General features: G+C 39.3%; 1 long non-coding RNA gene across 2 annotated transcripts; it reads right to left on the bottom strand.

Annotated features, from left to right (window-relative positions):
• Positions 1-14,392: 14,392 nt before the first annotated feature.
• On the bottom strand, positions 14,393-49,097 carry Gm2101 (predicted gene 2101). 2 transcript variants are annotated; one of them, NR_153316.1, is made up of 5 exons: positions 48,839-49,097; positions 33,236-33,404; positions 17,740-17,826; positions 16,166-16,278; positions 14,393-15,859 (listed from the first exon to the last, which is right to left on the bottom strand). It is a non-coding gene; the product is annotated as a predicted gene 2101 (long non-coding RNA). The 2 variants fall into 2 exon arrangements; NR_153317.1 differs by lacking the exons at positions 16,166-16,278; positions 33,236-33,404 and adding an exon at positions 17,197-17,229.
• Between the last annotated feature and the right edge of the window lie 22,992 nt (positions 49,098-72,089).

The following is a 72,089-nucleotide window of genomic DNA, read 5'->3' as shown; positions in this document are numbered from 1 at the left end:
TAAGGGTCATCATCAATAACAGCAAAAAATAATGGAACGCTAATATTCAGAGGGAAACTGAACAACACTCTACTCAATGATACCTTGGCCAATGATGAAACAAAGAAAGAAATTAAAGACTTTTTACAGTTTAATGAAAATGAAGCCACAACATACCCAAACTTATGGGACACAATGAAGACAGTACTAAGAGAAAAACTCATAGCACTGAGTGCCTCCAAAAAGAAACTAGAGAGAGCATACATTAGCAGCCTGACAGCACACTAGAAACTCTAGAACTAAAGGAAGTAAATTCACCCAAGAGGAGTAGACAACAGGAAATAATCAAACACCAGGCTGAAATCATCCAAGGGGAAACAAACAAACAACAAACAAAACCTATTCAATGAATCAACCAAATAAGGAGCTGGTTCTTTGAGAAAATCAACAAGATAGATAAACCCTTAGCCAGACTAACTAGAGGGCACAGGGACAGTATCCCAATTAACAAAATCAGAAATGAAAAAGGAGAAATAACAACAGAACCAGAGGATATCCAAAACATCATCAGATCCTATGACAAAAGGCTTTACTCAACAAAACTAAAAAACCTGAATGAAATGGACAACTTCCTAGACAGATACCTGGTGCCAAAGTTAAATCAGGATCAGATTAATGATCTAATCAGTCCCATTTCTCCAAAGAAATAGAAGTAGCCATCAATAGTATCCCAACCAAAAAAGCACATGACAAAATGGGTTTAATGCAGAGTTCCATCACACCTTCAAAGAAGATCTAATTCCAACTCTCCTTAAACTATTCCACAAAACAGAAATGGAAGGTACTCTACCCAATTCATTCTATGAAGCCACAATTACTCTGATACCTAAACCACAGAAAGATCCAACAAAGAAAAAGAACTCCAGACCAATTTCACTTTTGAATATCGATGCAAAAATAATCTATAAAATCCTGGCAAACCGAATCCAAGAACACATCAAAATGACCATCCACCATGACCAAGTATGATTCCTCCAAGGATCACAGGGATGGTTTGACTCTGGAAATCTATCAACATTATACACTATATAAACAAAGTCAAAGAAAAAAAGCACACTATTGTCTCCTTAGAGGCTTAGAAAGCATTTGACAAAATGCAACATCCATTCATGATAAAAGTCATGGAAAGATCAGGAATTCAATGCCCAAACCTAAAGATAATAAGAGCAATATACAGCAAACCAGTAGCCAACCTCAAACTAAATGGAGAGAAACTGGAAGCAATACGACTAAAATCAGGGACTAGACAAAGCTGCCCACTTTCTCCCTTCCTAATCAATATAGTAATTGAAATCCTAGCAAGAGCAATTCAACAACAAAAGGAGATCAAGGGGATACAAATTGGTAAGGAAGAAGTCAAAATATCACTATTTGCAGATGATATGATAGTATATATAAGTGACCCTAAAAATCCCACCAGAGAACCCCTAATCCTGATAAACAGTTTCAGTGCAGTAATTGGATAAAAATTAACTCCAACAAATCAGTGGTCTTTCTCTCCTCAAAGGATAAACAAGCTGAGAAAGAAATTAGGGAAACAATACACTTCACAATAGTCACAAATAATATAAAATACCTTGGTGTGACTTTAACTAAGGAAGTAAAAGATCTGTAGGTAAGAACTTAAAGTCTTTGAAGAAAGAAATAGAAGAAGATCTCAGAAGATCGAAAGCTCTCCCATGCTCATGGATTGTCACGATTAATATAGTGAAAATGGCTATCCTGCCGAAAGCAATCTACAGATTCAATGCAATCCCCATCAAAATTCCAACTCAATTCTTCACTGAATTAGAAAGGGCAATTTTCAAATTCATCTGGAATAACAAAAAACCTAGGATAGCAAAAACTATTCTCAATGATAAAAGAACCTCTGGTGAAATCACCATGCCTGACATCAAGCTATACTACAGAGAAATTGTGATTAAAAACTGCATGTACTGATACAGTGACAGACAGGTGTACCAATGCAATAGAATTGAAGACCCAGAAACGAGCCCACTTGCTGATGGTCACTTGATCTTTGACAAGGGAGCCAAAACTATCCAGTGGAAGAAAGACAGCATTTTCAACAAATGGTGCTGGCACAACTGGTGGTTATCATGTAGAAGAATGCAAATTGATCCATTCTTATCTCATTGTACAAAGCTCAAGTCTAAGTGGATCGACATAAAACCAGAGATATTGAAATTTATAGAGAAGAAAGTAGGAAAAAGCCTTAAAGATATGGGCACGTGGTGTGGTGGGGGTAGGATTCCTAAACAGAACAGCAATGGCTTATGCTGTAAGATCAAATATTGACAAATGGGACCTCATAAATTTGCAAAGCTTCTTTAAGGCAAAATACACTGTCAATATGACAAAAAGACCACCAACAGATTTGGAAAGGATGTTTTCTAATCCTAAATATGATAGGGGATTAATATCCAATACGTACAAAGAGCTCAAGAAGCTGGACTCCAGAAATTCAAATAACCCCATTAAAAATGGGGTACAGAGCTAAACAAAATATTATCAACTAAGGAAAACTGAAGGACTGAGAAGCACCTGGAAAAATGTTCAACATCCTTGATCATCAGGGAAATGCAAATCAAAACAACCCTATGATTCCACTTCACTCCAGACAGAATGGCTAAGATAAAATGTTCATGTGAGAGCAGATGCTGGCGAGGATGTGGAGAAAGAGGAATAATCTTCCGTTGCTGGTGGGATTTCAAGCTTGTACAACCACTCTGGAAATCAGTATGGAATTTCCTCAGGTAATTGGACTTAGTACTACCACTAGATCCAGCAATTCCTCTTCTGGGCATATACCCAGAATATGTTCCAACTTGTAATCAGGACACATTCTGCACTATGTTCATAGCAGCCTTATTTATAATAGCCAGAAGCTGGAAAGAACCCAGATGTCCCTCAACAGAGGAATGGATACAGATAATGTGGCACATTTACAAAATGGAGTACTACTCAGCTACTAAAAACAATGAATTTATGAAATTCTTATCAAATGAATGGAGATGGAGGATATCATCCTGAGTGAGGTAACCCAATAACAACAGAAGTCACTTGACATGCACTCACTGATAAGTGGATATTAACCAAGAAACTTAGAATAGCCAAGATATAATTTGCAAAACACAAGAAAATCAAGAAAAAGGAAGACCAAAGTGTGGATTATTCATTCCTCCTTAGAATAAGGAACAAATTACCCAATGAAGGAGTTACAGAGGCAAAGTTTGGAGCTAAGATGAAAGGATGGACCATCCAGAGACTACAACACCCGGGCATCCATCCTATAATCTGCCACCAAACTCAGACACTATTGCTTAAGGCCCCTTGGTCTTATACACGTTATTTGCCCCAGTAAAGGGGAACACCAGGGCCAAGAAGAGGGAGTGGGTGGGTAGGGGAGCAGGGCAGGGGGAGGGTATAGGGAACTTTCAGGATAGCATTTGAAATGTAAATAAAGAAAATATCTAAAAAGAAAAAAAAATCCTGTACTTTGCAAAATTTTAAAATCTTAACGAAAAAAGAGTTTTCTAGAAGATACCAATTATGAATGTTAAATCAATTACACATAAACACTTTAGACAGCCCAGTAACACTAAAGAAATAGAAGCAGGCATTAAAAATCTCCCAAACAAATACATAACTAAAATGTCAATGGTCAATTCAATTTAACACAGAATTCTACCAGAGTTTCAAAGAACTAACTCAATGTATGTTGAATTCTTTCAGAAAATGGAAACATAAGGAACACTTGCAAACTCATTCTCTGACTCGACAGCGACCCTCTGGTGTCATAGTTCTACCACAGTTCATAGCAACACCTTATTCATACAGAGACTCAACAGAGAAATAAAACTTTAGACTTATTTCTCTTATGAACATTGATGCAAAATTACTCAGTAAAATACTCAAACTGAATCCTGGAACATTACAAGATGCAACAAACCCAAACATATACTTTAATAACAAGACAGTATGTAGTAATCCACTAGTAGGAAAATGGTTCCACAAACAGGCAAAAGAGTCTTAGACAACCCCCTTCCCACTGGTAGGAGGACAACACAAACCCCAAGCTTCACAACTATATCATGAATGTAGAGGTCCTAGTACAGACCCACAGGGGCTCTGTAGTTGTTGCTTCCATATTAATGAACACCTAAAAGCCTTGATGAGTTGACGCTGTAGACTGTGATTTCCTGGTATCCTTGACCCCTCTTATTCCTGCAATCTTTTCTCCACATATCCCAAGGAATTTCCTGATCTCCACCTAATACTTGACAGTGGATCTCTGCACCCATCAGCTGCTATAGGAAGCTTCTCTAATGATTAGGCAATTTAGTGATCTAAATATCATCTTCTAGTGTCCTCTTTGATTTCTTTCTATAAACATTTAAAATATTTTGTCATACTCAACTTTTATTTGTGTGGGTACTTACCCAAGATGTTTTCTGTGGTTTGTGGCTGTTGTGGATGGTGTTATTTACCTGCTTCATTGGCTGGGCCATACCCCACAATAAATTTACCCACATCTTTGTATGTTTTCTTGGAGAATAGACCAACACTACCCCAATAGTGATATCCTATCCACATTGCCAGTGATGTCTAACTGCCATTAAAATCAACTTTTATCTGACTCCACACCCAGTTTGCATCAAGATTTATTAATTCTACTGCTATATTTAAAATATATTGTCCTTCTATATATTAAGATATACAATTCTACATACTAAATTCAGCTATGTCTTCCATAGAGAGACATGGGGACCCTTAGATAAAATATAAAAATAAAAATATACTCAGTAACCTTGAGGGGATGTGGTGGGGAGAAGTATTAGATTTCAATAGACCAGGAAATCATAATGGATGATGAGCAATCCCAAGGAGATCCCTATGGGTCAGTATGCAGAGCCCCACAGGCAGGAAGAAGCAGAGATGCAGCATTTTTCTTATGAAATATTTTTCTCTCAAGATAGGGATCGTGCATAACCTGTTATTTCACCACATACTTTGGGGGGATATTCCCTGATGAGCCATGAGCAAGCTGCAAAAGATGGCATTAAGTTGACACTCTAATCCATGCCTAGGGTACCTGATGGCATAGACTGTGGTCTTTGGACAATATGATAAAAGAGATTTGGCAATAAATGTCCTCTCTCATAAGAATCTGAACTCCTATCTGAGAAACACAAGACCTCAGAGGTAAAGACAATGGGGTAATTTTTCGCCTGTCTCTGCCTGAGACCTGCCTTCACCAAGGTTTGAAGCATTATCTCACACCATCCCTTATACAATGAAGGTGTCTGTCTCTGCATGTATGAATTTTCCCTTGTCCATTGATCTCTAAGACCTTGGTTGTGTAGTGTAACCATGGTGTACCACATTGCTGGTAAGACTGCCTTGGGGTTTTTCTTATACCCTGGGGTCAACCTGATAGCTGAGGGTCCTGGGCCAATGTCCAATTCAGGATATTGTAATTTTCTAACGAAGCATAATGGAACTATACACCTGGTTTCAGTGTCCGTGGTTTTGTTTCTGAGGTTTTTGTGCAGGATGATCCATGTGTCCACAGGAGACCTGCCTTCAGCAAGTTTTGAAGCCACTTCTTGCTCTAAGCCCTGGTTGATGCAGGTACTTATATATGCAGTGGCACCTTCCCAACTTCATCTATATGCAGTGGTCTCTAAAAGCTTGGTTATAGTTCCACAGTGTCAGCACAGCACTGATGAGATATGTTAGTCTAGCATGCTACTGTCAAGATTACAGCTGAGGATGCTACACCAAGTCGGGATATTGCTGTAGCACAGTGAGAGGACCTGGGCCCAGTATTCATGGTTTGGTGTCTGAGGATTCTGTCTTCTATTTAAACTAAGAGTGGTGTTACTTTTGTCTTATATGTGTATAATCTCTACGCCTTAATGGTGTAATACCCATGACTGGATTGTCTCAGTCCAGTGGAAATGAGAGCCTTGTGTAGTCTTCGACCTAAAGGCCATTTACCTGACTCACTCTGGGAAATCCACCTGTAGCCTGAAATGCCTAAGATGCTAGGTTGCCACCTAGATGCCTGGTGACAGTCCACTTTTTAGGGTGTTTTTCTGAGCAAAGGTCCAAGGACCTAGGTAAAGGATAGTTTAGCATTCTAGACAAAATACTATCATGAAACCTAATTATCTTGCTGAGTCCCCCAGTGCTTTGCTTTGCTTTGCTTGGCATGTTTTGAGAGTGGCAGAGAGGCAGGGCAAAAGATTCCTTCAGTATTTCAAGTCCAGGGAGAAAGAAGGTTCTAGTGATTCTGGCAGCCAGAGTCAGTACAGGCTCCTCAAACAGACAGGGCTGCAGATCTCTTGGCCTACTAGATACAGAAGGCATAGTATACCACTTCCATTTGAGGCCATATTCATCAGAGATGGCCAACAATAGCAGCCCAGCAGTTTACACATATCCTCAGAGATATAGGAATATTGCCCTGGCTCCCTCTAAGTCTTTCTGATAGAAAACATAGTGCCCAAGCACACACATTTTACTACAGGATCCCTAGCTACTTTCTCTTCCCCTACTTGCAGCAAAGTTCATTTCTTATAGCTACAAGCTTCCCTGGATATTCTCACCTCAGCATATGGGATAGAGGAGACATGTCCTTCCCACCAAAGGCCTTTTGTTTTGTTTGTTTGATTGTTTTGTTCTGCGTGTTTCAAGCTTTCTTTTATTTATAAGATTTTTTTTTACATTTCAAATGTTATCCCCCTTTCCCATTTCCCCTCCAAAAACCCCAATCCCATCCCCCTTCTTCTGATCACCAACCCACCCACTCTCGCTTCCCTGTCCTGGCATTCCCCTACAGTAGGGCATCATGCCTTCATAGGACCAAAAGCCTCTCCTCCGATTGATGTCCAATAAGACCATCCTCTACTGCATATTCTTCTGGAGACCATGTGTCCTAGTTCCAGCTCACAGAAAAATCTTCCCCATTCCCTGTCCCCAGAATCCATCAAGTAATCCACTATATAAACAAACTCAAAGGAAAAAAATTATCATCTCAAAAGACCCTGAAAAAGCCTAGGCCAAAATCCAAAGCTCCTTCATGATAAAAGTCTTGTAGAGATCAGGAACTCCTGACACACAACTAATATAATATAATAAAACCAATATGAAGGAAACCAGCACCCAGTTACAATACAAGGCTGCCCACTCTCTCCCTATTTATTCAATGTAGTACTTGAAGTTGTCAGGAGTCATCATATGACAAGGTAATAAGTAATAAGTGATCTTCCTGAGATGGTCTGTCTTGGATTATAATCCACGAGAGATTTGCACCAATAGGCATGTCCCAGGAGAAAATCATTTCAGGAACGATTCCTGCTAATGCTTTTCTTGTTATTATTGAACATATAAATTGAACATAACACTAGGAATTAGCCCACACTTCTGAGCAGATCTCTGCAGATCTACAAAGATATACTGGCTTGTAGTGATGCTATATATGAAAATACATGATCTCTTAAATCTTGAAGATGATCCTATCAGATTTCCTAAAGTTATATCAGTGTTTATTAAGCTCTTTTGTAGTGTGTCTGCTACTAGATCCTTTTGTGATAGTCAAAACTGCAATGAGAACTCTGCCAGTCTCCCATGTGTTACCAGTTAATTCCTCTACATAATAACCAGACTTTCTTCTTCTTCTTCTTCTTCTACTACTACTACTACTACTACTACTACTACTACTACTACATTGTACTACTACAATGTACTACTACTACATTCCAAATGGTTGTAAAATAATTAACCAAAGGTCGTAAAAATATAACTAACAATTAATTAAAGGCTCTGTGTAGAAAATATAATATTGACTATGTTTACTATACAAAACTTCACTAATAACTTACTTATGGTTTTTACCTTTCAGTGAACCTTCTTAGCTGTGACAGGTGATGAATATTTAGCCAGATAATTACTCCTAGTGTATATGCATGTAAGCATTCTCTGTTGTAAAATTCTATTTCAATTTAAGATTTTATGTGTGAACATTTGATGATCTTTTTAACATGTGGTCATGTATTCTGTAAGATGTGTAAGTGCTGAGGATAAAGAGAAGAGAGAAGAAATGAGCTGAGAAATTTTCAGATAGAACAGTTTATGGACATAACAGAGCTGAAGAAGAACTTAGAAGTATAGAAATAGCATTGGAAGAGAAGAAGTTGAGAGAAAGGGGGCAAGAGAAGAGAGCAAGATTAGAAAAAATGCAGAGTGGAATAAATTCTAAAATATAGGTAACATTAAAAAAAACTAATAGAGCAATGTGCAGAATGCAGAGGGAAAGAGGAAAAGAAACCTGCAGAGATACCAGAAGTAGCAGGCAAGTTTCTCCTTCCTATGGACAGAACAGGTCTTTTCTTACTAAGGCAAGCTTAGAATTATTAAAGAACAAAGCTTTCTTCTTAAAATCTTGTGTTAAATTTATTCAGCATTAAAAGGGTAGAAACTTTTTTCTTTATGCAATAAAGATTGGAGCACATTTTTCATCCAGAATGATTTAGTGTCCTGCACCAGTGCTTGATCTTTGCGTCATATGCATAGGTCTGTATGGATGTGTGCATGTAAGTATGTAATTGACACAATTCATGCACGTTGAACCTAACGGGTTTGAATTGGAATGTATGAATTTGCATTTGTGTAACTCTATGTGAATTTATGTGTTTATGCATATTTTCTTATGCAAAATTTTTCCTTCTGTGAGCACTATTCTCTTCTTCTCATCCAATAGAAGTTTATTGTTCCATGCTTCCCCCTAGACTGAGAAGTAAGAGGCATCTGGACAAAAGAGAAAAGTCTCTAGCAATTAATTCTTTACTTAATCCCATGCTATTTTAGGATGAGGTGTTAAGTGCCAGAGACCACAGTTTCGGGTCTCAGAGAAACACAGGAGGCAGGTCAGCTACAGCAGCAAAGTAACTTAGACTTAGATAAGTAAACTTTTTATTATTATACAGCAACTCTAGATATCTTGAAAGACAGTCTTACCCCTGTATCTTGTAATATGAAGACTTACACTCCACTGATGATCTCCCCACTCTGCTGCCTCACCAAAACAAACGAAAGAGAAGAACCTGCCAGGGCTGGCCACCAGCAAAGTTCTAGCTAGAGCAATAAGACAACAAAAGGAGATCTTAGGATATACAAATTGGAAAGGAAGAAGTCATGGTATGACTATTCATGGGTGATATGATACATAAATGTCCCTCAAAACTCTATCAGAGAACTCCTATGACAGATAAACAATTTCAGCAATGTGTCTAGATATTACATTGACTCAAACAAATCAGTTTCCTTCCTTTACACAAATGATAAAGTAGATGAGAAAGAAATTAGGGAACAACACCATTCAAGTAGCCACACATAACATAGAATACCTCAGTGTAACTCACCAATCAAGTGAAAGGCATGTATGAAATGTACTTCAAGTCCCTGGAGAAAGGAAGGGAAGAAGACCTCAGAAGACAGAAAGATCTCCCTTACTCATGAATCAGTAGGATTAACAGTGAAAATGGACATCTTACCAAATGTAATCCAATGATTTAATGCAAATACCATCAAAATTCCAAGACAATTCTTCACAAAAATAGAAAGAGCAATTCTTAATTTCAAACAAACAAAAACAGTATACCCAAAACATTATAAACAATAAAAGAACTTTTGGGGGAATCATTGTCACTGACATCAAAGTCTTTTCTAAAATTAAATATCTATATCAAGTGTTCCCTACTGCTTGTCCCTTAGAGAGACCCTACCACTATCCTGTATCGCTTTCTCTGAGAGGGCAGTGGCCTCCTGTGGGTATCCACCAACCCTTGTACATCGAGTCTCTGTAGGGCTAGGCAGAATTTCTCCCACTGTAACCAGACACGTCAAACTGTGTTGAGGAACAGATATCACAGTCAGGCTATAACTTTAGGGAAAGCCTCTGGTCCCCTAAAGGATTTTTTTTCTTTGTTCTGCCTTTACTTTGCTGGTATTTTTTTTTCTTTTTTTCATTCTAATGTTTAATCTTGAATCCCATGTATGGACTGCTGACATTCCATGTAGGAGTATCACAGCTAATAATATTTTTTTGAATTTTATTTTTTTAAACTTTTTATAGACCAAAAATATATTTCATTAGATATTTACCTTATTTGCCTGTCAAATGTTGTTCCCTTTCCTGTATTCCTCTCCCCAAACCCCCTATCTCCTCCCCCTCCCCTTGCTCACCAACCTACCCACACCTGCTTCCTGGCCCTGACATTCCTCTACAGTAGGGCATAGAACAGACATAGAGCCTTTCCTCCCACTGAGGAATGACTAGGCTATCTTCTGCTACATATGCAGATAGAGCCATGATTCTCACCATGTGTACTCTTTGGTTGGTGATATAGTCCCTGGGAGCTCTGGGTGTACTGGTTAGTTCATAATGTTATTCCTCTTTTGGGGCTGCTAACCCCTTCAGCTCCTAATTTTCTTTCTTTCTTTTTCTTTACTTCTTTTTTTTTTTAAGACAGGTTTTAATCTATATCTTTGGCTTTCCTGGAACTCTTTATGTATAACAGGCTAGCTTCCAACTCTGATCTGTGACTGTCTCTGACTCCTGAATGCTGGGATTAAAGGTATGAGCCAGCACAACCAACTTCAAAGGTTTCTTTCATTTATTTATTTATTTATTTATTTATTTATTTATTTATTTATTCAATTTACATCCCTTCCCCACTACTCCCTCCCTGTTTTCTCAGAGTAGAGGAAGTCCCCTCAGGTCTCACCCTGCCCTGGAACAGGTAGTCCCAGCCAAACTAAGCACATCCCCTCCCACTGAGGACCAACCAGGAAGGCCAGCCAGAGGAAGGAAATTTCATTCAATTTTTGAGATTATGCTATAATTACATTGTTTATCGCTTATCTTTTCTCCCTTCAGGCCCTCCCATATATACCTCCTTACTCTCTCTATACTAATCAGGACTCACCAGTATGATAGTTTAAACATGAGATGAAGATGGACAGGATATGTGGCAAAGTGGACATAGAACGCCCATAAGGCCTCAACCCTATACAAAAACTACAGCTAACTGTTGAATGTTGAGAGTGGGAGCAATATCTGCCCTAGAGAAGAGCACACAGTTTGGTTAGCAATTACTATCATTATTTTTCTTTTGTTAAGGAAACAGAATAACCACAGCATTTCCCCCTTCCAGCGTAAGATGAAATATATCCTATCCCATCCAGGTTTGAAGCTATTTAGGAGCCTAGTAACTAGTTGAGGTAGGTGATTGTGTCCCCCATGGCAGCGACCCATCTTTTTATGCTGTATGTTCTCTAGGACTTTGGGTGTGGTATGGACCACAGCGATAGCAAATCCTTGGCAGGCATGACCACCCTGGGCATCACTCTGCATTTGAGGAGTCAAGATGATAACTGAGGATCCTGTACCAACATCCAAGTGAGAGGGCCTGTGTTCAGCCCCTGGATCCAGTGTCCATGCTTTTGTATCTGAGGGTTCTGATCACTTTTCCAGAAAGGAAAAGATAGTTATATAGTATGGTTCCTGTCCCTTGGGAGAATTTAATTCTCACAGTACAGTGGAAATGGTGACACAACGGGGTCTTTGTCTCCCAGGTTGAGTCATATGACTCATTCTGAGAGGCACACATTAGCCAGAAGTAGCCAAGATACTGAGTAGCCAATGGTGAGTTTGGAAGGTAATGAGTTGGTGTGTTTTGCTCAGTAGAGGATCAGGTAGTGTGTGGCAATGCATTATTATGAAACAGCCTCTTACATCCCAGTTCTATGATACTAGGGTTGACTCAGCAGAAGGTAATATTGCTAAAGAAGCAGACACTGCATCAAGTGTAATAAGCACCTTGCCACTCAACTCCATCCCTAAATCCTAAAACAGTAAGAAATATGATTACTACCACTAAACAAAGTTTGTGATTTGGCTGGAATCTGTAATTTCAATCATAAAATTATACATAATTGAAATAATAAAGATTTCTGACAACTATGTTAACTCCTTCCACATAACCTTGATTTACTTGACAAAATCAAAAATCTGGTTCCACAGACAGATACTGAACTCAGTTGAATTTTTTAATAAACTTTATATTCGAGTTTCCATCAAACTTGTTCTCAAAAAAACATTGTAGGCACAGTAGATGATGTTTCTAATTGGTTTACCAATTCCCCAACTTTTGACAGTCAAAGGATTCATGGCAAAGGTAATTCCCCCATCAAAGTACAGAATAAGTGTGTGCAAGCTTTCAAAGCAAAGCTGCCATTTTCAACTCTATATTTCCCCCTTACATTGCTCTCTTTAGGGTAGAAGTTTCTGTCTCAATGGAGTTGTAAAACTCTGTCCCAGAACATTCTTTCTCAAGGAGCTACTGAAAAACTCCTATCCAATGTTCTTGACTGGAAGGGTTTCTTGTTTCAGCACACTAATGAGTAATTAAGGGGACAAACATAAACATTTGTATTAGCTAATCCAAGAATAACTTCAGGAAGATCATATAGAGTTATACTTCAGCACCTGGAATACTCCTATCTCCTGTATTCCTGACAGTCTGGTAAATAGTTGACATGACCTCCTCTCTGTCAATGCCCATCCCCATTACTTTGATGCTCTTTAGCCTGGAGATTTGTCTCCTGCAATGGTCACTCAAAGCTGCCTTATTATTATTATTATTATTTATTATTATTATTATTGATTTACCGGACCAAATTACTATTCTTTTACATCCTAGTGATAAAGTTGTGCTTTTTCAGGGACTACTCGGCAATCAAGTGCTGACATCTGGCTTTCAAAATATATTCAAGGTCCCCACTTTCTGACAACGCTAGGTAATACAGCAATGTGCCCTAAAACAGAAAAATATCCCCCATATTGAATACCAAAATGCAATTGTTTGAATGTAGAAATGATTTTAGAGCACCCAAAACCCATCAGTGTTATATTATGTGCCACGCGCTCTGTTCGAGTCAGCTTAAGCTGAGAGGTTTGAAAGTCACTCATGAGGCAAAGAGCTTCAAGGAAGCTCTCCTCCTGGAGTCTGGCATTCACTCTAACCCATACATTAATTTTCCATTCCCGAGTTAGTCTAGTATATGGATCCACGTGCTCTCTTTCAGTATTTTCTTATTATAAGTGCCTTTTAAGATTTAATTCTGACATAGCTAAAGCCTTCTGCCAGTGTTCCAACAGTTCTAGAACGTCCTTGAGCAAGACCATGGGCTTGAAATTCAGCAAGAATGTTGCTGATCAGAATAGCCTCTGGTACTACACTATCAATTTGAATAAAAGCTAGGTCACTACCTTACACAGGAATTTACCATCACTGAGGAAGAAGGAAGTTTCAGACCAAAGGAGTAACCAGAATAGATACTTAGAACTATAGCGAAGTTACACCTATACACACACACACACACACACACACACACACACACACACACACACGTATTTACAATGCCCTAAGGGGAAGGTGGACTATACAATAGACTAAAATAGGAACTATGGCAAGGGCGCAAAGCCCTTGACCCTGGCTTCTAAGATTAGTGAATCTTAGGTGGAGCCCTTGTTGATCCTAGTTGTTATGAATTCTATCCGAGGTGGTTCCCTTTAGACCTCTTGTGTTTGCATTACTCTGTTTTATGTAAGATTCTGGTTACCTCATTTGTACCTTATGAATATGTCACCCAACTTTCTTATTGTCTTCTGCATAAAAAGTCTGATGCTTGGTTTAAAAAAAAACATTCAAATTTCACACAAACTCTCCTGTGTGCATCTGTTTGTCAATTCATCCTATGCTTTGCCCACCTGCGACTAGAGACTGGTTCCACACAGACAAAGGGGCCCAGAGAGTCTGCGGCAATTATGGAAAATAAATATAAATGCATTTCCTTGGTGAATTTAACGAAGAATGATCCAAGATTTGAATTCTTTATTTCTCTCCCTCCATATCTTCCACTGTTTCTCTCTGTTGCATGAATCTGGGTCTGTACCAGCCTGAATAACTGAATCAATTTCTCTCTCTCTCTCTCTCTCTCTCTCTCTCTCTCTCTCTCTCTCTCTCTCTCACTCTCTCTCGCTCTCTCTCTACCTCTCGCTTGCTCTCGCTCGCTCTCGCTTGCTGTTTCCCTCTCTCTCCCTCTCTCTCCCTCTTCCCTCTCTCTCTTTCTTTGTCTCTATCCCCATTGAGCCACACAGAAAGCACCATATGGGGAAAAATTAGTGATACCTAAAGAAATGTTTCACAGTGTTTTTCAAGTGAATAAATAACTGACTTCAATTGATCTGGATAAAAAACATTACAAATACCATTTTTTTCATGCACTATTTGTATGTTTTATTCAATATTTGTGGTGGGTATTCATTTTTAAAAACAGCTTTTATCCTATTTACCATTTTCCAAATGTGATCATTGTAACACTTACATAGATAAAAATTCATTACACTCTGGGTCAGAAGCATTGAAAAACATATTTTAAAATAACAGCTATGCCTTACATCAGATTATAATGATTGGTTACTTAAAACTCAAGGCAAGTAAGGTTGGTTGTTCCATTAGTCCCTTAAGGACAGGTTATACAAAGGAAAAGCATACACTGGCATTGTTCTACGTCTGAAGTAACCTCAGAGTATATTATTAACTCTGGTTTTGAGATTAAACAAAAAGGCCAGTCATAGTAAAAGAAATTTCTCCTGAGAAATTTTTATTAAAAATTCATTACCATTGGTGTAGACTTGAGATAAGGGTAACTTGGCCTTCACAGAGTGATGCTGACCTGAAGGAGAATTTTCTCATAGATGCCCCAAATATTTCCATTTGGTTTTCCTGGCTGGATTTGGGAAATGGGTTATTTGGGTCTCAGAAGTATGGGAAAGTAAATTCCCTCAGACTAAGGAGTCTTTAGGAAAACCAAGGACCAGGTTGACCTGTGGCAGCTTGGAAAAGTGCTGGCTCCTGAGGCAGGCAGTGCTCCAGATGAGTTAAAGTCATAGGAGATGCAGATACATTGACATCATGTGACAGCAATATTTGCCAAGTGAACCCGTTGCTCTCTTCTCAGTAGAATGCATCTGCCATTGAGGGATGTGATGAAATTTCCTGGGATAGCTTCCTGGCCTCTTTGCACATAAGAGTAATATGCAGCAATGCTTTGGATCCTTAGGTCTTCTCTGGGCTAAGCTGCTCACTCAAGGCTATTTTGAAGAAGTCACACCTTATGCTGGATATCCTTGGATCATCCCATGGTGTTTGGGGAACACAGACCTACCACATAAATAGCTCTTTATTTTTCCTTCCTCACTTTTCTCTCCTTCATTCTTGTCTCTTGCACTCTTATCTCCACATGTATACCTAGCCCCAGACATGAGTATGTGACTGTTTACAGAGGACATAGAAAGTCTTAAAGTGACTTAGGGACTTTGGAAAAACAGAAGACAGTGAAGTATCTTGAGTGATCCTTAGTGATTAGAGTAGGGTGTGATGGAGCTGTGGGCTGGGGAGAAGAGAGAGATTGTCACAGATCTCAAGATTCCTCATTATGATAGCATGGTTATGTGCAGGAGATGGTTCAGATGGGGGCCCAAATCCAGGGCATGGCAGGCATGAACGCAGGTGGTATGGAATGCTTCTTCTTTTGCTATGTCCTCTTCTGCACATAAGATTCATCGGCTTCCACTTCTCAACAATTGTTGTGAATGTACGCTGCTGCCCTCTGGTGGTAGGCGGGTTAGAAGACATGCTGCAGCATCAACCTGGACCCAGATGACCAGGTGCCTGAAGACTCAGACCTTAGTCAATGGAAAAAAGAATCAAAGGTATTGGCAGATATTCTTATCTCCTAGCATACTCCTGGCTCCAGCTTGAAAAATTGAATAGACCTGCCTGTGCTTTGCCCTGAATCCACCCCAGAGCTATATTCTGGTAGATTGAAGCTGCCTACTCTCCCAGGGGCCCAGCTGAAGTTGCTGGAATTCACCCTTTTGGCATTTGTTCATCTTCCCTTATACCCTTATCTCTCAGCCACAACCAAATCTCTCATCTACCAGCACAGGGTTCTCCTGGGAAGACTGGGGGACAAGCATCTTTAAACTTACAGCATTCTTGTGGTCTGAATTCCAAATTTTTGCACACTTATATAGCAAGCTTGGCAGCTGTACAGCAGGTACTTTATTGTAAATGACCTAGTCATAAGCCAGGTATCTTGGCCCTGAGAACAAAAAATTATTAATCTGAGCAAGCTCTCAGATAGGAAAATGGAAACTCTACTACCATATTGATGGACTTTGCTATGATTTTTACTACTCTGTCCACTGCATGTATGTATGAACGATAAAGTCTGCATCTTAACACTAGAAGAGAGGATATTAAAAACAAAGAGAATTTATTGAACTTTCTAGAGGCTATTCGACTTATCCTATGAACTGTGGTCCTCCACTGCCAGGTTGCTGACCTGACTCCCCAACAAACACCCCAAACACCTATTTATATTCTGATGACATAACCCAACCTGGTGCCACCTGAGACTCCATTGTAAAGAAGAAATATACAGCTCACATCCACAGGTTGATGGAGGACATCAGAGGCAAAGATCATTCTCACACAAACTACTGGAAAGATTGTTGGTAATTGACCTTCACCAGGCATCTGGGGTCCATGCAACTTTCTGAGTTACTCAGATTAAAGTACATTTCACTTAAACTGGACATCCTGGTTCAAGATTATGCCAGGTTTGTGTTCAAATAAATCTAAAACAGGGAGCCCTTACCTAGGAAGGGTTCCAAATATGAAATAAACACCTCAGCAACTTTAGGGAAACTGACTTCAGCAAGCTCCATCCTGCCAGGGGGTGGAAAACTTTACTTGCTAGGTTTGCAGGTACCTTTTGTTGAGGCCGGCCAGCAGCTCACATGTATGGGTTCAGCAATGCCTCTACAAGAATTATGCCAATTGTCACACCACAATTTGTGACTCTTAGGCTATATTGGGAGCTAGAGGTCACCCTCCTCATCTTTATTGTCTCTATGGCCTGATGAATCAGACCAAAAGCCACAATATATACTGGAATGCTTTTAGAATGAAAATTAGTAGCTGCCATCTGCACACTCTTGGGGGCAGGGATGCACACCTGGTACAGTCAGGCTGAAGGGTGTTGATTGACCTGCTTGAAAAACAAAATCCAGACAGTGAAAGGCAACAGTACACAGTTTCTTTGTGGAAGCCCAGGTACTTTATTCAGTTGCAAATTAGCAACAATCAAGCTCAGGCTCTGGCCTCCAGGTGTGTGGGAGCTGGTAAATCAGTAAAAAGGCCAGAGATTCTCTGGAAGTGGAGGCTGTGCTCTGAATTAACTTTGCTAGATAATCAAGATTTTTAGCTATCTTCAATAGGAATCTCTAATATTGGACTTATTACTAGACCAGTCCAAGACTGAGTTAGAATAACTGGTCACCTTTAAGAAAAGAGAAAAATCATCATGAATATTATATGACTAATCTTTCTAAGTCAGAATATACAGTCTCTGATGTTCATTTTGCCATAAAGTTTTAAAAGCTTGAAGCAAGAGAGTTTCACTAGTCCAAACTGGAAAAATGGCAAGCAAGGATGGGTCGAAAACATGTACCCAATTTAGCTTCCTTGTCACTTCAGTCAGGGCACTGAGCCAACTCACCTGCCAGCTTGTCAAACGAATTAGCCATCATGCTTCTGCAGTGTTCCATGGAGAGAACCTATGTTTTTCAATTCCCTAATAAGGTAGCTGTTTAGGATCAAACCATATGCCAATAAGTAGATCGTTTTAAGATACTATAAAGCATTAAGTTCTTTGACATCTAAATTTCAAAATTCTAAAATAAAAGTATGATTTAAATAATGTGCACAGCAATAAACTAAATAATATGCACAGGGATATAATTTCCCCTTTCTTTGTCTTTTAAGAAGTTAAAGGTTTTTTTTTTTTTGTTTTTATCGTAAACTTTTTTTTAATTAGGTATTTTCCTCGTTTACATTTACAATGCTATCCCAGAAGTCACCCATACCCACCCCACCCCCCATTCCCCTACCTACCCACTCCCCCTTTTTGGCCCTGGTGTTCCTCTGTACTGGGGCATATAAAGTTTGCAAGTCCAAAGGGCCTCTATTTCCAGTGATGGCCAACTAGACCATCTTTTGATACATATGCAGCTAGAGACAAGAGCTCCGGGGTACTGGTTAGTTCATATTGTTGTTCCACATATAGGGTTGCAGTTCCCCTTAGCTCCTTGGGTACTTTCTCTAGCTCCTCCATTGGGGGCCATGTGACCCATCCAATAGGTGACTGTGAGCATCTACTTTTGTGTTTGCTAGGCCCTGGCATAGTCTCACAAGAGACAGCTATATCTGGGTCCTTACAGCAAAATCTTGCTAGTATATGCAATGGTGTCAGCGTTTGGAAGCTGATTATTGGATGGATCCCTAGAAATGGCAATCACTAGATGGTCCATCCTTTCGTCACAGCTCCAAATTTTGTCTCTGTAACTCCTTCCATGGGTGTTTTGTTCCCATTTCTAGGAAGCGGCAAAGTGTCCACACTTTGGTCTTCATTCTTAAAGTTAAAGTTTTAAAGTTCCACAATATCTTGTCCTTTAGAATTAATTACTTGTTGACAAAACATCTCAAATACTTGACTGTTATAGTCAGTATTCACGTAACATGGGCAGTGATTAATAGCACTTTGAATTGTTTCTCTTAAAGAGTGGTTGATGTCTGGGATTCCACAGAAAGTTGTCTGCCCAGACCAGAGTGTGGACCACAGAAGCTAACAGCTTCTGGGACAGGCGAGAGCCACAGAGTTCTGAGGCAGCGCTGTTTTCGGGCTCCAGACATCCGGCCATCTCCCCGGCCAGAGGACAGGGTCTGCCCAGCCTGGGAGGCTAGGATTTTGACTCAGGAGCGGCAGGAGCCACCTTGGTTCCTGGACTCAGCAGAAAGCAGCCTGCACAGGTGACAGTGTGGACTACAGAAGCTAACAGATTCTGGGACAGGCAAGAGCCACAAAGCTTTTGAGGCAGCGCCATTTTCGGGCTTCAGATATCCGGCCACCTTCCCGGCCAGAGGTCAGGTGTCTGCCCGGCCGGGGAGGCCCTACCCTCAGGATCCTCGGGAGCCATTTTGGTTCCGGGACTTCACAGAAAGTAGTCTGCACAGATGAGAGTGTGGACTACTGAAATTAACAGCTTCTGGGACAGGTCAAAGCAACACAGCTTCTGGGAAAGGTTCTATTTTGGCCCTTCATCTTCGGCCAGGAGAAGGTCCAAACACCAGATAAGTGTGCACCTTCCCTGTAAGAGGTGAGCTTGCCTGCAGAGAGCGCTCTGACCACTGAAACTCAGAAGAGAGATCTAGTCTCCCAGGTCTGCTGATAGAGGGTAACAGAATCACCAGAGGAACATTCTCTAAATAGAGACAACTATAACAACTAACTCCAGGTATTACCAGATGGCGAAAGGTAAATGTAAGAATCTTACTAAGAGAAACCAAGACCACTCACCATCATCAGAACCCAGCACTCCCACTTTGCCAAGTCCAGGGCAAGCCAACACACCCGAAAAGCTAGACCCGGATTTAAAAGCATATCTCATGATGATGGTAGAGGACATCAAGAAAGACTTTAATAACGCACTTAAAAAATACAGGAGGGGCCACCTTCCTGGTGAGAGCACAGGGGTCCGCCCGGCCCGAGAGGTTTCTGCCACAGGACCGGGCAGCGGGAGCCTCCTTGGCTCCGGGACCCCGCGGAGGGCAGGCTGCATGGGGGAGGGTGTGGAATACAGAGGCCAGCCGTTTCTGGAACAGGCGAGAGCCAGAGAGCTTCTGAGGCGCCGCCATCTTCGGCTCCAGACAACCGGCCACCTTCCTGGCCAAAGCAACACAGCTCCTGGGAAAGATCCTGTTTTGGGCCTTCATCTTCAGCCAGGAGGAGGTCCAAACACCAGATAACTGTGCACCTTCCCTGAAAGAGGAGAGATTGCCTGCAGAGACTGCTCTGACCACTGAAACTCAGAGGAGAGAACTAGTCTCCCAGGTCTACTGATAGAGGGTAACAAAATCAACAGAGGAACAATCTCTAAACAAAGACAACTATAATAACTAAATCCAGAGATTGCCAGATGGTGAAAGGTAAACGTAAGAATCCTACTAACAGAAACCAGGACCACTCACCATCATCAGAACCCAGAACGCCCACTTTGCGCAGTCCAGGGCATCCTAACACACCTGAAAAGGTAGACCTGGATTTAAAAACATATCTCATGATGATGGTAGAGGACATAAAGAAGGAATTTAATAACTCACTTAAAGAAATACAGGAGAACACTCCTAAAGAGTTACAAGTCCTTAAAGAAAAACAGGAAAACACAACCAAACAGGTAGAACTCCTTATAGAAAAACAGGAAAACACATCCAAACAGATGATGGAAATGAACAAAACCATACTAGACCTAAAAAGGGAAGTAGACACAATGAAGAAAACCCAAAGTGAGGCAACGCTGGAGATAGAAACCCTAGGAAAGAAATCTGGAACCATAGATGCCAGCATCAGCAACAGAATACAAGAGATGGAAGAGAGAATCTCAGGTGCAGAAGATTCCATAGAAAACATCTGCACAACAATCAAAGAAAATGGAAAATGCAAAAAGATCCTAACTCAAAACATCCAGGAAATCCAGGACACAATGAGAAGACCAAACCTACACATAATAGGAGTGGATGAGAATGAAGATTTTTAACTCAAAGGACCAGCAAACATCTTCAACAAAATTATTGAAGAAAACTTCCCAAATCTAAAGAAAGAGATTTCCATGAACATACAAGAAGCCTACAGAACTCCAAATAGACTGGACCAGAAAAGAAATTCCTCCCGACACATAATAATCAGAACAACAAATGCACTAAATAAAGATAGAATACTAAAAGCAGTAAGGGAAAAATGTCAAGTAACATATAAAGGCAAGCCTATCAGAATTACACCAGATTTTTCATCAGAGACTATGAAAGCCAGAAGAGCCTGGACAGATGTTATACAGAAACTAAGAGAAAACAAATTCCAGCCCAGGCTACTATACCCAGCCAAACTCTCAATTACCATAGATGGAGAAACCAAAGTATTCCACGACAAAAATAAATTCACCCATTATCTCTCCACGAATCCAGCCCTTCAAAGGATAATAACAGAAAAAAACCAATACAATGACGGGAACCACACCCTAGAAAAAACAAGAAGATAATCCCTCAACAAAACTAAAAGAAGACAGCCACAAGAACAGAATGCCAACTTTAACAACAAAAATAACAGGAAGCAACAATCACTTTTCCTTAATATCTCTTAATATCAATGGTCTCAACACCCCAATAAAAAGACATAGACTAACAAACTGGTGACACAAACAAGACCCCACATTTTGCTGCTTACAGGAAACTAATCTCAGAGAAAAGGATAGACACTACCTCAGAATTAAAGGCTGGAAAACAATTTCCAAGCAAATGGTATGAAGAAAGAAGCTGGAGTAGCCATCCTAATATCTGATAAGATTGACTTCCAACCAAAAGTCATCAAAAAAGACAAGGAGGGGCACTTCATACTCATCAAAGGTAAAATCCTCCAAGAGGAACTCTCAATTCTGAATATCTATGCTCCAAATACAAGGGCAGCCACATTCATTAAAGAAACTTTAGTAAAGCTCAAAGCACACATTGCACATGACACAATAATAGTGGGAGACTTCAACACACCACTTTTGCCAATGGACAGATCATGGAAACAAAAACTAAACAGGGACACAGTGAAACTAACAGAAGTCATGAAACAAATGGACTTAACAGATATCTACAGAACATTTTATCCTAAAACAAAAGGATATACCTACTTATCAGCACCTCATGGAACCTTCTCTAAAATTGACCACATAATTGGTCACAAAACAAACCTCAACATATACAAAAATATTGAAATTGTCTCATGCATCCTATCAGACCACCATGGTCTAAGGCTGATCTTCAATAACAAAATAAATAATAGAAAGCCACCATTCACATGGAAACTGAACAACACTCTTCTCAATGATACCTTGGTCAAGGAAGGAATAAAGAAAGAAATTAAGGGCTTTTTGGAGTTTAATGTAAATGAAGCCACAACATACCCAAACTTATGGGACACAATGAAAGCATTCCTAAGAGGAAAACTCATAGCTCAGAGTGCCTACAGAAAGAAACTAGAGAGAGCACACATTAGCAGCTTGACAACACACTTAAAACGTCTAGAAGAAAATGAAGCAAATTCACCCAAGAGGGGTAGAAGGCAGGAAATAATCAAACTCAGGGGTGAAATCAACCAAGTGGAAACAAGAAGAACTGTTCAAAGAATCAACCAATCAAGGAGCTGGTTCTTTGAGAAAATCAACAAGATAGATAAACCCTTAGCCAGACTAACTAGAGGGCACAGGGACAGTATCCCAATTAACAAAATCAGAAATGAAAAGGGAGACATAACAACAGATCCTGAAGAATTCCAAAACACCATCAGATCCTTCTACAAAAGGCTGTACTCAACAAAACTGGAAAACCTGGACGAAATTGACAAATTTCTGGACAGATACCAGGTACCAAAGTTGAATCAGGATCAAGTTGACCATCTAAACAGTCCCATATCCCCTAAAGAAATACAAGTTATTAATAGTCTCCCAGCCAAAAAATGCCCAGGACCAGATGGGTTTAGTGCAGAGTTCTATCAGACCTTCAAAGAAGATCTAATTCCATTTCTTCACAAACTACTCCACAAGATAGAAGTAGAAGGTAATCTACCCAACTCATTTTATGAAGCCACTATTACTCTGATACCTAAACCACAAAAAGACCCAACAAAGATAGAGAACTTCAGACCAATTTCCCTTATGAATATCGATGCAAAAATCCTCAATAAAGTTCTTGCTAACCGAATCCAAGAACACATCAAAACAATCATCCATCCTGACCAAGTAGGTTTCATCCCAGGGATGCAGGGATGGTTCAATATACGGAAATCCATCAATGTAATCCAGTATATAAACAAACTCAAAGACAAAAACCACATGATCATCTCCTTAGATACTGAGAAGGCATTTGACAAAATCCAACATCCATTCATGATAAAAGTCTTGGAAAGATCAGGAATTCAAGGTCCATACCTAAACATGATAAAAGCAATCTACAGCAAACCAATAGCCAACATCAAAGTAAACGGTGAGAAGCTGGAAGCAATCCCATTAAAATCAGGGACTAGACAATGCTATCCACTCTCGCCCTACATATTCAACATTGTACTTGAAGTCCTAGCCAGAGCAATTAGACAACAAATGGAGATCAAGGGGATAAAATTGGAAAGGAAGAAGTCAAAATATCACTTTTTGCAGATGATATGATAGTATATATAAGTGACCATAAAAATTCCACCAGAGAACTCCTAAGCCTGATAAACAGCTTTGTTGAAGTAGCTGGATATAAAATTAACTCAAACAAGTCAATGGCCTTTCTGTACACAAAGAATAAACAGGCTGAGAAAGAAATTAGGGAAACAACACCCTTCTCAATAGTCACAAATAACATAAAATACCTTGGCGTGACTCTAAATAAGGAAGTGAAAGATCTGTATGATAATAAATTCAAGTCTCAAAAGAAAGAAATTAAAGAAGATCTCAGAAGATGGAAAGATCTCCCATGCTCATGGATTGGCAGGATCAACATTGTAAAAATGGCCATCTTGCCAAAAGCAATCTACAGATTCAATGCAATCCCCATCAAAATTCCAACTCAATTCTACAACGAATTAGAAAGGGCAATCGGCAGATTCATCTGGAATAACAAAAAACCTAGGATAGCAAAAACTCTTCTCAAGGATAAAAGAACCTCTGGTGGAAACAACATGCCGGACCTAAACCTGCACTACAGAGAAATTGTGATCAAAACTGCATGGTACTGGTATAGTGACAGACAAGTAAACCAATGGAACAGAATTGAAGACCCAGAGATGAATCCACACATCTATGGTCACTTTAACTTTGACAAGGGAGCTAAAAACATCCCGTGGAAAAAAGACAGCATTTTCAACAAATGGTGCTGGCACAACTGGCGGTTATCATGTAGAAGAATGTGAATTGATCCATTTCTATCTCCTTGTACTCAGGTCAAATATAAGTGGATTAAGGAACTCCACATAAAACCAGAGACACTGAAACTTATAGAGGAGAAAGTAGGGAAAAGCCTCGAAGATATTGGCACAGGGGAAAAATTCCTGAGTAGAACAGCAATGGCTTGTGCTGTAAGATCAAGAATCGATACGTGGGACCTCATAAAATTGCAAAGCTTCTGCAAAGCAAAAGACACAGTCAATAAGACAAAAAGCCACCAACAGATTGGGAAAGGATCTTTACCTATCCCAAATCAGATAGGGGACTAATATCCAATATATATAAAGAACTCAAGAAGGTGGACTCCAGAATATCAAATAAGCCCATTAAAAAATGGGGCTCAGAGCTGAACAAAGAATTCTCACCTGAGGAATACCGAATGGAAGAGAAGCACCTGTAAAAATGTTCAAAATCCTTAACCATCAGGGAAATGCAAATCAAAACAACACTGAGATTCCACTTCACTCCAGTCAGAATGGCTAAGATCAAAAAATCAGGTGGCAGCAGATGCTGGCGAGGATGTGGAGAAAGGGGAACACTCCTCCATAGTTGGTGGGATTGCAAGCTTGTACAACCTCTCTGGAAATCAGTCTGGCGGTTCCTCAGAAAATTGGACATATTACTACCGGAGGATCCCACAATACCTCTCCTGGGCATATATCCAGAAGATGTCCCAACCGGTAAGAAGAACACATTCTCCACTATGTTCATAGCAGCCTTATTTATAATAGCCAGAAAGTGGAAATAACACAGATGCCCCTCAACAGAGGAATGGATACAGAAAATGTGGTACATTTACACAATGAAATACTACTCAGCTATTTACAAAAATGAATTTATGAAATTCCTAGGCAAATGGATGGACCTGGAGGGTATCATCCTGAGTGAAGTAAGCCAATCACAAAGGAACTCGCACAATATGTACTCACTGATAAGTGGATATTAGCCCAGAAACTTAGGATACCCAATATATAAGATACAACTTGCCAAACGCATGAATTTCAAGAAGAACGAAGACCAAAGTGTGGACACTCTACCCTTTCTTTAAAATGGGAACAAAACACCCATAGAAGGAGTTACACAGACAAAATTTGGAGCTGTGACGAAAGGATGGACCATCTAGTGATTTCCATATGCAGGGATCCATCCCATAATCAGCTTCCAAATGCTGACACCATTGCATACACTAGCAAGATTTTGCTGAAAGGACCCAGATATAGCTCTCTCTTGTGAAAGTATGCCGGGGCCTAGCAAACACAGAAGTGGATGATCACAGTCAGCTATTGGATGGGTCACACGGCCCCTTATTGAGAAGCTAGAGAAATTACCCAAGGAGAAAAAGGGAACTGCAACCCTATATGTGGAACAACAATATGAACTAACCAGTACCCGGGAGCTCTTGCCTTTAGCTGCATATGTATCAAAAAATGGCCTAGTCAGTCATCACTGCAAAGAGAGGCCCATTAGACTTGCAAACTTTATATGCCCCAGTACAGGGGAACACCAGGGACAAAAAGGGGCAGTGGGTGGATAGGGGATTGGGGGAGTGGGTATGGGGGACCTTAGGGATAGCATTGAAAATGTAACGAGGAAAATACCTAATTAAAAAAAAAAAAGAAATACAGGAGAACACTGCTATAGAGCTACAAGTCCTTAAAGAAAAACTGGAAAACACAAACCAACAGATAGAAGTCCTTACAGAAAAACAGGAAAACACATCCAAACAGGTGATGGAAATGAACAAAACCACACTAGACCTAAAAAGGGAAGTAGACACAATAAAGAAAACCCAAAGTGAGGTGACGCTGGAGATAGAAAACCTAGGAAAGAAATCTGGAAACATAGATGCGAGAATCAGCAACAGAATACAAGAAATGGAAGACAGAATATCAGGTGCAGAAGATTCCATAGAGAACATAGGCACAACAATCAAAGAAAATGCAAAATGCAAAAAGATCCTAATTCAAAACATCCAGGAAATCCAGGACACAATGAGAAGACCAAACCTATGGATAATAGGAGTGGATGAGAATGAAGATTTTCAATTCAAAGGACTAGCAAATATCATGAACATTATCATAGAAGAAAACTTCCCAAATCTAAAGAAAGAGATGCCCATGAACATACAAGAAGCCTACAGAACTCCAAATAGACTGGACCAGAAAAGAAATTCCTCCCAACACATAATAATCAGAACAACAAATGCACTAAATAAAGATAGAATACTAAAAGCAGTAAGTGAAAAAGGTCAAGTAACATATAAAGGCAAGCCTATCAGAATTACACCAGAATTTTCACCAGAGACTATGAAAGCCAGAAGAGCCTGGACAGATGATATACAGACACTAAGAGAATACAAATTCCAGCCCAGTCTACTATACCCAGCCAAACTCTCAATTACCATAGATGGAGAAACCAAAGTATTCCACAACAAAACCAAATTCATGTATTATCTTTCCACAAATCCAGCCATTCAAAGGATAATAACAGAAAAAACACAAATACAAGGACTGGAACCACGCCCTTGAAAAAACAAGAAGATAATACCTCAACACACCAAAAAGAAGACAGCCACAAGAACAGAATGCCAACTTTAAGAACAAAAATTACAGGAAGCAACAACTACATTTCCTTAATATCTCTTAATATCAATGGACTCAACTCCTCAATAAAAAGACATAGACCAACAAACTGGCTACACAAAGTAGTCCCAACATTTTGCTGCTTACAGGAAACTCATCTCAGAGAAAAAGATACACACTACCTCAGAATGAAGGCTGGAAAACAATTTTCCAAGCAAATGGTATGAAGAAACAAGTTGGAGTAGCCATTCTAATACTGAATAAAATTGACTTCCAACCCAAAGTCATCAAAAAAGACAAGGAGGTGCACTTCATACTCATCTAAGTTAAAATCCTCCAAGAGGAACTCTCAATTCTGAATATCTATGCTCCAAATACAAGGGCAGCCACATTCATTAAAGAAATTTTAGCAAAGCTCAAAAAAACACATTGCACCTCACACAATAATGGTTGGAGACTTCAACTCACCAATTTCACCAATGGACAGATCATGGAAACAGAAACTGAAAAGGGACACAGTGAAACTAACAGAAGTTATGAAACAAATGGATCTGACAGATATCTACAGAATATTTTATCCTAAAACAAAAGGATATATCTTCTTCTCAGCACCTCATGGTACCTTTTCCAAAATTGACCATATAATTGATCACAAAACAAGCCTCAACAGATACAAAAATATTGAAATTGTCCCATGCATCCTATCAGATAACCATGGAATACAGTTGATCTTCAATAACAAAATAAATAATAGAAAGCCAACATTCACGTGGAAACTGAAAAACATTCTTCTCAATGATAACTTGGTCAAAGAAGGAATAAAGAAAGAAATTAAAGACTTTTTAGAGTTCAAAGAAAATGAAGCCACAACATAACCAAACTTATGGGATACAATGAAAGCATTTCTAACAGGAAAACACATAGCTCTGAGTGCCTCCAAAAAGAAACTAGAGAAAGCACACATTAACAGCTTGACAATACACCTAAAAGCTATAGAACAAAATGAAGCAAATTCACCAAAGAGGAGTACATGACAGGAAATAATCAAACTCAGGGGCGAAATCAACAAAGTGGAAACAAGAAGAACTATTCAAAGAATCAACCAAATGTGGAGCATGTTCTTTGAGAAAATCAACAAGATAGACAAACCCTTAGCCAGACTCACTAGAGGGCACAGAAAAAGCATTCAAATAAACAAAATCAGAAATGAAAAGTGAGACACAACAACAGATCCTGAAGAAATCCAAAACTCCATCAGATCCTTCTACAAAAGGCTATACTCAACAAAACTGGAGAACCTGGATGAAATGGAGAAGTTTCTAGACAGACACCAGGCACCAAAGTTGAATCAAGATCCGGTTAATGATCTAAACAGCCCTATATCCCCAAAAGAAATAGAAGCAATCATTAATAGTCTCTGAACCAAAAAAAACCCAGGACCAGATGGGTTTAATGCAGAGTTCTATCAGACCTTCAAAGAAGATCTAATACAGGTTCTTCACAAACTATTCCACAAAATAGAAACAGAAGGTACTCTACCCAACTCATTCTATGAAGCCACAATTATTCTGATACCTAAACAGCAAAAAGACCCAACAAAGATAGAGAACTTCAGACCAATTTCCCTTATGAATATTAATGCAAAATACTCAATTAAGTTCTTGGTAACTGAATCCAAGAACACATCAAAATAATCATCCATCCTGACCAAGTAGGTTTCATCCCAGGGATGCAGGGATGGTTCAATATACGGAAATTCATCAAGGTAATCCATTATATAAACAAACTCAAAGACTAAAACCACATGATCATCTCCTTAGATGCTAAGAAAGCATTTGACAAAATCCAACACCCATTCATGATAAAAGTGTTGGAAAGATCAGGAATTCAAGGCCAAAACCTAAACATGATGAAAGCAATCTACAGCAAACCAGTAGTCAACATCAAAGTAAATGGTGAGAAGCTGGAAGCAATCCCACTAAAATCAGGGACTAGACAAGGCTGACCACTCTCTCCCTACCTATTCAACATTGTACTTGAAGTCCTAGCCAGAGCAATTAGACAACAAAGGGAGATCAAGGGGATACAAATTGGAAAAGAAAAAGTCAAAATATCACTTTTTGCAGATGATATGATAGTATATATAAGTGACCCTAAAAATTTCACCAGAGAACTCCTAAGCCTGATAAAAAGTCAGTGAAGTAGCTGGATATAAAATTAACTCAAACAAGACAATGGCATTTCTGTATACAAAGGATAGACAGGCTGATAAAGAAATTAGGGAAACAACACCCTTCTGAATAGTCACAAATAATATAAAATACCTTGGTGTGACTCTAACTAAGGAAGTGAAAGATCTATATGATAAGAACTTCATGTCTCTGAAGAAAGAAATTAAAGAAGATCTCAGAAGATAGAAAGATCTCCCATGCTCATGGATTGGCAGGATCAATATAGTAAAAATGGCCATCTTGCCAAAAGCAATCTACAGATTCAATGCAATCCCCATCCAAATTCCAACTCAATTCTTCAACGAATTAGAAAGGGCAATCGGCAGATTCATCTGGAATAACAAAAAACCTAGGATAGCAAAAACTCTTCTTAAGGATAAAAGAACCTGTGTTGGAATCACCATGCCCGACCTAAAGCTGTACTACAGAGCAACTGTGATAAAAACTGCATGGTACTGGTATAGTGACAGACAAGTAGACCAATGGGACAGAATTGAAGACCCAGAGATGAAACCACACACGTATGGTCACATGAACTTTGACAAGAGAGCTAAAACCATCCAGTGGAAAAAAGACAGCATTTTCAACAAATGGTGCTGGCACAACTGGCTGTTATCATGTAGAAGAATGCGAATTGATCAATTCCTATCTCCTTGTACTAACGTCAAATCTAAGTGGATTAAGGAACTCCACATAAATCCAGAGACACTGAAACTTATAGAGGAGAAAGTAGGGAAAAGCCTCAAAGATATGGGTACAGCAGAAAAATTCCTGAATAGAACAACAATGGCTTGTGCTGTAAGAGTGAGAATCAATAAATGGTACCTCATAAAATTGCAGAGCTTTTGCAAGGCAAAAGACACCGTCAATAAGACAAAAAGACCACCAACAGATTGGGAAAGGACCTTTACCTATCCCAAATCAGATAGGGGACTAATATCTAATATATTTATGAATTCAAGAAGTTAGACTCCATAAAATCAAATAACCCCATTAAAAATGGGGCTCAGAACTGAAAAAAGAATTCTCACCTGAGAAATACAATTGGCAGAGAAGCACCTGAAAAAAATGTTCATCATCCTTAATCAAAAGGGAAATTCAAATCAAAACAACCCTGAGATTTCACATCACACCAATCAGAATGGCTAAGATGAAAAATTCAGGTTACAGCAGATGCTGGCGAGGATGAGGAGAAAGAGGAACACTCCTCCATTGTTGGTGGGATTGCAAGCTTGTATAACCACTCTGGAAATCTGTCTGTTGATTCCTCAGAAAATTGGACATAGTACTACCAGAGGATCCTGCAATAACTCTCCTGGGCATATATCCAGAAGATGTCCTAACCGGTAAGAAGGACACATGCTCCACTATGTTCATAGCAGCCTTATTTATAATAGCCAGAAGCTGGAAAGAACCCAGATGCCCCTCAACAGAGGAATGGATACAGAAAATGTTGTACATTTACACAATGGAGTACTACTCATCAATTAAAAGGAATGAATTTATGAAATTCCTAGGCAAATGGTTGGACCTTGAGGGCATCATCCTGAGTGAGGTAACCCTATCCAAAGGAACTCACAGATCATGTACTCACTGATAAGTGGATATTAGCCCAGAAACTTAGGATACCCAAGATATAAGATATAATTTGCTAAATGCATGAAACTCAAGAAGAACGAAGACCAAAGTGTGGACACGTTGCCCCTTCTTAGAATTAGGAACAAAACACCCATGGAGGGAGTTACAGAGACAAACTTAGGGGCAGTGATGAAAGGATGGACCACCTTGTGATTGCCATATCCAGGGATCCATCCCATAATCAGCTTCCAAACGCTGGCACCATTGCATTCACTAGCAAGATTTTGCTGAAAGGACCCAGATATAGCTGTCGCTTGTGAGACTATGCCATGTCCTAGCAAACACAGAAGTCGATGCTCACAGTCAGCTATTGGATGGATCACAGTGCCTCCAATGGAGGAGCTAGAGAAAGTACCCAAGGAGCTGAAGGGAACTGCAACCATATATGTGGAAGAACAATATGAACTAACCAGTACCCCGGAGCTCTTGTCTTTAGCTGCATATGTATCAAAAGATGGCCTAGTCGGCCATCACTGCAAAGAGAGGCGCATTGGACTTGCAAACTTTATATGCCCCAGTACAGGGGAATACCAGAGCCAAAAAGTGGGAGTGGGTGGATAGGCAAGTCGTGGGGGGAGGGTATGGGAGACTTTTGTGATAGCATTGGAAATGTAAATGAGGAAAATACCTAATAAAAATAATTAATGACAATTGTAAAAGCTTTCATTATTTTCTGCAAAGCCTTCTGTAGTAAACTAAAACCCTAAGTAATAAAAAGTTATTGCCTCTGAATCTTTTCAGGAGCAACAGCTACTCCCCAGAACTTAAAAGCTCCTTGTGTGAGAGCAAGGATTTAAAGTAAATTTCCCTTGAGAGGCATTAGCTAATAAAATGTTTCTACTTAATAAACAATATACCCTGGAAGATTCAAACTTTTGGCTTCTTGAATAGAAGCAGAAAAGATAAAAATTTCTCACATAATGTAGATCAATATTTAGCCATATCTAGAGGCAAAATATTCCAGTTATTATAAACTTACTTGAAGCAAAACCTTTACAATCATTAAGATGCAAAGGAGAGAGAGAAAAAAGAAACACACTCTTATATCTATAATAACTATATAAAATGTAGGCAAGCCAGATTATAATGCCTTTATAAATTTTACAGTCTGATTGACCCTTTATGAACTATGGATGTGAACTTTATTAAAACAGCATCTGACTAGATCTGTAAAGGTGCTCTTTTAGCTAAAAGGAATTTCCCCTAGAGGCAAATCTCCAGAGCTTCCCTAGGCACTGTTTGCAAGACAAAGGAAAGTCACACAAACCAAGCAAAAGCTGCTCTGAGCTTAGTTCCTCTTGCCATGAGGATGATATTAGAATTACTAAGTTTCTTTTGCAACATTAGATTATAACTATAATTTTGGGAAAGCAAAACCCAATTTCAAAACAATTTATCACTTTAAGAATCAACATTAAAACTTCACTACTACATTGCAAAATTTGGCTGCCAATTTATATCTATGAATGCATGACAATGTAAGATTTAACGCTTCATTAAAGAGACATTGCTTTAAATTTTATCTTAATCTTACTTTCTAGGATAACAATCACAATTAAATATTATCTCAGTTAAAAGTATCTTAGGAGGCCCAGTTTTTTGGCCTGCTCTGCCACATGTTTGAAAAGACTCCTGAGTTGCCAATTTAAGGCTAACCTTCTGTTACCAATATAACAATTATTTAATCTTAACCAATAACTTATGAGCTGATTGTGAAGACACGCAGAGCATATTACTAGTTAAAAAAAAGAAGAAAAAGGAGCTATACCAGCACTTTTCTAAATTTCACATAGTTCTAAACACATACAAAAAACACACAAAGCAGAAACCAACAGCTCCAGACACGTGGAACCCCTAGTTATCCTCAACGAGCAGGCAAAAGAATTAGAAGGGTAAGCTTCCATTTCATAAACAAAACTTGGTCCATCTTGACCGATCTCTGGAGAACACCAGGTGACTCTTGCTCTCCCAGTTCCCAGGGTGTCCCCTGGTAAGGTGACGGTCTTCCTAGCACATCTGCTGACCACAGCCTGAAGGGACAGCTGCAAATACCAAGCACACATTTCATAAAATCCCATTGTCTATAAACACCAGAGAAAACAGACTCAGGTGGATCTAAACTCAGACTTCACCATGTTTCAGAGTCACGAGACTAAACACAGACAACAAACCAATACAACAAACACATGTTCAATTCCAGAAACATAAGACAGATACTTAGAATGAAGACACTAGCTGGCACACACACAAGAGGGGGATTCCCCAATTTTCTCTCTGTCCCTGTGAGAGATTCAATATCCACTTTCCTCCCGCCTAATGCAGTTTCCAACTGCGGCCATCTGCCTGATTATTAAATCCCTTTTATTAAGCCCTAATATTTCTCTCTCCAAATAAAGCAGCTTCTAGAAGCTGCGGCCAACTGCCTGCCTGTTGAGTTCCTAGTTCCCGATAGCTCACTGCTAAACCTAAGTGAATCCAGTGTGCGGGTTTAGCACTGATCCATCTTAGAACATACCAACCTTCTGTGGTACGAATTTTAATTCTTTTCTTCTTGCATGGAGCTACAAATCAGCAGTGTTTCTTCCAAATGTCCTCTGCCTTTCTCAGGTCCTGCATTGGTTTGCCAAATTGTTGAGGCCAGCCAGCGGCTCACATGTCCAGGTTCGAGCCTGGAAGGCATCTTGGAATCTGGAAGAAAAAAGGGAATCTAGGCTATGAGAGAAAGGAAGGAACCAAGACAATAGTCTGATCAAGGTTCAATTTTAATATTGGGGAAAACGTGCTTATAAAGAGGGGGGCCCATTCCCGCCGAATCATCCTTGGAGTCCAGTTGCATGTGACCACGTGTAGGCTCTGGAACAGCTAGGCAGCAGGTAGCAGCAGCAGCAGTGGTAGAATAATAGGGTGGCAGGCTCCACTCCAGGTGATCTCCTAGTGACAAGTCAAGCCTGCTCAGCCTGTTTTCAGGCTGTGGGGGGGAAGTTACACCTTTTCCAGGTGGGTTGAAGCATTCATCTGGAATAAACATGCTCAGATAGTAGCTTAAAATCTCCTCCAGGAACTGGTCTCCTGATTATCTTCTAGCAATGGCATCTGACAGTGACCCAGCATTCATAGCCATAACTTCACAATTAACAAAAGATTTGCACACATATTGAAAACATTATTATGCATATAATCCTCAGAATTTGGGCAGGTTAAAATAAAAGAGGACATTAAGAGAAACTTTAGCAAAGCTCTCATTAGAGTCCAGCAAATGTTGAATAGACCTTCCTTTGCTTTGGGCTTCTGTACCCCATATAGATAATAAATTAGTCCCTATGAGATTACATTTGAAAGATTTCCCCCACTGCTTCCCAAGCTCAGAGGCCAGCAGTTGATAGATCTCTCTAATGTTCATTATCAAGCTACTACAAGATCTCTAGTTCCCCATAAAGAGTATTTATCAGGATATCTGAGAGATTCAGCCTACATCTAAAGCCATCACCAGTTTCTGCTTGTTCAAATCTGGAGATAAAGTATGGGTCAAACAGGTAGCCATAGGGGCACTGAAAACAGCTGGAACCAGCTTGGAAGGGATGCTACATGGTGATTTTCTCCATGAGAAATATGATTATGAAGGTAGCTGCTGACATTACGCCATGGATCCACCCTTTCCAGATCAAGAAATTAGAAGCCATGGATGTTCCTGCCAAATGGAATATATCTTGGAGTATGGGTACATCTCATTAGTCCCAAGATTCTTCCACTCCCTGGTCTTCTATTCTTATGTTTTGCCCTATTGGTATGAGGATAGGGTAATCATCCAAACCCATGGCACTCAGGACTGGACTTGGAAACTAAGGAAGACAAATGCAGGGAAGGTATTAGCTAGCATGACTATAGACCAGAAACCCATATTTTTCTTGACTTTTGTCATTGATATCTACTTTATATGTCTGGTTGCACTGGAAAAAGGAAAGATGTTGGAATTTAGTTTTTTGGGGATTGGAATACAGAGTTTACAGTTCTATGCAAGCCCTGTAGCTGCCCCCAGAAACAGAGAATCCATTTCAAAAATTCGGGTTGTAAAATAGAGGCTTCCTAAAAATACACAGAAAAATATATAGAAAGTCCCTTCCCCCCAAAAAATACACCATAGAAAAATATAATTCAATGGTCATAAAATAAAAACATCTAAAATTTTTGGTGAAAAAAAATCTTGCATTTGGAGAACAAGGAAAACCTGGAGAAACAAGATTCTGTTCCAAGGGATGGGATCTGAGGAATGAAATTGATTATTATCCGCCAGAAATGTGCCAAGAATGCTGGCTATGCTTAGATACCAAGCCATTCCCTAATTAACTAGTCTGTCAGTCCACTAACCTACAAAACTTATTGTGACTGGGGCAGCCCAAATTAACATTAGAGGATTTATAAGGGGATGAGACTTGTCTAATATCCAACACCTTTTACTTAGGCATTTCTCCTTACTCTGATGCCTATTATTCTGCTGTAGCCTCCCCTCCCCCAGCCTGAAACCTGCTTGCTCAAGGGTGGAGCTTCCCGCTCATTCTTTCTGCCACGCCCACTGATGGAATCTGCTGCTTTGCTGTTCGGAACCACACACGTGCTCACCTTTCTTTTTTTTTTTTTCCTTCTTGAATCCTTTTCCATTTTTTATTAGGTATTTAGCTCATTTACATTTCCAATGCTATACCAAAAGTCCCCCATATCCACCCACCCCCACTCCCCTGCCCACCCACTCCCCCTTTTTGGCCCTGGTGTTCCCCTGTATTGGGGCATATAAAGTTTGCAAGTCCAAAGGGCCTCTCTTTCCAGTGATGGCCGACTAGGCCATCTTTTGATATATATGCAGCTAGAGTCAAGAGCTCCGGGGTACTGGTTAGTTCATAATGTTGTTCCACCTATAGGGTTGCAGATCGCTTTAGCTCCTTGGCTACTTTCTCTAGCTCCTCCATTGGGAGCCCTATGATCCATCCATTAGCTGACTGTGAGCATCCACTTCTGTGTTTGCTAGGCCCCGGCATAGTCTCACAAGAGACAGCTACATCTGGGTCCTTTCAATAAAATCTTGCTAGTGTATGCAATGGTGTCATCGTTTGGATGCTGATTATGGGGTGGATCCCTGGATATGGCAGTCTCTACATGGTCCATCCTTTCATCTCAGCTCCAAACTTTGTCTCTGTAACTCCTTCCATGGGTGTTTTGTTCCCAAATCTAAGGAGGGGAATAGTGTCCACACTTCAGTCTTCATTCTTCTTGAGTTTCATGTGTTTAGCAAATTATATCTTATATCTTGGGTATCCTAGGTTTGGGGCTAATATCCACTTATCAGTGAGTACATATTGTGTGAGTTTCTTTGTGAATGTGTTACCTCACTCAGGATGATGCCCTCCAGGTCCATCCATTTGGCTAGGAATTTTATAAATTCATTCTTTTTAATAGCTGAGTAGTACTCCATTGTGTAGATGTACCACATTTTCTGTATCCATTCCTCTGTTGAGGGGCATCTAGGTTCTTTCCATCTTCTGGCTATTATAAATAAGGCTGCTATGAACATAGTGGAGCATGTGTCCTTCTTACCAGTTGGGGCATCTTCTGGATATATGCCCAGGAGAGGTATTGCTGGATCCTCCGGTAGTACTATGTCCAGTTTTCTGAGGAACCGCCAGACTGATTTCCAGAGTGGTTGTACAAGCCTGCACTCCCACCAACAATGGAGGAGTGTTCCTCTTTCTCCACATCCACGCCAGCATCTGCTGTCACCTGAATTTTTGATCTTAGCCATTCTGACTGGTGTGAGGTGGAATCTCAGGGTTGTTTTGATTTGCATTTCCCTGTTGATTAAGGATGTTGAACATTTTTTCAGGTGCTTCTCTGCCATTCGATATTGCTCAGGTGAGAATTCTTTGTTCAGTTCTGAGCCCCATTTCTTAATGGAGTTATTTGATTTTCTGAAGTCCACCTTCTTGAGTTCTTTATATATGTTGGATATTAGTCCCCTATCTGATTTAGGATAGGTAAAGATCCTTTCCCAATCTGTTGGTGGTCTTTTTGTCTTATTGACGGTGTCTTTTGCCTTGCAGAAACTTTGGAGTTTCATTAGGTCCCATTTGTCAATTCTCGATCTTACAGCACAAGCCATTGCTGTTCTGTTCAGGAATTTTTCCCCTGTGCCCATATCTTCAAGGCTTTTCCCCACTTTCTCCTCTATAAGTTTCAGTGTCTCTGGTTTTATGTGAAGTTCCTTGATCCACTTAGATTTGACCTTAGTACAAGGAGATAAGTATGGATCGATTCGCATTCTTCTACACGATAACAACCAGTTGTGCCAGCACCAATTGTTGAAAATGCTGTCTTTCTTCCACTGGATGGTTTTAGCTCCCTTGTCGAAGATAACATGACCATAGGTGTGTGGGTTCATTTCTGGGTCTTCAATTCTATTCCATTGGTCTACATGTCTGTCTCTATACCAGTACCATGCAGTTTTTATCACAATTGCTCTGTAGTAAAGCTTTAGGTCTGGCATGGTGATTCCGCCAGAAGTTCTTTTATCCTTGAGAAGACTTTTTGCTATCCTAGGTTTTTTGCACAGTGGTCTGCACTTCCCTTTCCCTCCTTGCTCTAAGCCAGAATTCTTAGTGACCACACCTTCCGCTGTGTCTTTAAATCCATTTCATAAGGGGAATTGACCTCCTTTCCCTGAGAAACAGCTTGGCACTCACAAAAGACCAGCGGGGGAGGGGAGCCACTGCCTGCCTTTTCCACCACCTGACCCGCAGCTGCCACAGAACCCACAAAATTTAAAATAAGTGAACTGTGCCACTTCCACACGCCTTATAGTCCAGGCTTCCACGCTCCCATTTTACTGGTTCGCTAAAAATTCCCACGCAGACACCAGTATACCATCAGTAGGGCTCATCAGTGGGGAAGGGCCTCCACTTCCCCGAACAGAGCCTGGCCAGTTCTGCCTGAGAACTAAGGGGCTAGCGTTCCAGCTGACATAGAAGCAGACATTGCCCATCTGGATCCTGTTCTCCTGAAAGTTGCTCTCTCTCCTCAGGGCTCTAGCTGCTGGCTGAAATCCCTTGCCAGGGTGGAGCACTTTCCACAGTAAGTCCAGGGCTTACTGGGTAGCCACTAGAGGTCCTCGTGAGGACTTGTGCACTCTAGCCTGGTTGATTTCCTTTTTGGTTTCTGAGCTGTTCACAGAATGCTGGTATGAACACCAGGAACCTCCAGAATACGGGCAACAACGTGTCTTCAAACGTATCATCAGATACACCACTGGGATGTCTCCTAGGAAATCTTAAGTCTTTGAAGCTGACGCCTCCTTTAAAGGCATCAAAATTAAAAGAATCTTTATACATACTGCCAGCAAACTGGTAAATGAGAAGAGGTTATCTATGTAAAATCTTTCATTCATCTCCGTTCCAATCATGCTATGTTTTCTTCTTGCTCTCCAAATCAACTTCTGTTACCATAAATCCTGAACAACTCCCACTAAATGATACTACGATACTGGACCCAACATATGAACCACCTCCTCTTCGCAGTAGGCCAGCTTCTGTGAAATTTATAACCCAAACTGCTGCCTTGGTTTCCCCCCTTCTGAGACTCCCCAGGGCCTGCCACCCCCAGCTCTCATCCTTCTACACTATCTACAGGTCCCACCCAATGTTCTACCTTAGCACCTACTTTCACACCACCTATCACTCACTCTAAGGCCACGACCAAAACCCCAAGCTCTCCACCCCTAAAGGAATCCAACCCAGCAACTGTCCTTCTCTTAAGGGAGGTTGCAGGGGTAGATGCAATGTTCAGACGGTCAGAGTACACGTTCCCTTCTCACTGAGCAAACTTTCTTGGATAGAGAAGAGATTGGGCTCCTATACTTCTAATTCTTCTGTGTTTATCAAAGAATTTCAGTTTATCACTCAGATGTACAGTTTGACTTCTCATGGTATACACATGATACTTACAAACAATTTGCTTCCCAAGGAACGTGGGCGACTTTGGGAACTAGCGAGAGAACATGCAGATGAGATTCATCAAAAGATAGAGCATATCTAATGAGAGCAGAGACAGTACCTGGTCCAGATGATCAGTGGAATTATAATTCCCCAGGTGTTATTCTAGCAAAGGACAGGTTATTTACATGTCTTTTGGCGGGTCTGAGAAAAGCAGCTTTATTATTTTTTTATTATTAGGTATTATTTCATTTATATTTCCAATGCTATCCCAAAAGTCCCCTCTCAGCTCCAAATTTGTCTCTGTAACTCCATTCCATGGGTGTTTTGTTCCCAATTCTAAGAAGGGGCAAAGTATCCACACTTTGTTCTTCATTCTTCTCGCGTTTCTTGTGTTTCGCAAATTGTATCTTATATCTTGTGTATCCTAAGTTTCTGTGATAATATACACTTATCAGTGAGTACATATGATGTGAGTTCTATTGTGATTGTGTTACCTCACTCAGGATGATGCCCACCAGTTCCATCCATTTGCCTAGGAATTTCATAAATTCATTCTTTTTAATAGCCGAGTAGTACTCCATTTTGTAAATGTGCCACATTTTCTATATTCTTTCCTCTGTTGAGGGGCATCTGGGTATAAATAAGACTGCTATGAACATAGTGGAGCATGTGTCCTTCTTACCAGTTGGGACATCTTCTGGATATATGCCCAGGAGAGGTATTGCGGGATCCTCTAGTAGTACTATGTCCAATTTTCTGAGGAACCGCCAGACTGATTTCCAGAGTGGTTGTACAAGCTTGCACTCCCCCCAACAATGGAGGAGTGTTCCTCTTTTTCCACATCCTCACCAGCATCTGCTATCACCTGAATTTTTGATCTTAGCCATTCTGAATGGTGTGAGGTAGAATCTCAGGGTTGTTTTGATTTGCATTTCCCTGATGATTAAGGATGCTGAACATTTTTTTTTTCAGGTGCTTCTCAGCCATTCAGTATTCCTCGGGTGAGAATTCTTTGTTTAGCTCTGAGCCCCATTTTTAATGGGGATATTTGATGGATAGTTCAATGCATCTTAGAAGCTGGGAACAAAAGAGCAATGGAAGTAGTTACAGAGACAAAATGTGGAATGGAGACTGAAGAAATGACCATCCAGAGACTTATTTACCTGGGGATCCATCTGTGATGGTTTGTATATTCTTGGACCAGGGAGTAGCACCATTTGGAGGTGTGGCCTTGTTGGAATAGGTGTGGCCTGGTTGGTGTAGGTGTGTCACTGTGGGTGTGGGCATAAGATCCTCACCCTAGATTCCTGGAAGTCAGTCTTCCACTAGTAGCCTTTGAATGAAGATGTAGAACTCTCAGCTCCTCCTGCACCATGCCTGCCTGAATGCTGCCATGCTCCCACCTTTATGGTAATGAATTGAACCTCTGAATCTATAAGCCAGCCCCAATTAAATGTTGTTTTTTATAAGACTTGCCTTGGTCATGGTTTATGTTCACAGCCATAAAACCCTAACTAATATACCATCTCATATACAATCACCAAACCCAGACACTGTTGTGGATGCCAACAACTGCTTACTGACAGGAGCCTTATATAGCTCTCTCCTGACAGGCTCTGCCAGAACCTTACAAATACATAAGTGGATCCTCACAGCCATGCACATAGGGTCCCCATTTAAGAGGCTAGAGAAAGGACCTAAGGAGTTGAAGAGTTTGAAGACCCATAAGAGGAACAACAGTATGAACTAGCCAGTATCCCCAGAGCTCCCAGGCACTAAACCACCAACCAAAGAGCACATATGGTGGGACTCGTGGTTTCAGCTGCATATACAGAACAGGATGGCCTAGTTAGACATCAATGTGGGGAGAGGCCCTTTGTCCTATGAATGTTCTATGACTCAATGTGGGGGGAATGCCAGGGCCAGGAAGCTGGAGTGGCTGGGTTGGTAAGCAAGGGGAGGGAGGATAAGGGGAAGGTGTTTTTCAGAGAGGGAACCAGGAAAGGGGATAACATTTGAAATGTATATAAAGAAAATATCCAATAAAATATTAGAGAAATTTCATATTAGCACTTTAAAAGAACACCCAAAAGCTCTAGAACAAAAAGAAAAAAATGACACCCAAAAGAAATGGTGGCAGGAAATAGTAAAACTTGGGGTGGAAATCAATAGAATAGAAAGAGAAAAAATATTTTTAAAATCCATGAAATAAGTATAGGTTCTTTGACAAGATCACTAAGATGAAAAACACTTATCCAAATTAACGAAAAGACAAAGAAATAATATCCAAATTATTAAAACCAAAAATCAAGAGAAGGACATAACAGACACCTGATAGTTTGGAAAGATTCCCAAAATGCTTTCATCTTACCATAAGGATACTTGCTCAACCATGTTAATTGCTGCTGTATTCATAATAGTCTGTAACTGGAAACAATCTGCATGTCCATAAGCTGAAGAGTTGGTAAAAATGTGGTATATCTAAACAATGGAATATTACTCACCTGTTATGAAAAAATTGACATAAGGAATCTGCAGGCAAATGCATGGAAATAGAAAAAAAATCTTCCTGAGTAAAATAACCTAGTCCAAGGAAGATAAATATGCTATGTATTGATTTATATGTTGATATTGACTGGGCTGTATTGTTTTTGTCAATTTGCCACAATGTAAAGTATTCTGAGAGAAGGAAACCTCTTTTGATAAAATGTCCATAAGATTAGGCTGTTCAGGCAAGACTGCAGGGCATTTTCTTAATTAGTGATTGATGGGGAGGGATCCTGCCCATTGTTGTTACTGCCATCAATGTGCTTGTGGTTTTGAGTTATCTATGAGAAAGCAGACAGAGCAAATCATGTGGAACCAGCCACTAAGAAGTACCCATCCATGACCTTTGTATCAGTTCCAGCCTCCAGGTTCCTGGCCCATTTCAGTTCCTGTTCTGTATGTCTTCAATGATGAACAACAATGAAGAAGTGTAAGCCAAATAAGTCCTACCCTCCCCAACTTGTCATAGTGTTTTGTGACAGCAATAGAAACACTAAGACATTCAACATTACATAAGTGATGACCAGTCTATAATTGGTAGATCCACCGAAGTTAGATATAGAGGAAGGGACTGGCACAAACACATGGATGCCCATGGTATGGGGAAATAGAATGGTTTTATTAGTGGACCAAGGTGGACAAGAAAGAGATCAGGTGACATGGTGAAGGGAGATGGGGTTGAGGAAGGGAATGCAGGGAGAGATAGTTGAAAGAGAGGGGAATTTGATGAATGATGACAGAAAGGAAGTAGATTTGGAAGGGAGGGGAAGTAGAAAAAGAACTGTGGGGAGAAAAATTTGTGGGGACAGTAAGCAGGGTAATATTACTTGAGAATTTACTTTACTTTAAATTTTACTACAAAGAAAAATAAATTAAACATGGCAGAGGGGCTCTCAGGACTGTACATTTTACCTCTGAACTATTGGGCTTTGATGGATTCTTGGTAAGGTAAACCATATGAAAATTGAAGTGTACACATTCCATGGGTAACAGGGGCAATCGATGATATCATGTACATTTGGGAATAAGAGTTTACATAATCCTTTAAGTCTGTTTTTACAACACAGTATTGGGACTGTATAGATAGATAAGTGGTAATTGCAGCCATGCTAACTAATCTGTGTTTTATCCTCAAAATGTGTATGGTAGAAGGAAAGACAAGACATTATGACATGTACTTCTAAATTCCATATGTATGTTATAAAACCTGAAGCAACATACTAGATAGATAGATGTTTGGTGCTATGCAAAAGGAACAGCAAAACCATTAGAACGTATGGAATGTTGCCCCGCAGTTAGCCCAAGCAAGGTGTGCCTGAGAGAGGCAGAACACCGAGGACTGTGTCCTGAGGACTTCATGCTGTTGTGGGTTTTGTTCTGCTTGCTATGATCACCATCACATTCCTTATAATCTATTAGTTGTATAAAAACTCTAAGGGGGAGGCGGTTCCAACCCCTTACTGGCCAATGTCATTGTCACCCAAAGTGTCAGTTTGATTGAACATTTTCAAGCATTGCTGCTGGAGCAGATTAATAATTAAATCATTACACTTGGAAAGAATTACTGTGAAAAAACATGCTTTGTTTTTTTTTTTTTTTTTTTTTTTTTTTGCAAAATCTGAGATGGTGATCAGGTGATGATTAATTCCTTACCCACTTTTTCCCCTCAGTTTCCTGATATGATTTAATAAAAACATGGTTAATGAATACATGTGCACTCTGAGGATTCAAAGTAGAAAGAGCTGATTTTTTTTTGTATAAAAGTTTAGTTCTGTGGTTCTATTAAGATTTTTATAGCACCCTTCCAGTCCCGTCAGCACCAGGGTAGCATGGGCATTGAGTCGGCTGACACCCGCAAGCTACCCACAAGACCCACCAAGGGACCTTAAGACCTCTGGTGATTGGAACACAGTGTCTGCTCCAATCCACTCACAAGGAACCTGAAACTGCATTAATTAGGGAAGCAGAAAATCTGACCTGATCAGGGGTACAAGTCACTTCCATTCCTCGCCAGCACTGGGGTAGCTAGGGCCCAGAGTAGGCTGACACCCGTAAGGTATACACAGGACCCTCCACGGGATCTTAAGACCTCTGTGAGTAGATCACAACTTCTGCCAGGAGGCAGGTTTGAACACCAGATATCTGGGAAATTTCCCTGCAAGAGGAGAGCCTACCTACAGAGAGTATTCTGAAATCTGAAACTCAGGAGAGATCTAGTCTCCAAGGTCTGCTGATAGGGGCTAACATAAATACCTGAGGAACAGGATCAAACCAGAGACAACTACAACAACTAACTCCAGAGATTACCAGATGGTAAAAGGCAAACATCAGAATCTTCCTAACAGAAACCAAGAATACTCACCATCATCAGAACGCATCACTCACACCCCACCCAGTCCTGTGCATCCCAACACACCCAAAACACTAGACCTGGATTTTATAAGCATATCTCATGATGATGGTAGAGGACATCAAGAAGAACTTTAATAACTCACTTAAAGAAATACTTGAGAACACTGCTAAACAAATAGAATATCTTAAAGAGGAAGCACAAAAAACCCTTGAAGTATTGCAAGAAAACATGACCAAACAGGTGATAGAATTGAATAAAACCATCCAAGACCTAAAAAGGGAAGTAGACACAATAAATAAAACACAAAGTGAGGCAGCACTGGAGATAGAAACCCTAGGAAAGAAATCTGGAACTGTAGATACAAGCATCAGCCACAGAATACAAGAGATAGAAGAGAGAATCTCAGGTACAGAAGATTCCATAGAGAACATTGGCACAACAATCAAAGAAAATACAAAATGCAAAAAGATCCTAACTCAAAACATCCAGGAAATCCAGGACACAATGAGAAGACCAAACCTATGGATAATAGGAATAGATGAGAATGAATATTTTCAACTTAAAGGGCCAGCAAATATTTTCAACAAAATTATCGAAGAAAATTCCCAAACCTAAAGAAAGAGATGCTCATGAACATACAAGAAGCCTACAGAACTCCAAATAGACTTGACCAGAAAAGAAATTCCTCTTGACACATAAAAATCAGAACAACAAATGCACTAAATGAAGAGAGAATATTAGAAGCAGTAAGGAATTAAGGTCAAGTAACATATAAAGGCAGGCCTATCAGAATTATACCAGAATTTTCACCAGAGACTATGAAAGCCAGAAGATCCTGGACAGATGTTATACAGAACCTAAGAGAACACAAATGCCAGCGCAGGCTACTATACCCAGCCAAACTGTCAATTACCATAGATCGAGAAACCAAAGTTTTGCACAACAAAACCAAATTCACACATTATCTTTCCACGAATCCAGCCCTCCAAAGGATAACAACAGGAAAAGCAAAAAAAAAAAAAAAACAAAAAACAAAAAACAAAAAAAAAAAACAAAAAACAAAAAAAAAAACCAACAACAACAAATCAATACAAGGACTGAAACCATGCCCTAGAAAAAGCAAGAAAGTAACCCCTCAACAAACCAAAAAGAAGACAGCCACAAAAACAGAATGCCAACTCTAAAAACAAAAATAATAGGAAGCAACAATTACTTTTCCTTAATATCTCTTAATATCAATGGACTCAATTCCCCCAATAAAAAGACATAGACTAACAGACTGGCTACACAAACAGAACCCAACATTCTGCTGCTTACAGGAAACACATCTCAGGGAAAAAGACAGAGACTACCTCAGAGTGAAAGAGTGGAAAACAATTTTCCAAGCAAATGGTCTGAAGAAACAAGCTGGACTAGCCATTCAAATATCAGATAAAATCGACTTCAAACCTAAAGTTATCAAAAAAGACAAGGAGGGACACTTCATACTCATCAAAGGTAAAATCCTCCAAGAAGAACTCTCAATTCTGAATATCTATGCTCCAAATGCAAGGGCAGAAACATTCATTAAAGAAACTTTAGTAAAGCTCAAAGCACATATTGCACCTCACACAATAATAGTGGGAGATATAAACACAGCACTTTCATCAATGGACAGATCGTGGAAACAGAAACTAAACAGGGACACAGTGAAACTAACAGAAGAGATGAAACAAATGGACTTAACAGATATCTACAAAACATTTTATTCTAAAACAAAAGGATATACCTTCTTCTCAACACCTCATGGTACCTTCTCTAAAATTGACCACAAAATTGGTCAAAAAACAGGCCTCAACAGATACAAAAATATTGAAATCGTCCCATGCATCCTTTCAGACTACCATGGACTAAGGCTGATCTTCAATAACAACATAAATGATGGAAAGCCAACATTCACATGGAAACTGAACAACACTCTTCTCAATGATACCTTGGTCAAGGAAGAATAAGGAAAGAAATTAAAGACATTTTAGAGTTTAATGAAAATGAAGCTACAAAATACCCAAACTTATGGGACACTATGAAAGCATTTCTAAGAGGGAAACTCATAGCTCTGAGTGCCTCCAAAAAGAAACTAGAGAGAGCACACACTAGCAGCTTGACCACACACTTAAAAGCTCTAGAAAAAACAAGGCAAATTCACCCAAGAGCGGTAGACGGCAGGAAATAATCAAACTCAGTGGCAAAATCAACCAAGTGGAAACAAGAACTATTCAAAGAATTACCCAAACCTGATAAACAGCTTCAGTGAAGTACATGGATATAAAATTAACTCAAACAAGTCAATGGCCTTTCTCTACACAAAGAATAAACAGGCTGAGAAAGAAATTAGGGAAACAACACCCTTCTCAATAGTCACAAATAATATAAAATACCTTGGCGTGACTCTAACTAGGGAAGTGAAAGATCTGTATGATAAGAACTTCAAGTTTCTGAAGAAAGAAATAAAAGAAGATCTCAGAAAATGGAAAGATCCCCCATGCTCATGGATTGTCAGGATCAACATTGTAAAAATGGCTATTTTGCCAAAAGCAATCTACAGATTCAATGCAATCCCCATCAAAATTCCAACTCAATTCTTCAATGAATTAGAAAGAAAAATCTGCAAATTCACCTAGAATAACAAAAAACCTAGGATAGCAAAAACTCTTCCCAAGGATAAAAGAACCTCTGGTGGACTAACCATGCCTGACCTAAAGTTTTACTACAGGGTAATTGTGATAAAAAAAACTTCATGGTACTGGTATAATGATAGAAAAGTAGAACAATGGAATAGAATTGAAGACCCAGAAATGAACCCACACACCTATGCTCACTTGATCTTCCACAAGGGAGCCAAAACCATCCAGTGGAGAAAAGACAGCATTTTCATTAAGTGGTGCTGGCACAACTGGTGGTAATCATGTAGAAGAATGGGAATTGATCCATTCCTATCTCCTTGTACTAAGTTTAAATCTAAGTGGATCAAGGAGCTCCACATAAAACCAGAGACACTGAAACATATAGAGGAGAAAGTGGGGAAAAGCCTCGAAGATATTGGCACAGGGGAAAAATTCCTGAATAGAACAGCAATGGCTTGTGCTGTAAGATTGAGAATTGACAAATGGGACCTCATGAACTTGCAAAGCTTCTGTAAGGCAAAAGACACTGTCAATAAGACAAAAAGGCCACCAACAGATTGGGAAAGGATCTTTACCTATCCTAAATCAGATAGAGGACTAATATCCAATATATATAAAGAACTCAAGAAGGTAGACTCCAGAAAAACAAATAACCCCATTAAAAAATGGGGCTCAGAGCTAAACAAAGAATTCTCACCTGAGGAATACCGAATGCCTGAGAAACACCTAAAAAAAATGTTCATTATTCTTAATCATCAGGGAAATGCAAATCAAAACAACCCTGAGATTCCATCTAACACCAGTCAGAATGGCTAAGGTAAAAAATTCAGGTGACAGCAGATGCTGGTGAGGATTTGGAGAAAGAGTAACAGTCCTCCACTGTTGGTGGGATTGCAAGCTTGTACAACCACTCTGGAAATCTGTCTGGAGGATTCTCAGAAAACTGGACATGGTACTATCGGAGGATCCCTCATTACCTCTCCTGGGAATATATGCAGAAGATGTTCCAACTAGTAAGAAAGAAACATGCTCCACTATGTTCATAGCAGCCTTATTTATAATAGCCAGAAGCTGGAAATAACCCAGATGCCCCTCAAAAGAGGGATGTATACAAAAATTGCGGTACATTTTCACAATAGAGTACTACTCAGCTATTAAAAAGAATGAATTTATGAAATTCTTAGGCAAATTGTTGGACCTGGAGGGCATTAGCCTGAGTGAGGTAACCCAATCACAAAAGAACTCAAATGATATGTACTCACTGATAAGTGAATATTAGCCCAGAAACTTAGAATACTGAAGATATAAGTTACAATTGCCAAACACATGAAACTCAAGAAGAACTAAGACCAAAGTGTGGACACTTTGCTCCTTCTTAGAATTGGGAACAAAACACCCATAAAAGGAGATACAGAGACAAAGTTTGGAACAGAGACAAAAGAATGGACCATCTAGAGACTGCCATATCCAGGGATCCATCCCATAATCAGCCTCCAAACGCTGACACCATTGTATACACTAGCAAGATTTTGCTGATAGGACCCTGATATAGCTATCTCTAGGGAGACTATCCTGGGGCCTAGCAAACACATAAGTGGATGCTCACAGTCAGCTATTGGATGGATCACAGTGCCCCCAATGGAGGAGCTAGAGAAAATACCCAAGGAACTAAAGGGATCTGCAACCCTATAGGTGGAACAACATTATGAAGTAACCAGTACCCCAGAGCTCTTGACTCCTGCTGCATATGTATCAAAAGATGACCTAGTCGGCCATCACTGGAAAGAGAGGCCCATTGGACTTGCAAACTCTATATGCCCCAGTACAGGGGAACGCCAGGGCCAAAAAGGGTGGATAGGGGAGTGGGGGGGAGGGTATGGGGCACTTTGGGATAGCATTGGATATGTAAAGAGAAAAATGCCTAATTTAGAAAAAGATTTTTATAGCATTAATTTTTGAGATAAATAATAAAGTAATTGACCCTTTCTTTATAAAAGCAAATAGCAGGCTACCAGTAAGAGTAACTGGCTGAAAAAAAAAAGTTACCTTGCTTGCTTACACATGGTTAATCTATAACGAGATGCTTAGATATAAATATATGTGGATTCTAGGAGAAAATTTGTTTTTTTTTATCCATAATGTATAAACAGATCATTGTTGGAGTATATTTGGAAGATGCTTTTCCTTACATATACTCATAAGTATTCACGAGAAGAAAACAAAAAGTAATCACCTTTCATTTTATACTATCTGAAACATTTTACACAGATAAGTAAGCAGTGTGAGAAAAGTAAAGTTGGAGCTGTGTTCCATATCAAATATGACTATATATGTAAAGTGGTTGACGCTTTGCTCTATCCATCAAAATATACATGTAAAATTGCTTGTAATTCTTAAAGCTTGCTTTTTTCAACAAGTGTGTAAATATGTCAGAAATAATATCATGGGCACTGAAAACAGGGTTATAGTTGCATTATGCTTCATTAGGGGATTACAACATCCAGAACTGGACATTGGCCTGGTACCCTCAGCTATCAGGATGACAACCAAGTATAAGGAAAACCCCAAAAGAGTCATTCTTACCAGCATTGTGGTAACACCATGGTGTTGATGTAAATCTCCTCCCAAATATGCCCCAGCAATGAAAACACAACTCAGTTAATATGGTTACATGCTGTGCACCAAGATTGGACAGATCTACCACTATGCTACCATCTTCCACAGCTTATGAGACCCCTTAGAACTTGCAGTTTCCCCAGGCGATGGGCTTCTGCTCTGCTTTTCTTTGTTTTCCTCCACCTCTGCATCCTCTCCCTCTTCCATTTTCTCCTTCTTCTCTCTCCCACCTTCCACTCCACCTTCCTTTTACATGCCCAATCATCAGCTTTCCTTTATTTTACAAATTAAGGTGGGAAGCCGGTTTTTAGGAAATCACCTGAGTGCTGACTACCTCCTTGTTTGCAGCCACTCACAGGAGAATGGAATTAATATCAAATATAATTATCCCCATGGCTACCCACAACATTTCCCCCTTTCTGTCCAATTAAAAGACTATTTTATCTCAGATACAATTGAACATAACTATTACTATTTTGTTATTGATAAATTACAAGAGACCTAACACCCAGTTCATTATGGTTGTTAATTAATTAGAACCTCTGTCATCTATCCTTACATAAAGCCAGGTTCTGCGCCTGGCTATCACTGGGCTTTAGATACAATGCCATCTGAAAAACATCCTCTCAAATCTGTTCCTCTTAAAGTAAAAAGCCTCAGTTCTCTAGGAGACTGTGTAGTTTTTCAACCCCATCAGAAATTCAAGAACCACTGATATTAACTGAAAATATATAGGAAGCCTAAAACAGCTTCCAAAACTTAGCCAATTTATAGAGACAACTGATCACCTGGATAGTCCCTTACTTCAACACATTGGAGCATCGGTATTCAGCCTACTGGCCAGGGTCATCTGACAGACTTTCAGATACATTAATATTAAGGACTACCCTACTCTGTCTCATCAGAATCAAGCTGTCCTAACCTGTAATTGTATCCTTTCTTTGAACTGTATTATGTCTGTAGATGAAATGAGGCAATTCTTGCCTAGTGGTTATTTTGTCACAAATGGAGTACCTCAAAGATACTCAGTTTCTTCTTTGAATCAAAGATTGGAAAGCCTTCAGGAGTAGACTTGTCTTAACAACATGTGAATAAATAATATTAAAGCTCACATTCTGTGGACTTCTGAAGTTTTGAAAACCAGCTATCTATGTGAAGTAATCTAGACTGTTGTCTGTTAACTACTCTCAGCCATTTCTAATTAAAATAACTGAAAACACCCAAACAATTATCTCATAGCCATGAATTTCCTATTTGGCCCTTAACTCACCTGCTTAAACATCTCAGATCTGATTATAATAGCAGCAACAGAAGGACTGGGTCTAAGCCCTGAACTTCAAAAATTTTAGTATCTAAGAAAACCTATAATAACCACCCCCAACCCTGAAGCTTAGGGAACTTGGATGACAACTCTTCATGACTTCTTCAAGCTGAATATGGGTGTTGAGATACGTTTGAAGGTAGGGGGAAGAGTAGGGAAATGTGAGAGTTAGTTGGCCTTATGAAGGCCATACCAATGATTGTATTCATCTCTGATGTCTGTGTCCTGACTGGATCCAGATGAAAATCCAAGACAACAGGGGTTCAGGGAGGTCAGTTCAGCATGTCTGATGATGAAATTCACCAAGGCTGTATATTCTGTAATATATACATCATAAAACAAAATTTTAGTATCATCAAGATAAACTTTGTGCTGGCTAGTTTTGTGTCAACTTGACACAGCTGGAGTTATCACAGAGAAAGGAGCTTCAGTTGGGGAAATGCCTCCATGAGATACAAGTGTAAGGCATTTTCTCAATTAGTGATCAAGGGGGAAATGCCCCTTGTCGGTGGGACCATTTCTGGGCTGTTAGTCTTGGGTTCTATAAGAGAGCAGGCTGAGCAAGCCAGGGGAAGCAAGCCAGTAAAGAACATCCCTCCATGGCCTCTGCATCAGCTCCTGCTTCCTGACCTGCTTGAGTTCAAGTCCTGACTTCCTTGGTGATAAACAGCAGTATGGAATTTTAAGCTGAATAAACCTTTTCCTCCCCAACTTGCATCTTTGTCATAAGGATTGTGCACGAATAGAAACCCTGACTAAGACAAACTTGTTATTTGATTCTCTGGAATCTAATTTTTAAGTGTCTCCCTCTACCAAATCTGATCCATATAACTTGGAAGGTTTAAGTACTTTAATCACCTTTTCCAAAAACAGATGACAAAACCTGTTCCACAAATTAGCATATCCTTCAGCTGGTAACCAGGAAAACCTTTTGGTTGCCCTCTGTCCCATAGGAATTATAAAACAACCACAATACACAAAACCACACACATTTTAGCCTATTTAGGTCTTTCTAATTTGTCATGTCAGGATATTATCCCAAAATTCCCATGGAGTCCACATTAGACAGAATATGACTCTTCTGCAAACTTTATTATACTATCTTTAAAACAAGTGATTCACACTTCTATTTTCCTTTCCTTTTCCTTTCCTCTTTCCTTTTCTTTCTTTTCCCCTTTCCTTTCTCCTTTCCTTTCATTTCCTCTTTCCTATCCTTTTCATTGTCCTTTCCTCTTCCCTTTCTTTCCTTTCTTTCCCTTTCCCTTTCCCTTTTTCCCTTTCCCTTTTTCCCTTTTCCCTTTTCCCTTTTCCGTTTTCCCTTTCCCTTTTCCCTTTTCCCTTTTCCCTTTTCCTTTCCTTTCTATATTTGTTAATAAGCAGTAGCTTTTCAAATCAGGATTTAACCCCAAAATTCCCTAGAAGCCCACGTTAGACAGAATATGAGTACCCTGTAATACTTATTAGAGCAATATATCTTTATACCATCTTTAAAGGAATTAATTCAACCTTCCACTAATACCTGTTATACCAGCTATCTGTTATGCTCTCTACCTGGAGCCACAGACTTCTATTAAATAATACCTGTTCATAGCAGGTGATTATCACTGCTCTATTGGAGTCAGTGACTAATATTCCTTATCTAGTTCTGAACCACAGGTGAAATTTCCCATGAATAATACACTTTCCTTCTAGAGCAGCTATCTTTTCTGTTTTCTGTTGTGCTCTATACCAAGAGCTACAGATATTTATTTAAGCCTTCTATTTGTTGTGCTCTCTACCAGGAGCCACAGACATCTATTTAATTAATACCTATTATAATATCAATTATGCTCTTTACCTAGAGACACAGACTTTATTATTAATACCTATTCATAGCAGGTGATTATAACTGTTCTCACTACTTGGAGTCAGTGACTAATACTCCCTAGCTAGTTCCAAACCACAGGTGAAATTTCCCATCTTTAAGTGCTACACCAGCTTATAAGAGGCAGCCTGTCAAACAAGTATTTAAACCCAAAGTTCCTGTGGCACCCACGTTAGACAAAATATGAGTATCCTGTAAGAATTATTAGAGGAGAATATCTTTATGCCATCTTTAAGTATCAAGAGGTTATATTTCTCTCTTTATATCAATGAATTACCTGGTCTGGAGACCTTTGTACCTTTGTCTCCCAATTCTTTATTCACAGGGAGAAGCTGAGTGTAAAAAGACCTGTGTTGTCTGTGTCCCTCTTTGGAGGTGGGAGAGGCAAGGAGGGAAAGGAAGGATACAGGCAAGCAAACACAGAAAGGTTCTCTTGAGTATAGATACCTCTCTTTGTTTCAGATTGGGCTTCAAATCAAGAAAATAATATTTGTTGGTTGCTCTTAGAACTTTTGTGAAACTATTATACAAGTATATCTGGCAGACACTTTTCTATTAAAGGTTAAAACTTTTGTAGCTGGATTGATATTTACCTTCCTCCTTTGGTAGCTTGAGGAGTGCCATCCAGTACCATCAGCACTAGTCATTTTGGGTGGTCTCTATTTAAGCACCAGCTTGATTTCTCTTGGTTCAATGGTTTATGTAGGCATTATTGTCACCAATAGGGAATTACCGTTGGTTTGTGGAAAACAAATATACAGCATTTTCAATAGCCTGGATTCTTTGTTTGTGGGTTTGTGTGTGTCCCTTTTGGCCAAAAACTCACTTATATGTTACCCATTCTAACCACTGGGGTTTCATTTAGTACTGCGTGGTGTCCAGTTGGTTTATTTTATTCTTTATTTGGTGATTCCATTTACATTTCCTACATATGCATATATTTTAAGAAGATTCATGTGTCCCAACAAATGGCCCTTAGTTATAACTCTCCCTCTCCATAGGCATTTATCTGCCCTTCCTCTTCTTTCTCCATCTCTATTTAGTCTTTACATCCATTACCTACATACACCCACCCACAAATAGTCCTTAGTTATAATTCTCCCTCGCCATAGGCACTTGTCTGCACTTCCTGTTCCTTCCCCATCTTTATTTAGTCTTCACTTCCAATCCCCATATATCCCCACCCATAAGTCTATAATTCTATTTTTCCTCCTTTGAATATTCTTCCCTGTACTTTAGTTCCATACTCTTTACCTAATCTCTGTGGTTATATGGGTTGTGACTTATCAAAGACTTAAATGCTAGCATCTGTATTTAAACAAATGCATACCATACATGTCATTTTAGTGCTTGAATGGAGATATATACATCATATGGATATGGGAAAATATATATCATATATACAGTGGATAAATGTATCATAAATGGTATTCTGATATTTATGGAGAATGTAATGTTAACTTTCTTCTTTATGCTTGACTTATTTAGAACACTTAGCTCTCTCCTGCTCATGTGCTGTTATTAACAAACTTATTCCAGGTTTTCAAGAGATTTCATCCTGCTGGTCATGATGGTACAGGGAGATCTTTGGATGTAGGGGTGTGAGGATCAGAAATTAAAGGCTAACTGTGAGTGCATGGTATGTCTGAGAGACTGGAGAGATCACTGGGTAAGTAAAGAGTGATTGCTGCTCTTCTAGAGGACCAGAATTCAGCCCCACACACCCATATTGGGCAGCTCATAACTGCCCATAGCTCCAATGGGTCTGACACCCTCTTTTAGTCACCATGGAGAGCTGTACACATGTGACGCTTATATAAACAATAACACACATATACACATGAATAAAAATAAATCTTTAGAAAAAAATAATGATTCTGAGTAACTCCTAGTCTATGTGATATCCTACTTTAAAAAAAATAAGAAGGAAGGAAGGAAGGAATGAATGAAGGAAGGAAGGAAGAGAAAAAGAGATTTTAAAAAATTTGATTCCTGCTTTCATCTGGGTTGCTTTAGTTTATTTTAAAATTTGTGAGACTTTAAAAAAAATTTTATATATAAATGCTTAGCTCACATATATGCATGGGTCCCACACTTGTGCCTTGTGCCTGCAGAGCTCAGAAGCCAGCATTAGTTTCCCTGAAACTGGAGTTAAAGACAGTTGTTAGCTGCAATGTGGGTGCTGGGAATTCACTGTGAGTCCTCTAGAAAAAGAAATAGTGCTTTCAACAGCTGAGCCATCTCTCCAGCTCCTTTAGTTTTATTTAAAAGTGATGTTAACCTTCACTTTCTTTTCTGTTCAGATCCATGTATTTTCTCTATCAGTTGTATTGATGATGATTGGCAGGAAGCAAATTCAAGGGTGTGTGCAGAGTAGTGAAAGAAATCCTTAACAAAAGAGACGTTGCTTCCTCCCCAATACATCCCTGCCTAACCTCCAGCACTTACCTCCGAAGATCTTCCCACAGGATTCTCCAGGATTTAGAGGACCATGGTCTACCTGCCTTAAAGGGAATTGCAAAGTTGTTTTTGCTAAAGGCTCAATTCCATCACATATCTATCCACTGGAAGGCCACGATGTGCATTATCCTTGTGATTTGCTACAACTATTTGCTACTATCTCATATTGTTCAAGCCATATTTGGGACCACATCATATACTTGTTCCTCTCAAGGGTTGGCTTCAGAAATCTCTACAAATAACAAAGTCCCCAGGTGCTCAAGTCCCCTCTGTAATACCACAGTATTTGCCTGTAACCTGCACAATCCTCCCACATACTCTAAACTACCTCTTGGAGATTTATAATACATAATACAATGTACATTCTATATAAATGGTTGTATCATATTATTTAGGGAATGAAAGAAAAAAGTCAAGAAATGTTCAATATAGATGACTTATTTTCTTACAGATATTTCCTGTGTGTAATTGGTTAAATATGTGTGAAACTCACATACTGAGGGCCAGTGTGTCTCAAAAGCCATGTTTCCCAATGTATATAGCATTGAAATTGGGGTAAAATAGGAAAACCCATACCCATGAACCCTGATAGTGTAGCTGGAGGGAATGTGCCCAAGCTTGACATTGTTGGGGAGCAAACAAACAACTTCCTTGCAAGTGTTATTTGGAAAATATATATAAAGAACAAAAGATGTTAGACTCCAGAGAACCAAATAACCCTAGTTAAAATTAATGAACAAAGCTAAACAGATTTCTCAACTGAGGAAACATGAATGGCCAAGTAGCACCTAAAGAAATATCTGTAGTCATTAGAGAAATGCAAATCAAAACAACCCTGAGACTCCACCTCATACCAGTGGGAATGGCTAAGATCAAAAACTGTCATCCTGCCCCACTATCTTCTACCTGAACCCGCCAGAGGCTGCCAAGGGCCCTAGAGTACTCTCCACACCACAGGAACTCAGGAATACCTTGGGATCATGGGTGAGTAAAATGCACCATCAGCTCCAAAGAATCACAGAGGGTCTTGTGCCAGCAGGAACAGGGACAAAGGAACAACACCTGAACAGAGACTGGGATCCATTCAGGTCAGGCTAGCCCTGTCATCTTCCGACTGAACCTACCAGAGGGCACCAAGAGCCCCAGAGGACTCTCCATGCCACAGGACCCCTAGCACACCTGGGACCTCTGGATAACAGGTGAGTGGAACACAACATCAGCTCCAAAGTGTTGAAAAGGGTCTTTTGCCAGCAGGAACAGGGACAAAGGAAACCTGCCCAACAAGAGGCTGGGATTCTTTCCAGTCGGGGCCAGCCCCACCATCATCTGCGTTAACACGGCCAAGGGTGTTGAGGGCCCCAGAGAACTCTCCACTCTGAAGGACCTCTAGCACACCCAAGACCTCTTGAGCACTGGAGGGCATGTGGGCAACAGAAGCAACAGAGCTTATTAGACAGGGTCCCTTCGGGCCTTCATCCTAAGCCAGGAGGCCGAGCTGAGACCCTGACACCTGGGCAACTTCCTTGTCAGAGGAGAGTCTGCTTACAGGGAGGGCTCTGACACCTGGATTCTGGAGGTGGATGAGAGCTCCAGACTTCTGGACACCTGCCTGCAAGAGGAGAACTTGCCTGCAGAGAGTAATCTGAGACTGGGACTCAGGTGAGAGTTGGATTCTCAGGATTGCTGACAGAGGCTAACAGAATCACAGGAGGACCAAGCTCCAGCCAGAGACAGCTTGAACATTAACACCAGAGATTACCTAATGGCGAGAGGCAATGGTAAAAATCTTACTAACATAAACCAAGAACAATGGGCATCATCAGAATCCAGTAAGCCCACCACAGAAAGTCCTGGATACCCCAACACACCCGACAAGCAAGACTCGGATTTAAAATCATATCTCTTGATGGTGGTAGAAGATTTTAGGATGTACATTAATAACTTACTTAAAGAAATACAGGAGAACACGGCTAAACAGGTAGAAGCCCTTAAAGAGGAAGCACAGCAATCCCTCAAGGAATTACAGGAGAACACTGCTAAACCAGTAGAAGCCCATAAAGAGGAAGCACAGAAATCCCTCAAGGAATTACAGGAGAACACTGCTAAACAAGTACAAGTCTTTAAAGAACTACAGGTAAACACTGCTAAGCTGGTAGAAGAAACACAAAAATCCCGTAAAGAATTACAGGAAAACACAACCAAACAGATGATGGAATTGAATAAAAAAAAATCCAAGATGTAAAAATAGAAGTAGAAACAATGAAGAAAACCTAAAGGGAAACAACTCTGGAGATAAAAATCCTAGGAAAGATATCAGGAAACATAGATGTGAGCATCATCAAGAGAATACAAGAGATAGAAGAGAGAATCTCAGATGCAGAAGATTCCATAGGTAACATGAACACAACAATCAAAGAAAATGGAAAATGCAAAAAGATCCCAACTCAAAATATTCAGGAAATCCAGGACACAATGAGAAGACCAAACCTATGGATAATAGTAGATGAGAATGAAGATTCTCAACTTAAAAGGCCAGCAAATATCTTCAACAAAGTTATAGAAGAAAACTTCCAATACCTAAAGAAAGAAATTCCCATGAACATATAAGAAGCCCAGAGAATTCCAAATAGGCTGGACCAGAAAAGAAATTTCTCCTGACATGTAATATTCAGAACAACAAATGCACTAAATAAAGATAGAATATTAAAATCAGTAAGGGAAAATACTCAAGTAACATATAAAGTCAGACCTATTAGAATTACACCAGACTTATCTGCAGAGTCTATGAAAGCCAGAAGATCCTGGACTGATGTTATACATAAGAGAACACAAATGCCATCCCAGGCTAATATACACCAGCAAAAATCTCAATTACAATAGATGGAGAAACCAAAGAATTCCATGATAAAAACAAATGCACACAATATCTTTCCATGAATCTAGCCCTTCAAAGGATAATAAAGGGAAAACACCAACACATAGATGGAAACTGCACCTGAGAAAAAAACAAGAAAGTAATCCTTCAACAAACCTAAAATAAGACAGCCACAAGAACAGAATCCCAACTTTAACAACAAAAATAACAGGAAGCAACAACTACTTTTCTTTAATTTCTCTTAACATCAATAGACTAAATTCCCCAATTAAAAAACATAGACTAATAGACTGACTACACAAACTGAACCCAGCATTTTGCTACTTGCAGATGACCCACTCCGAGAAGAAAGACAGATTCTACATCAGAGTAAAAGGCTGAAAAACAATTTTCTAAGCAAATGGTCTGAAGAAACAAGCTGGACTAGCCATTCAAATATCGAATAAAATTGACGTCCAACCCAAAGATATCAAAAAAGACAAGGAGGGGTGCTTCATACTCATAAAGGTAAAATCCTCCAAAAGGAACTATCAGTTCTAAATATCTATGCTCCAAATGCAAGGGCAGCCACATTCATTAAAGAAACTTTAGTAAAGCTCAAAGCACACATTGTACCTCACACAAAAATAGTGGGAGACTTCAACACCTCACTCTCACCAATGGACAGATCCTAGAAACATAAACTAAACAGAGACTCATGGACACTAACAGAAGTTATGATACAAATGAATTTAACAGACATCTACAAAACATTTTTTCCTAAAACAAAAGGATATAACTTCTTCTCAGCACCTCATGGTACCTCCTCCAAAATTGACCATATAATGGGTCACAAAACAGGCTTCAATAGATACAAAAGGTCACGATGGACTAAGGCTGAACTTCAATAACAACATAAATAAGAGAACACCAACATTCATGTGGAGACTGAACAACACTCTACTCAATGATATCTTGGTCAAGGAAGAAATAAAGAAAGAGATTAAAGACTTTTTAACATTTAATGAAAATGACACCACAACATACCCACATTTATGGGACATAATGAAAGCAGACCTAAGAGGAAAATTCACAGCCCTGAGTGCCTCCAAAAAGAAACTAGAGGGAGCACACACTAGCAGCCTGACAACAGACCTAGAAGCTCTAGAACTAAAGGAAGCAAATTCTCCCAAGGGGAGTAGACAGTAGGAAATAATCAAACTTAGAGCAGAAATCAACCAAGTGGAAACAAAAAGATCTATTCAAGGATTCAACCAAACCAGGAGCTGGTTCTTTGAGAAAATCAACAAGTTAGATAAACCCTTAACCAGACTAAGGAGAGGGCACAGGGAAAGAATCCTAATTAACAAAATCAAAAATTAAAAGGGAGATATAACAACAGAACCTAAAGAAATCCAAAACATCATCAGATCCTACTACAAAAGGCTATATTCAACAAAACTAGAAAACCTGGATGAAATGGACAATTTCTAAGACAGATACCAGGTGACAAAGTTAAATCAGGATCAGATTAAAATCTGAACAGTCCCATTTTCCCTAAAGAAATAGAAGCACTCATTAATAGTCTCCCAACCAAAAAAACAAAAAAAAGCCCAGGACCAGATGCGGTTAGGTTCTATCAGACCTTCAAAGAAGAACTAATTCCAACTCTCCTCATACTAGTCCACAAAATAGAAACAGAAGTTACTCTACCCAATTCATTATATGAAGCCACAAATACTCTAATACCTAAACCACACAAAGATCCATCTAAGAAAGAAAACTTCAGATCAATTTTCCTTATGGATATCGATGAAAATATTCTCAATAAAATCCTCGAAAACCAAATCCAAGAACACATCAAAACGATCATCCATCAAGACCAAGAAGGCTACATCCCAGGGATGCAGGGATGGTTTAATATACGGAAAGCTATCAATGTAATCTGAAAAATATTCTAACAATTGTTCTTCAATCCCTACTCCTCTAGCCTGAAGCAGCTCTTGAAGATTGCAGACAAATGCCTGTTTAGAATTTACTAATCCCATTTTCCTCTGTCAACACCTAGTGGAATCAGTGCCAGGTCAACCCTATTGCAATTTAGCCCGTATCATATCACTCCTACAGCAACACTTTAAAAAATAATCCACTACATAAACAATCTCAAGAACAAAAATCAAATGATAATATCATTAGGTGCTGAGAAAGCATTTGACAAAATCCAACAACCCTTCATGATAAAAGGCATAGAAAGTTCAGGAATTGAAGGCCCATACCTAAACATGATAAAAGAAATATACAGCAAACCAGTAGCCGATATCAAACCAAATGGAGTGAAACTGGAAGCAATCCCACTAAAATCAGGGAATAGACAAGGCTGCCCACTTTCTACCTACCTATTCAATATAGTACTTGAAGTCCTAGCCAGAGCAATACTACAACAAAATGAGATCAAGGGGATAAAAATTGGAAAGAAGTCAAAATATCACTATTTGCAGATGATATGATTGTATATATAAGTGACCCTAAAAATTCCACCAGAGAATTCCTGAACCTGATAAATGGCTTCAGTACAGTATCTGGATATAAAATTAACTCAAACAAATCAGTGGCCTTTCTCTACTCAAAGGCTAAACAGGCTGAGAAAGAAATTAGTGAAACAACACCCTTCACAATAGTTACAAAAAATATAAACTACCTTGGTGTGATTCTAAGGAAGTGAAAGATCTGTATGACAAGAATTTCAAGTCCCTGACAAAAGAAATTGAAGATCTCAGAAGGAAAAATATCCCATGTTCATGGATTGGCAGGATTAATATAGAAAAATGGCTATCCTGCCAACAGAAATCTACAGATTCAATGCAATTCCCATCAAAAATCCAAATCAATTCTTCACTGAGTTAGAAAGGTCAATTTGCATATTCATCTGGATGACAAGAAAGCTAAGAGAGCAAAAACTATTCTCAAAAATAAAAGAAACTATGGTGGAATTACCATGCCTGATCTCAAGCTGTACTACAGAGCAATTTTGATAAAAACTGCATGGTACTAGTACAGCGAGAGAGGGAGATCAATGTAATAGAATTGAAGACCCAGCAATGAACTCACACACGTGTGTTCACTTGAACTTTGACAAGGGAGCTAAAACCATCCATTGGAAAAAAAGCATTTTCAACAAATGGTGCTGGCACAATGGGAGGTTATCATTTAGAAGAATGCAAATTGATCCATTCTTATCTTCTTGTACAAGGTTCAAGTCAAAGTACATCAAAGAACTCCACATAAAACCAGACTGAAATTTATAGAAGACAAAGTGGGTAAAAGCCTCGAAGTTATAGGCAAAAAGGAACAATTCCTGAACAGAACAGCAATGGCTTGTGCAGTAAGATCAAGAATTGACAAATGGACCTCATAAAATTGCAAAATTTCTGTAAGGCAAAAGACACTGTCAATAAGACAAAAAAGGCCACCAACAGATTGGGAAAGGATTTTTTTCTAATCCTAAATCTGATAGGAAACTAATATCCAGTATATATATATATATATGGAGCTCAAGAAGCTGGACCACAGAAATTCAAGTAACCCCATTAAAAATGTGGTACAGAGCTAAACAATGAATTCCCAAGTGAGGAATACTGAAGGGCTGACAAGCACCTGAAAAAATGTTCAACATCCTTAATCATCAGGGAAATGCAAATCAAAACAACCCTGAGATTCCACCTCACACCAGTCAGAATGGCTAAGTTTGAAAATTCCGGTGACAGCAGATGCTGGCAAGGATGTGAATAAAGAGGAACACTCCTCCATTGCTGGTGGCATTGCAAGCTTGTACAACCACTCTGGAAATCAGTCTGGCGGTTCCTGAGAACATTGGACATTGTATTACTTGAAGATGCAGCAATACCACTCCTGGGCATATACCCAGAAGTTGTTCCAACTGGTAAAGAGGACACATGCTCCACTATGTTCATAGCAGTCTTATTTATAATAGTCAAAAGCTGGAAACAACCCAGATGTCCCTCAACAGAGGAATGGATACAGAAAATGTGGTACATTTACACAAGGGAATACTACTCAGCTCCTGCTCCTTCGCCTGCTTGCTACGTGAGACTGAGTAACTGCTAGATCCTTGGACTTCCATTCACAGCTGCGACTGAACCATTGTTGGGAATTGGGCTGCCGACTGTAAGTCATCAATAAATTCCTTTACTATCTAGAGACTGTCCATAAGTTCTGTGACTCTAGAGAACCCTGACTAATACAGAAGTGAAGATGTTGTGAAGGCTGTTGTTTCACTAATTTCTTTATCAGCCTGTTTAGCCTTTGAGTAGAGAAAGGCCACTAATTTGTTTGAGTTAATTTTATATCCAGGTACTGTACTGAAGCCATTTATCAGGTTCAGGAATTCTCTGGTGGAATTTTTAGGGTCACCTTTCCCTTCATCTCTTCTCCATTTTTGTACTTTTACACAGGAACAATTCTGGGTCAGAAATTTTAACTTTGTTTTGGTAACCGCATTCCACTATCTGAAGCCCTGTCTATCTACTGGAGGTGGATGCTATTTAAGTTCCCTTTCCCCACTGTTGAGCATATCAATAATTCCTGAGAGTCTTAACTCCAAGGTCCATGGTACTTTCTAGAGGTCCATGGTACCTCAACCCCACCCTGAAACCTGCATATTTCCACTCATTCTTCTACCACTCTGGGCTTCTTTCCTGTCCCAACTAACTGATCCTCTTCCCATTTCTGTTCCATCTCCCCACTCACACCCAGGTTCCTCCTTCCCCCTGACTCCTATGATTATTTTCTTCACCCTCAAATGTTACTGAAGTATCCTCACTTGTGCCTTTCTGTTGTTAAACCTCTTAAGTTCAGTAGGTTGTATCCTAGGTATTCTGTACTTTTTGGCTAATATCCACTTACTCGTGAGCACATACTATGAATGTCCTTTTGTGTCTGAGATACTTAACTCATGATGATAATTTCCAGTTCTAACCATTTGCCTGAAAAACTCATGATTTCCTCATTCTTAATAGCTGAATAATATTCCATTATGTAAAGAAACCACATTTTCTGTCTCTACTCTTCTATTGAGGGACATCTGGGTTGTTTCCAGTTATTACATGTAAGGCTACTATGAACATAGTGGAGCACATGGACCTTTGTAATGTTGGGGCATATTTTGGATATATGCCCAAATTAGTCGAGCTGATTCTTCAGGTAGAACTATATTCCAATTTTCTGAAGAATAGCCAGATTGTTTCCCATAGTGGTTGTACCAACCTGCAATCCCACCAGCAGTAAGGGAGTGTTCCTCGGGTTCTACATACTCACCAGCATGTGCTGTCACATGAGCTCTTGTTCTTAGGCATTCTGTTTGGTTTAGGGTGGAATCTTAGGGTTGTTTTGATTTGCAGTCCCATATAACTAAGAACTTTGAACATTTCTTTAAGTGCAACTTTGACTCCATTCAGAAATACATCAAGACTATCATCCATGATGATCAAGTAGGCTTCATCCCAGGGATGTGGGGATGGCTCAATATATGAAAACCAATCCACATAATCCACCATATCAACAAATTGAAAGAAAATATTCACATGATCATCTCATAATATGATGAAAAGGCTTTCAAAAAAATTCACCACCCCTTCATGTCAAAAGTTTGAGATCAGGGATATAAGGCACATACATAAACATAATCAAAGCAGTATATGGAAAGCCAATCAACAACATAAAATTAAATGTAGAGAAACTTAAAACAGTTCGACTAAATTGGAGACAAGTGAATGCACCCCACTCTCTCACAATTTATTTAATATAGTATTAAACGTTCTACCCAGAGCAATAAGTTAACTGATGGAGTTCACAGAGATACAAAGTAGAAAGGAAGAGGTCAATGTATCACTATTTGCAGATGATATTATAGTAAACATAAGCAAGCTGATAAACACCTCCAGCAAAACAGCTGAATATAAAGTTATTTAGAAAATAATACATAGCCTGCCCTCCTTTGATAAATGATAAATGGGCCAACAAATAAATTAGGAAATCAACTCTTTACAATAGACACGAACAATATAAAATATCTTTGTGTAACTCTAATCAAGCATGTATAAGGACTTAAATGAGAAGAACTTCAATTCTCTGAAGAAAGAAACTGATGAACATATCAGAAATGGAAAGATCTTCAATGCTCATGGGGCAGTAGGACTAACATATTGAAAATGATCATCTGACCAAAAGCAATTTATAGATTTAATGCAATCCTTATCAAAATTCTAACACAATTCTTTCCAGACATTGAAAGAACAATTCTAAGATTCATACAGATAAAAAACAAAAAAAAAAAAAAAAAAACAGGATAGCTAAAACAATCTTAACCAATAAAAGAACTTCCAGAGGTACCACCATACCTGTCCTTGATTTATAATACAGAGAAATAATATTCAAAGCTGCATTCTATTACTATAGGAACAAACTGGTGGATCAATTAAATTGAATGGACGATCCTGAGATGGCCCCACAAACGTATGGACATTTTCTTTTTGACAAAGAAGATAAAACAATACATGGAAAAAGGAGGCATCTTCAACAAGTATTGCTGGTCTAACTGGATGTTTGCATATAGAAGAATGCAAATAGATCCACATCTATCATGCACACACCTGAAGTCCAAATGGACCAAAGACCTCAACATAAATCATATACACTAAATTTCATAGAAGAGATAGTAGGAAATAGGTTCAACACATTGGTACAGGAAACAAGTTCCTGAACAGAACACTAATACTTCATGCTCTAAGATCAAAAACTGATAAATGGGACCTCATGAAACTGGAAAGCTTCTGTAAACCAAAGGACATAGCCCATAGTACAAATCAGCAACCTACACATTATGAAAATTTTTCACTTAACGGACATCCCATAGAGGACTAATGTACAAAATTTATCAAAAACTCAAGAAGTTAACCTCTAAAACACCAAATAACCTAGGTGAAAAATTAGGTACAGATAATTCACAGCAGAAGAATCTTGAATGGACAAGAAGCACTTAAAGGAATGTTCAATGTGCTTTGTCATTAGGGAAATGCAAATCAAAACATCTCTTAGATTCTGTCATACTATAGTCATATTGGCTAACATCACAAATTTAAGTGGTAATGCATGTTAGTTAGGATGTGGATCAAGGGGAACAAACCTCAATTGCTGGTGGAACTGCAAACTTCTGCATCAATTTTGGAAATCTATTTGGTGTTTCGTAGAAAACTGTAAATATTCTATTTAAGTTCTATTCAAGAGCCAGCTATACCACTCCTGTGCATATACCCAAAAGATATTCCACTGTCCCGAAAAGGACACTTGCTCAACCATGTCCATAGCTTTATTCATAATAGCCAGAAACTGGAAACAGCCTAGATGTCCTTCAACTGACAGATGGATAAAGAAAATGTGACACATCTACACAGTGGAGTACTATAGATCTATTAAAAACAAACACATCATGGATTTTGTAGGAAAATAGATGGAATGGAGAATATCATCCTGAGCTAGTTAACCCAGACCCCAAAGGACATGTATGGCATGTAGTCACTTATAAGTTGAAATTAGTCTTAAAATACAGGATAAACTTGCTGTGCTCCACAGACCCAAGGAAGCTAAACAAGAAGAAAGGACAATGTGAGGATGCTTGAATCTCACTTTAAAAAATCATGGGCAGCAGATTGGCAAAATTAAGTGAGTGAGAGAAAGAATGGGTAATGACATGGCAGTGTTCAGAATCCAGTGTGGGTAGGGGCAGGGTAGATGTCTAGATGACCATGAGAAATAAGGAAAACTGAAATTTGCAGGGGTATAGAGTGTAGGGCTGTGGCATGTTGAGGATGAGACTGAGACCAGGGAAAGGGAAGGCACTCAAATATCAATGTCGATGATCTTAACTGTGACTTACAATATTGTGCTATGGAATCTGAATGGTCCACATCTTGTGTCTATGTAGGAACTCCAGTGAAGCTATCGTCACACCAACACATCTTCAAACTTTGGACTTAAATTTTATTCTGTCTATGAGAAATACATTGACAAAGGATAGAAAAAAACACTAATGCAATGGCAAATCAATAACTGGCCAAACTAGTGACCCATCCCATGGGCAACAAACAATCCCTGACAGCATTAATGATACAGTGATAGGACTGCAGACAGAAGCATGTTGACCTCTAGGAGGCTCTACTCAGCAGCTGACTCAGACAGACACAGACATTCACAGCCAAATATTGAATGGAGCTTGGGTCTCTTATGGTAGAGTTGGGGAGAAAATTGAGTAAGGGAAAAAGGTCAAGTAACATATAAAGGCAAGCCTATCAGAATTACACCAGATTTTTCACCAGAGACTATGAAAGCCAGAAGAGCCTGGACAGATGTTATACAGACACTAAGAGAACACAAACTGCAGCCCAGGCTACTATACCCAGCCAAACTCTCAATTATCATAGAGGGAGAAACCAAAGTATTCCACGACAAAACCAAATTCACGCATTATCTCTCCACAAATCCAGCCCTTCAAAGGATAATAACAGAAAAAAACCAATACAAGAACGGGAACAACGCCCTAGAAAAAACAAGAAGGTAATCCCTCAACAAACCTAAAAGAAGACAGCCACAAGAACAGAATGCCACCTTTAACAACTAAAATAACAGGAAGCAACAATTACTTTTCCTTAATATCTCTTAACATCAATGGTCTCAACTCGCCAATAAAAAGACATAGACTAACAAACTGGCTACACAAACAAGACCCAACATTTTGCTGCTTACAGGAAACTCATCTCAGAGAAAAAGATAGACACTACCTCAGAATGAAAGGCTGGAAAACAATTTTCCAAGCAAATGGTATGAAGAAACAAGCAGGAGTAGCCATCCTAATATCTGATAAGATTGACTTCCAACCCAAAGTCATCAAAAAAGACAAGGAGGGACACTTCATTCTCATCAAAGGTAAAATCCTCCAAGAGGAACTCTCAATTCTGAATATCTATGCTCCAAATACAAGAGCAGCCACATTCACTAAAGAAACTTTAGTAAAGCTCAAAGCACACATTGCGCCTCACACAATAATAGTGGGAGACTTCAACACACCACTTTCACCAATGGACAGATCATGGAAACAGAAACTAAACAGGGACACACTGAAACTAACAGAAGTGATGAAACAAATGGATCTGACAGATATCTACAGAACATTTTATCCTAAAACAAAAGGATATACCTTCTTCTCAGCACCTCATGGTACCTTCTCCAAAATTGACCACATAATAGGTCACAAATCAGGCCTCAACAGATTCAAAAATATTGAAATTGTCCCATGTATCCTATCAGATCACCATGCACTAAGGCTGATCTTCAATAACAAAATAAATAACAGAAAGCCAACATTCACATGGAAACTGAACAACACTCTTCTCAATGATACCTTGGTCAAGGAAGGAATAAAGAAAGAAATTAAAGACTTTTTAGAGTTTAATGAAAATGAAGCCACAACGTACCCAAACCTTTGGGACACAATGAAAGCATTTCTAAGAGGGAAACTCATAGCTATGAGTGCCTTCAAGAAAAAACGGGAGAGAGCACATACTAGCAGCTTGACAACACATCTAAAAGCTCTAGAAAAAAAGGAAGCAAATTCACCCAAGAGGAGTAGACGGCAGGAAATAATCAAACTCAGGGGTGAAATCAACCAAGTGGAAACAAGAAGAACTATTCAAAGAATTAACCAAACGAGGAGTTGGTTCTTTGAGAAAATCAACAAGATAGATAAACCCTTAGCTACACTCACTAAAGGGCACAGGGACAAAATCCTAATTAACAAAATCAGAAATGAAAAGGGAGACATAACAACAGATCCTGAAGAAATCCAAAACACCATCAGATCCTTCTACAAAAGGCTATACTCAACAAAACTGGAAAACCTGGACGAAATGGACAAATTTCTGGACAGATACCAGGTACCAAAGTTGAATCAGGATCAAGTTGACCTTCTAAACAGTCCCATATCCCCTAAAGAAATAGAAGCAGTTATTAATAGTCTCCCAGCCAAAAAAAGCCCAGGACCAGACGGGTTTAGTGCAGAGTTCTATCAGACCTTCAAAGAAGATCTAACTCCAGTTCTGCACAAACTTTTTCACAAGATAGAAGTAGAAGGTATTCTACCCAACTCATTTTATGAAGCCACTATTACTCTGATACCTAAACCACAGAAAGATCCAACAAAGATAGAGAACTTCAGACCAATTTCTCTTATGAACATCGATGCAAAAATCCTTAATAAAATTCTCGCTAACCGAATCCAAGAACACATTAAAGCAATCATCCATCCTGACCAAGTAGGTTTTATTCCAGGGATGCAGGGATGGTTTAATATACGAAAATCCATCAATGTAATCCATTATATAAACAAACTCAAAGACAAAAACCACATGATCATCTCGTTAGATGCAGAAAAAGCATTTGACAAGATCCAACACCCATTCATGATAAAAGTTCTGGAAAGATCAGGAATTCAAGGCCAATACCTAAACATGATAAAAGCAATCTACAGCAAACCAGTAGCCAACATCAAAGTAAATGGAGAGAAGCTGGAAGCAATCCCACTAAAATCAGGGACTAGACAAGGCTGCCCACTTTCTCCCTACCTTTTCAACATAGTACTTGAAGTATTAGCCAGAGCAATTCGACAACAAAAGGAGATCAAGGGGATACAAATTGGAAAAGAGGAAGTCAAAATATCACTTTTTGCTGATGATATGATAGTATATATAAGTGACCCTAAAAATTCCAACAGAGAACTCCTAAACCTGATAAACAGCTTCGGTGAAGTAGCTGGATATAAAATTAACTCAAACAAGTCAATGGCCTTTCTCTACACAAAGAATAAACAGGCTGAGAAAGAAATTAGGGAAACAACACCCTTCTCAATAGCCACAAATAATATAAAATATCTCGGCGTGACTCTAACGAAGGAAGTGAAAGATCTGTATGATAAAAACTTCAAGTCCCTGAAGAAAGAAATTAAAGAAGATCTCAGAAGATGGAAAGATCTCCCATGCTCATGGATTGGCAGGACCAACATTGTAAAAATGGCTATCTTGCCAAAAGCAATCTACAGATTCAATGCAATCCCCATTAAAATTCCAACTCAATTCTTCAACGAATTAGAAGGAGCAATTTGCAAATTCATCTGGAATAACAAAAAACCGAGGATAGCAAAAACTCTTCTCAAGGATAAAAGAACCTCTGGTGGAATCACCATGCCTGACCTAAAGCTTTACTACAGAGCAATTGTGATAAAAACTGCATGGTACTGGTATAGAGACAGACAAGTGGACCAATGGAATAGAATTGAAGACCCAGAAATGAACCCACACACCTATGGTCACTTTTTTGCTGGTAAAATCAAGTATTATTAATATTAGTATAGCTTTCCATTGTAAGTAGGAACACACACATATCTGAGGTGGAAGTCAGAACACTCCACATGAAGTAGGTAGCAGTACTGTCCATGAACTTCAAGATAGATTCTTCTGGCAGTAGGGCTCACAGACATCACCAAGCTCTTGAGAGCAAAAACTGACTAGGGATATCAACATGGTTAACAAAGGCAGCAGGATTAAGTGACATCAAGATATTTTCCTATGCAACTGAGATCAATGATATAATCAATAGGGTCCAAACTGACAGCAAGAATCCCTCATCTTCTTGTGGCTAATGGCAGCCATCATCTGAGATGAACCATGTTGTTTGTTGCCAGGAGGTATCATTGGCATGTACACAGTTTCAGAGGACATATAAGACCATAGACAGTAATGTCCACTCTAGTGGGAGGATAGACCTTTGACATCAAATTGGTTAGAGCTGGCAGTACACATCATATACATAACATGGTGTCAGTTGGCAGAAGTGTGGATTGATGATATCAGTATATATTTTGGTGGCATTTGGAGTAGCTTGTATTAATGTTCCAAGTGGCAGCAGAGAACATGGACATCCTGGATGATCCTGGATGATCCTGGTATCAAGGATTGTGGATATACAACAATGGTATCTTTTCCCAAATTATATCAATGAAATCAATATAACATATCTTAGAACACTTCACAACATGACCTCAAGCAGCAGTATTGACCTTAAAGTTCAGAATAGACTCTGGTGGCCACAGGGCTCCTTGATATAAACAATTCCATCAGAAGCAACACAGACCATACATTTCAATATAGATGCTTGTTCCATCATTGGTTATGGATATCAAAATACTTTCTGACAGCACTTTGAATTATTGATTATAATATGGTACTCATTTGCAACAGGGGTCACTGAAATCAAGGTTGCCTGTGGTAGCATAGATCTTGGGGGAAATAAAAAATGGTTACTGTTTCCAGGTGTATCTTTGACATTAGCATAGATTCAGAACCTGGGAATAGTATTAACATAAGTGTCTTCTCCATTGCCAGGACGGATCAATGATACTGTGATCAGTTCTTCTGGTTGCAGTAAAGAGCGTATAAATTATTAAAAAAACCAGGAGGGGCTATATGCATAAATCATTGACATTTCATAGATTCCTGTGCCCCATAATATCTTGAGAGGAACAATAATCACTGTCGTGATTACTGATGTCAGTAGGCAGTCAGGTCACAGGCATGAAAATCATAACTGATTGTAACACAGTACACTTAAGTAAACATGACTTAGGCAAGAGTATTTACCAAAAATTTCAAGACAGAGTCTTCTAGCAGTAGGGATAATAGATTTTAGCAAGATCTTCAGAGGCAGCACTGTCTATAGATATGAACAGAGTTACATGCAGCAATATGGATGGCTATCATCATAATTTTACTATAGGTAGTTGGGAATCACTGATATCATCATGGTCCAAAGTGGCAGCACAAATCTCTAATATGATGTTTGCTATTGGGGGTAAGAATTGTAGATATAGTATGGTATCTGCTGACAAGTGTATCACTGATATTGAAAAGATTCAATTATGGACATAAATCTTTTCTCTGGTGGCAGGAGGGATCAATTACATCAAATATCTTCTTGCAGCAGCAAGGATATTACCCACAACAAGTTCTACAAAAGAAAATACATTCATGTATCAGATATATCAGCACAGTTTTCAGCAGCAGGTAAGCTCTCAGACATCAAGCTTATCCCCAATGCCAGCTCAGAACATTCACCTCAATGTATAACTTTGTACATCAATATGAACCTTGGAATTCAGTCTGTTCTCATGCAGCAAAACAGATCATTGACATCAATAGGTTCTTCCAAGGAATAGAAACTATGGATACAATCATGTTTCCTGGGTTCAGCATATAGCAGTGACAGCAACATAGGTTCAGGTTGTAAGTCACATCAGAGGCTTAAAACAAGTTTCCTATAGGAAAACACACTACTAACCTCATTGGGATCTTGGGCAGAAGTTCTGACCATGCATTTCATAATTGATGTTTTTGTCCACAGTGATCATAGACATTACCAAGATCATCAGAGTCAGCACAAGTGGTTACAAATGGTACAATGGGAGAGTAAAATCAACATATTTATCTTAGCAAATAGGACAATTGGTATCACAATCTGGTCCAAACTGTCAGTAGGTATCATTAACATCCTGGTTGCCTGTGGCATCAAAGTTCTTGGATATACCATGGCGTCTATTGCCAGGAAGAATCAGAACATCGTGATTCTTTCAGAGAGCAGGGAGAACCATGAACAGAAATCACATCTATAGTGTCAGAATGGAGCATTGACTTCAAAATTATCACAGCTAAGAGTATATATATATCTCATAAAAGCCATTCCCACAGGTGAGAGAAGCATATATCACTGACATCAGTATAGATTCCAATGACAGTTGGAATCACTCATATTAATGTGGCCCTAAATGGGAGAAAGGATCAATGACAACATTGTTGCTTGTGGTATCAAAGAGTATAGACATAGAACGATTTGTCTTCCCATGATGTATATATTAGTGAACTCATGGTCCAGAGCAGGGGCTACATGCATATATCAGGGATATCAACAGAATTTCCTGTGGCCAATAGGATCTCAGATATCAATGTGATCTCCATTGCACCTCAGATCCTGTACCTCAATATGATATCCAGTGTCAGTATGGACCATAAAATATGGAATTACCTTAAACAGCAGCAGAGATCATCCTTATGATCATGGTCTCCATCACCTTCAGTAATAGAAACAATGGAATCCATCATGATTTCTGGTCAAACCATTCATTACCCAAATCAACATAGTTTCAGGTTTCAAATACCATTCCAGGTGTCAAAAGTATCTCCAGTAGCAGCACACAGCACTTACCTCATTATGACATTAGGCAGCAATAGTGATCATGAACTTTACAATCGACTCTTTGACTAAAGGATCATAAACAGTACAGTATTCAAAGTCAGACTCTTCAAAGTATAGACTATCTATGAATCTCAACATGTTTACCAGATGCTTTATCGATAAGTAATGTCAATACTTTTAACTTGGCAATTGGGAAGTTGGGATCTCTGATGTCATTACCTGTTCCAAAGAGGCAGTAAGAATTCCTCAGTACCTGGTTGCCAGTGGCAGCTTAGAACTGGTATATACCACCTTGTTTGATGTCAGGAAGTAGCAAGGCCATCAAAATATTTAAGAGGGCATGAATAAC

The sequence above is a fragment of the Mus musculus genome, chromosome X (assembly GCF_000001635.26).
Source record: "Mus musculus strain C57BL/6J chromosome X, GRCm38.p6 C57BL/6J".
Taxonomy (NCBI): domain Eukaryota; kingdom Metazoa; phylum Chordata; class Mammalia; order Rodentia; family Muridae; genus Mus; species Mus musculus.
The sequence above is the reverse complement of the archived record's forward strand: the minus strand, read 5'-3'. Positions and strand labels throughout refer to the sequence as shown.